Genomic DNA, 68602 nt, shown 5'->3' with positions numbered 1-68602 from the left:
GCCACACCTTTGGCCAAAAGTACTTCTAGTAAAATGTCATGGGGCAGCACAGCAATCCCAAAGCTCCCATCTCCAGAAAAGATGATCTGGGAAACCACACCTTTGGCCAAAAGTACTTCTAGTAAAATGTCATGGGGCAGCACAGCAATCCCAAAGCTCCCATCACCAGAAAAGATGATCTGGGGAAACCACACCTTTGGCCAAAAGTACTTCTGTTAAACTTTCAAGTGGCAGCAAACACAGCCCACAGATCTCTCCCCCAGAAATAAAGGGGTTGAAGAGTATCGTAGTTACACAGGAGAAAGACACTACCATGCTACCAAGCACCTCTAAAGACGCTGCTTCCACTGTGACCCAGCAGAAATCTCTGAACCAGGGGGTCGACAAGAACGGAAAAACTCTAATATGGATCATTGGATCTGGTTNAGGGGAACTCACGCCTCTGGTAAAAAAGGCCATCTGGTAAAATGTCAAGTGGCAGCCCAACAGTCCCAAAGATCCCATCCCGAGAAGAGATGGTCGGGATTCCCGACCATCTCTTCTCGGGATGGGATCTTTGGGACTGTTGGGCTGCCACTTGACATTTTACCAGATGGCCTTTTTTACCAGAGGCGTGAGTTCCCCTATCATCTTCTCTGGTGATGGGATCTTCAGCGTTATTGGGCTGCCACTTGAAATGCTACCAATGGGTTTATTTACCAACAGAGGTGCATCTTCACAGATCCTTCTCATATTCTTCCCTGATGAGGAGGTCTTTGGGTTTCTTTTCCTAGCCTTTGAATATCGCCTTTTTGGCATTGGTTATCTTCCCAGATCCTCCTCTTTTTTCTCTCTGGGGAAGTGAAATCTCCAAATCCTCTAGTGCCATCTGGAATTTCCCAATAACGCCTTTTCACTGAAGGTCCACCTCCACAAGTTCTCCTCTTCTTCCTTACAGGGGAAGCACATTCTCGGCATCTGTTTCTACCATAGACCCTCTTTCTTTTCCTCTGAGGCCGGATTACAGTGATGCTTGAAGTATTCTCAACCAGTTTCAATGTTTTTTGTGGACTTTTAGCCCCAGGATAATATCTGGTTTTTGAGGATGGCTGCTGTGTGGATCTCAGACTTTGTGGAGGACATAAGTCCATCTGATGGCTCGTTGTAACGAAAAGATGCTGCAACACCTGGTTGGGTGTTATTCTCTGAATAGGATCCAGTTGCAGCATCTGCTTGACCAGCTCCACAAAGTTCTCCAGATCAGCCTTATCTCTCTTGGCATGTGCTTTTGAGGCATGACTGTCTTGCTTCGGCTGGACTTTCTTCAGATCATCCAGGGAGCTGAACATGCCTTCAGTCACTGACATGCCTCCATACTCATATGGTGTCATGAGTGTCCACTTATTTGAACAAGTGTTCAGGTAAAACTTTCTTGTTTTGAGTCCAGCGTTGAGGAGGTGCCCTGGCATCTCACCCTGAGTCTGTGTTATCTTGCAGATCATGTCATATTCACAGCTCCCGGGGTACAGTGGAGAGCCCAGGAAGAGCTCAACAGCAATGCAGCCCAGGGACCACATGTCTATGGGCTCGTCACAGAGGAGTCCCAGCATGGCCTCTGGAGCCAAGTACCACGTGTGCTGCATTGATGGGACCTGCTCTGGTTTTGTGGCATCGCAGGCGGAGCCAAAGTCGATAAGTTTGACCTTTAATGGCTGCCGTACGTGATCCACTAGCATAATATTCTCTGGTCTGACATCTGTGTGAGTGATCCCTAAGCCTTTCAGGACTTTCAGAGCTGTTGCCACCTGATGTACAATAGGTCGGATGTCTTTCAGGTGTAGAGACAAGGTCTTTCTCGTCTCCATAAACTCCTTCAGATTCATATCCAGAAGCTCGAATTCTTGAAAGAGATGGTCTTTGTAGAGGAATGAGGTGTCCCACCTTACAAAGTTCCCCACGTCAGAGTCAAAGCTCCTGAGCTTCTGTAGGATGCCATGCTCTTTTTCTGTCTGTGTCTTTGTTATCCTCACAGCCACCATTTCATTGGTGGCGGACTTGACACACTTGGTGACTTTTGCAAAGGCTCCTTGTCCAATTAAGTCCAGAACAAGGTAGTCTGAAAACTTGGAGGACAGCTTTGCTCCTCTGATCACCTGGAGGTCGCTGTCAAAAGAGGCAGCCATGTTGTAACAGAAAACCTGTTGCCTGTAGATCAGGTCAGTAATGTTTTTTTTCAAAAATAATTGAAATAAGACAGTGACAAATGAAAACAGCCAGTCTTGACAAGAAAGTGAGTTCAACTGACTGACTGATATATGGAGATTAGCCTAGTAGAATTCTTAGGTGTTCTAGACTCCTAGAATGTCTCTGTTTGACATTCCATGGAACTCCGGGTGGAATGAATGGAATGCAGTTACAATAAAAAGGAAAGTCATAAAAAGAAGTATATTCTTTTTTTAATTGTTTATAAAAAAGTAATACATATATATATATGGTGTATTTATATAACCTTAATGGGCTTTTGCAGATTTTCTTGTTTGTCAAGATCACTAAAAATTAAGCGAGGTAATCCTGTTAAACTGTTGGCCTAATCCTGCCAAACTCTAATAGAGGTTGTCAACTGTGTATGGGATTATGTGCGTGTTTCTTCAGGACACTATTGTATAGACCTCCTTGTGGTTTGATTTCTCTGGACTTTGCCTTAGTGAGAGGAAGCACATCTCACTGCAGATGGATATTTGCACCAGCCAGAAGTTTATACGTTTATCTTTAAAATCTATACAAGGGTTTTTTCACCTTACTGCTTAAAAATGATGTCCAGGGCGCCAAGGTGAGTCAGCATTTTTCCTGTTTATATATGAATGTTAAGGCATCGTTGCTGAAAAATGTTCATTTTGACACTGAAGGCCATATCATTATAATAAAAAACATACTTGCATTGTCCTAATATGGCAGCTGAAATAATAATGAGCAACATCATGAGAGAAGAAAGAGTGGGCCTGTTCATTCTGGTTTATATGTGATCATTTTATTTAGCTTATTCTCTATTTCTTCATACAAAATATATGTTAAAATGTTGTTTAACTTCTGCCATGTTCATGTTTCCTGTTACCATTCTGCCAAATGATGGTGAAAAGAGTTGATTTATTGCCACAGTAAAATTACCACCATTACTAATTGACATTTCATTTTTAAATAGTGCAGTATGTATTGCATTCGGTAAACAAAACACGCACAGAAACAATCATATACTTCACTTGATCTTAATTATTGGCTCATAATTTATACCGCTCTGTATTTGTCGAAACTGCACTTAAATACTTGTGACAGATTCTACCTTTTAACAATCTTCAGTGACAGATGTTTGCCAACTGAAACCTATTTTCATTAACTTGGGCCACACAAAACTATCATAACCTCCAATGCTTTCTTTTAATGTATACCTCTTTACTGTCAAATTAAATATATGAATAACATTGTGGCGCCCACTTAATAATTGTTTAATAGAAGTGCAGGGTGACAGGACAATTTATGCTTTACTCTCTTAATCTTATCTTTAACAGGTGGCATGACTCCCTGGTTAACTCTAAGCCCAAAAAACCTGCTCCGAAGCCAGGGGGGAAGGTAAGGATGACCTTTACCAAGAGTTTTATTTCCTTACACATTTCAGACTCATCACCTTTTCTGTTGGATATGAAGCGTCATGAGGATAAGGCAACATGTGACCTTTCAAATATTTCTTACTTTAGCGTTGAATTCTTTTTTATTCTTCCAGTTAAAAAGGGACGAGTTGGATCATGGTTAAATGATCCTATCTTTCCCATTTCTTAACTTGCAACAAAGCAGTATTTACTATGAAATACTCCTAAATTGGATCAATATTTACTGGATCATGTGAGGTCTTTAAAATATGATCCCAAAGAAACCTGTAAGCATTTAAACCTAGAACCATACTCATAAGTGAACACACTGCCACACAAATAAACCAGAAACAGAGAAAATTGGCAGCGTTTGTTTCATTTTGTGAAATAAAAAAACCTGCTTGATTTGACACATATGCTATGTTATCCTGGTTTTGCAACATTGAAGACATAAAAAGATGCACACAGGCAAATATCTCATCTCACTCACCTCTCATATTACTGTATGTACAACTCCCCACTACTCCAGCACTAAAGCTAATGCCAACTGTATGCAATATGCTTTAAAATGTTTGGACTACATCACCATATCTGTGTTGTTAGCTAAACACAGAAGACACCATTTCCTCAGAGTAGTATGCATGTTTTTGCTAGACGTGCATTTCATTTCATTAATGCAGCCATTAATGTCCGAAGGTCAAGTCAGTGCGTTTACGACCTGCACAAGTCGCTAAGTCAGGACTCTTGGAGCCTCCTCTAATTGATTTCGCTGTCTAGTGATCCGGCCGCAGATTGATTGCCTCTGCAGTTGGTGAGGCTGCATCGCTAGAGACCGGAATAAACCGCCTGTCTCTAATAGCTTTCCAACGCTCGAGTGTGATTAAGTTCAAGTGTGTGTTTGTCCATGATCACAGTGTCGGTCAGATGGTACTTAAGCAAATTAAGAGCTCTTTTGGGGATTAAAAGGTTGTCTCACATGGTGATTGGATTGTTTGTGTCAAAGAGGCCAAGTTTGGAATCGGGATTAACAGGAGGTGCAGTGATATTTAAATATGAGCATCCTCAAAAAACATACAGAACTTTACACCTACAGTCCTTTCTTATTTATGATGTATCTACTCAGACCATGAACAACTTAAGTCACTGGTTGCACTGTTGGGGGAGCCTGGGACTTCTGTTTTTCATTGCCATATATCTACACTGTAGCTAATGTGCATATGACAATACAGCCTTGAAACTTGAAACACTGTTCAGCCTATGTTGTCTCTCCCAAAGGAACCTGCAGCTGTTCCTGCGTCCAGTGGAGGTAAACAGGCTGCCAGCAAAACCAGCGTTACTTATGGAAGGAGCAACAGCCTGGGCACCAGAGGTAGTGAGACGACGGCCAGTGATAATACGGCTGGTGCTAATAAAGTTGGTGTTAGTTTGAAGAGAGGCAGCGTCGTCCACCAGGGGCCCCGAGCGGCGTCTCGCCCCGGCAGACAGGCTCTGCGCCTCTGCAGCAGCCGGAGCTTCTCGTCCCTCCAGAGCTCCTCTCTCTCTGCCGCGCCCTTCATGAGAAGCAGCCGCTCTCTCAACAGGCTCGACCAAACGCCCACGGGAGAAGGTATGTTTGACAGAATATGCATCCAAGTTAAGTTATTTTAAAGTCCATCTATGTTTGTATACAAATCTAAATGTGGTTGCTATTTTTTTCATCATTCTTTCAATGTTTTTCCTTAAGCACCACAGCAAAGTAGTTGTTTAATTGGTTTTCTTAGTAATAAGAATGGATACATATAACTAAAGGAGCTTCTGAAAAAGTATGACTTACAGCTTTTGTCTCTGAAATAGATCCAGAGCATGCATTCAAACAAGGACCAGCTGCAGCAAAGAAACCGTTGTCTTATTCGGATGAGCAGCTCAGGTTTGTTGTTTTAAAGAACTCAAATAACGCTAGGTTTTTCTTTTTTGTTGTTTCTTTATGAAACGCTTCTGTTGTGCTATATTTTGAATTATCTAAAATTGCTGGGCTTGTTTATGTTTCCATCCTTAAAGGGATGACGAGGATCAGTTCGATGGGGATGAGGAGGAGCAAATGAAAACAAGCAGCTCCTCTGAGCTTCAGGAGTCTCCATCCTCTGCATGTCATCATACCTGCAACAAAGTAAAGAAACAGGTAATGTGTCTTTATGAATACCTATTAAGTAACTGTTCTTACAAAACCTCATACAAGACTGCCAATATTTCTGCTTTCTTAGTTTGTATTGTTTTCTTATTTGGATGTACCAGTAGGGAACAAACCCTCTACACATTATTACAGTATCTGTTATCTAAGTCTTCTAAAAATCTAAATTGAAAAAAAGATATTTAATTAAGAAAACTCACATTGGATGCTCGAGTAAAGGGACTAAAATATTGAGGGTAAATCAATTAAATCCATAATTTGAAATAAACTGTGATAACACAAACATTCAACTGGAAAGCTAACATATCCACTTCCTCAACTTTAAGGTGTTTAATAAATAATATTTCTCTTTCCACAGACAATAGATGGGGTGCACACGCTCTGTGCCATGACCTCTATGCGAAACAACTGGGTCCAAGCAATGTTGAAAAATGTGAGGCACAGTCCTACCTCTGACGTCACAAGGTCAATACAGTTGTTAAAGTGTCTCCACCTTTACTAATGTCAAGATATTTGATAGACGTTGGTGCATATGACATACATAGTCAAAACATATTTCTTTGTTATTCCTCACAGCTCCTTTTCAGAGCAGAAAACTCCCCTCAAATCACAGCGTCCAGACTCGGCCGAGGGCCCGGAGAGAGCTGAACACCCCGAGCCCAGCAGCAGCGACTGTGCAGAGGAAACACAGGAGCAGCAGAAACACCAGGAGCCCAGCCTGCAGCCGGAGGCAGAGCGGCGTTCTGCTGATGGAAGCTCTGCATCGCCTGCCATCTCCTCCTCTCATCATCCCCCCATCTCACCCTCCGCCTCCTCCGCTCCGTCTCCCATCAGTCCTCCTGGGCAGGTGGTGGAAGGTAAAGGTGCTTCCCCTCTACGTTTATATTGTATTCCTATTTTTTCTAGTCAAGTTCATGCGAAAAGCTTGTCGTGCTGTTGCTGTTAAATCAATGACAGCAATTTGGACAATATTGGCTACTATTTAATCCTCATTATAACACATAATAATGTACATTTAGAGGTTATAGGTCTTTCCAGTTTTCATTATTATAATACAAATATATATTATTTTCTAGTAAAGTAGATACAATTAAACTTTTATTGTAAATAATTAATACATTTTTCTCTACTTGAGTGTTGGATTATAATCTATTGGAGTCAATGATGGCAATTTGCCCAATGCTCTATCTGCTACAATTTGTAATAATAAACATATATATCTTAAAGTACATATAATAATAACACATATTAATATAAATGCTTCTTTATTTGCTGATGATTCAATTTCCCCCAATATATTATACAAAACGACTTCATATTGTTTCATTTTATATCAAAAGTACTACATTTCTGAACCTCAGGTGTGACCGGTGCGTCTTCGTGTGTTGAGGGAAGAGCCGGCTCTACGCCCACAACAATGCAGTCAAATACTGAGAGCACAAGGGAGAAGGAGAAGCAGCAAACTGGGCCACTTGTCATAGAGGTGATATTCTAAATAAAAACCTATGATAAAAACTACAATAGTTACTCTTTATATATGAATAAGGATTATGTGTGTAACAAAAACAATAGCTTGAAGCATGTTCACCTGAATAAATCAAAGCATGCTGGTTAGTGTGACAGCTTTCTTAATATGTTCTCTACAGCTGGAGCAAACACAGAGGGAACTCTCTCGACTGCGGCAGTTAAACAGGAATCTGCGGGATGAGGTGCAACAAGAGAGAGCGAGGCATGCAAGTGAAATGGTATAACATTCATACATTTTCACTTCAAGTAGCGATACTAAGTTTGAAGGGGATGCACTAATGTAATTTGCCACATTGCGAAAAACACACATTGCTCTGTAAAAAAAGGCAAGCTAGGATGCCAGATAATTTGAAAGTTAACTCCTAGAAGTTAAAGTGGACCTATCATGCTATATTTGAATAATATATTGTAGGGCCATACCTATATAAAACATGTCTGTGAAGTTTTTTTTTCAAAACACCAAACAGATCATTCATTTTAGCCATGCCTCATTTCGCTCTATTTGCTCTATTCCAGCCCTGTTTTTGCAAGGGCTGATTCTGTGACAAATGAGCTGCAGCTGACCACGCCCCCCTGCAAAGGAGGGGGGCGTGGCACGAGCATCATGTTATCATGCTGTTACCATGCTGTTACCATGCTGTTACCATGCCGTTACCATGCTGTTACCACGCTATTACCATGCTGTTACCATGCCACGGCAACCCCCCATTCCCCTGATAGGTGGAGAGTTGCCCATATAGGCGGAGCTCCTTGTTTCTGACGTCAGAGATATTTCAAATCTGTATCAGTCTGTATCAGATCCGTTGCAGCCCCGTTTTTAGAGATTTGGGTATGGAGGAAAAGAGAGAGGGTTGGTTAGGGTTAGGGTTAGGGGACACATATTCATGTATACAAGACGTACAAAAGTGTATGTTACATGATAGGTCCCCTTTAAGTTACTTGTCCATAAACATGAAAGCACAGTTTGCACTAACACTGCTCACTTTGTTCCGCAGAACGACCTCCTCTCAAACTCCAACTCGTCTCCAGAACAAGCTTTGGTTTTACAGCGTCTTCATAAGATGAACCACGACCTGCGCCTTGAGCTGGAGGATCAGAAGAGCAGCTTTGAAGAAACAAGAGAAGTAGAACTACGGCGAAGGGTGGACCTCTTAGCTCAACAAGCTCAGTTACTGGTCACGGGCGATGCCACTGCCCTCGCTCAGGCCCGTCTGGAGCAGGACCGGCAGCAGTTCACGGAGCAGCGGCAGGAGTGGGAGCGCTGCAGGGCCTCGCTGAAGTCCCAGCTGAGTGCCAGCGAGGGGCAGAGGAAGGAGGCCGTGTCGCGCTCCACACAGCTGCAGCAGGAGTTGCAGAGTTACAACAGTCTGGAGCAGGAGGCTCAGCGCCTACACAAACATCTCCAAGAGGTGACCACTCAACTTCAGGCTAATGAGGAGGCGCAGGCTCAGAAAGAGGCTCGCCTGCAGGAGCACCTCATGCTCCTTCAAGCCAGTCAGGACAGAGAGCGCAGGAGCTTAGCCTCAAGCCTGGCGCAGGCAGAGCAACTCACGCAGGAACTCCAGAGCAGACTGGACATGTCTGAGCTGGAGGTGGACAGCATGAATAAGACTCAGACGTGGACCAGGGACATCGAGGAGGCTCAACAGCAGCTTCAGGAGGAGCTGGCGTGCACGGTGTCTGTGGTGCAGAAACTCCAAGATGAGAGAGAGCATCTGGACCGGCGCTGTCAGGAGCTGCAGAGCCAGCTGGGCGAGGCGGACGGAGAGGTGAGCCGGCTGCAGAGCCGCTTGAAGACAGACGAGACGCACTACTACAATCTGGAGCACTCGTTCGAGAGAGTTAGCGAGGAACTGCAGCTGGCTTTAGGGAAGGAGCGGCAAAGGGAGTCTGAACTCCAGGAGATACGAGAAGGCTACGAGAGACTCCTGGACAGGAAGGAGCAAGAGCTGACTGAAGTGTTGCTGAAGATGGAAGTCTTAGGGAACAGCCTAGAGGAGACAGAAGGTAGGCTGAATGAGAAGTTGAAGGTATGTAGTTGCGGCTCTCCTCAGAATGAGCGCAGGCCCATCGTTGATCACGCAGGAGATGACCCGGAAAGCTTTATGTCTGTGATCCAGGTCCTGGAAACCAAGCTTTATTTGACAGAGGAGAAGCTAAGGGAGATCATGCAAAGACTGGAGGAGCACCAGAGTCACACCGGCTGCCAGGACCCCCACCTCTGCTCTCAGCTGACTCAGAGCCGAGCCACCGCTCAGCACCTCAGTCTGCAGCTGCACAGCCAGGCCAAGCAGAGCCGGCGCTTCGCCCAGGAGGCGGAGGGGCGCTGCAGGGTGTTGGGCGGCAGGTTTCAGATCGCACTGAACATCGTACAGGCCTGCAGAGGGAGGCTCCAAGCCGCTCCGGTTAACATCACAGACTTCGACAAGCAACTCGCCGCAGCTGCTTCCTGCATTCAGCAAGGAGAGAAGGATGCTGAAAAACTGCAACAGGAATCACTTAACGCCAGCAAAGGAGGGGACAAGATCCTCAGTGGTGAGACTTTGGCTGGAGTTGAGAACAACAGTGCTACGTTTACCTCAGAGGAGGACAAGGAAACTGTTGGAAAGTGTCTAATGAGGGAAGTGCTTTTAGTAGATCAAATGTTGTCCGTCCTGCAGAGTCAACCTGCCGTTATATCTCTAACACCAAGAGAGGAGGAGGGGGATTTGGCACACAGGTACAAAACAATGATATCTCAAAGAATAGCCTTGAAAAGGACTTATTCTGGGAGAGCAGGATGTGAAAACAAGGACCCTATAAAAAGGGCAATAGGTAGAGTCTGTGCTGAAGCAGAGGTCATTTATGCTGCATTGAAATTTCAACTGCAACATGAGAGCGTTACTCAAGACAATAATCCAAAAGTTGAGCATCAAAAGAAGAGTCTGGCCAATGTGAATCCCCCGGAGTTGGCTCCTTATGAGGAGCAGCAGGTTCAGGGACAGCGAAAAGGTCCAGAAGGAGCCACACAGCCACCTGAAAGACATCAATCTGGAAGAAAGGAAGAGAAAGAACCAGAGTGGTTAGAGAGACTTATATCTCGGCTTCAAAGGAGAGCTACATTCTTACACAAACTCTGCCAGGAAGTTTCCGATGGCAGCGGAGTTGTTGAGCGAGGAGTGGATGATAAGTGGGAAAATGCTTCTGCAGCCGACCTCAGGTGGATGCAGGAGCAGGCGAAGTTGATTTATCTGTCAGACAGACTGCACTCGGATTTAGAGCGGCAGCGCAGCGAGGTGTTACGGGACAAACTGCAAGCTCTGTGCCAAGAGCAGGACAGCACATTAAAGGATGAGCAGGAGGCTTTTCCTCACACCTTATGTCAGCTTCAGGAGGACAACAGCGCATTACGAGAAACACTGGAGCGCGCTGAGCAGAAGATCATATTTATTGAGACTGGGAACCGGAGGCTGCTGGAAGACATCGAGAAAATCGAGGAATATCACGAGGAAAGGATGAAGAATCTGGAAAGTGGGTTTCAAGAGAAGATCGGGGAGCTGCAACACATCCACGAAGAGGAGATGCAGAACTTGCATGGCTACTACGTCAAGTCCTCCAAAGAGAAACAGAGCAGCATCTGCACAGAGTCAGAAGAGGCTTACCTGAAAGAAACACACGAGGTAACACACACTATTACTGTACTTCAGGAAACAAACACAAGTTGCTGAGGTGCACATTTAAAAGAAAAAAACGTACTAAGTTGCCTCTTAGTTCTTTATAGTATATTAAATATTTAATTCAATCAATCCCTGATGAAATAAAGGTTTAGAGTATAAAATCCCAAAACACACCAACACACACAACCTCTCTACACTATTATAATCTCACAAATGTTCTTAATAATCAATACAGAACTTCTAAATACAAATACATTATGCATCAATACAGTACGTCTTTGTTGCTGCACATACACAAATAACATTTATTGGGTCTATTAGTTCTTTATTGTATATTTATTGAAATCAAAATGAACAAATCACAGCTGAAAAAATAGTTTACAGTAATGAGTATGAAACACACACACACACACACACACACACACACACACACACACACACACACACACACACACACACACACACACACACACACACACACACACACCACTACTACACACATATATACATCACTTCGGGGGACATACATTGACTACATGCATTTCCCTGGAGACTTATCCTAACCCTTAACCATAACCAACACATGCCTAACCCTAACCCTTAGCCTTACCCTTACCCTTAGCCTTACCCTTACCCTAACCCAGGGGTTGGCAACCCGCGGCCCACGGGCCGCATGCGGCCCTTTAAGCCCTCTGCTCTGGCTCCCTTGAGCTTAGACAAAAATAAGAAGGAAATAAAATAAAAGTATTTGTAGGACTATTTATATTTTGTTGCACGGTTTAAAATGNACCAAGTCTTCACCCTAAAATGAATGATTCCCCTCATGGGGACCTCCATAAGGGAGGCTAGTCCCCACACGTGACTGTGTAAAGGTACCGTACCCGAACCGTAATAAGGTAAGTAAGTAGTAGCACACACACACACACACACACACACACACACACACACACACACACACACACACACACACACACACACACACACACACACACACACACACAGATGTATGAGATTCCCTTTGTTTTCCCTTCTGTATAGCAAGTTATATTTTAACACACACACACAACTACTGCTCATGCATTACCTAAGTACTACATCATCAATACTGAACCTTTTCTCAATGTAAATACAGGCAACCTGTGATCAGGGCTTCGCTGCTATGGAGGAGATGCACCGGCAGCTGATCTCAGACCTGCAGAAGCAGCATCAGACGGAGATGGCAGCGCTGCTGAAGCAGAAAGACAAGCTGCTGCAGGAAGAGACCACCGCCACCATGGCAGGTGAGGGTCTTCAGCAGGAAGTCAAACGACAGGAAAAGCATGGGGCCTGTTGAGTCAATGCAAACTCTTTAAGGTTCTTTATTTTCAATATCGGAAGCATTTGCAGAAGTTGTAACAGTGCTTAGTTGATACTTGGGAAGTAACTAAGTACATTTATTCAAGTACTGTACCATTTTGAGATACTTGTACTTTAGTTGAGTATTTCCATTTCATACCTACTTCTACTCCACTACAATTCAGAGGTAAATACTGTACTTTTACTCCACTACATTTATTTTGTAACTTTAGTTACTCTGCATATTTGGATTAATTATGTGAAATGTCAAGAACTCTTCAGTAAGACTTAAGTTACACCTGGAGTAACATTCACAAGCTGCAGTCATTCAAACTAGCTGCACCTTTATCAGCTTTGATAACACTTTAATGCATCAACAATTATAATAATATAACATATTATATATAGTATTCTGAAATGGACACATTTGCATAATAAGTACTTTTACTTTTTGGCACTTAAAGTATATTTTGATGCTAATATTTGTGTAATTTAACTTGGGTAAAATTTTGAATGCAGGACTTGTACTTGTAACAGAGTATTCCTACTCTCTGGTACTGTGAGTGCTTCTCCCACCTCTGGTTGATGCACATTTCATCTCTTTCTACAGCTATTGTAGCGATGAGAAGAGCCCATAAAGTGGAGCTAGAGAAAAGCCGGCAGTCTCAGCACATCAAGGAGAGCGCTGACATCACTCGACTGCAAAATGAATATGAGTAAGTGACTGCTTTTCCTTTTACTGGGTTTTTGTTATTTCTCTTATAATTAAGCTCAGAAGAAACAGTAGCATACATCTCACTCTGTCACTGCAGCTTTTATTGCAGAGCTACGGGTTCATGGTGTATTTAGTGATGAACAAGCCTGTGTCACTGAGCGCTGTCCGTGGTACTGATACCTGCATAGTGACGAACACAAGAGCTATTTCAGAATGTAACACGAGGCCATTTCAACCAAATCGACCTGCTACTTCTTTAAAAGATTATTTTCTGAATCTATAGTCACTTTACAGTTCAACATCATGCCTCTGGTTTGCCTCTGCAGAAAGGAGTTTCAGTTGATGCATAAGGAGCTCGAGCTGCTGTCGGTGCAGCACACTCAGAAATGTCTGGAACACTCTCAGCTGAGCCAGGAGCTGCAGGAGGAGAGGCAGTCCTCCCTTCAGTACCAGAAACAAAACAAGGAGCTGAAAAAGAAACAGGTATCAACATGTTCTTAGCCCCAAGGGACGCTCCTTATTTTTCGTTTTTATTCAATTAAGATCCTCATTTAAACAGTGAGAGAATGTGTTGTATTCACCGTCTCCTGTCTCCTGACATTTCTTACAGATGGAGACAGGTGAAATGTCTCAGCTACATTTCTCACTGAATGGGAAACAGTCCCTGGTCGAACCTCAAGTCAATGACTTCTATGAAATGGAGGTGAGTGTCTGGAAAACAGAGAGTACAGCCTTTAATTCACCCAATTCATAATCATAAAAAAGAAGAAGTAAGCAGTGATTTTGTGTTTGTTTAAAGTACCCATGTCATGGCCATTTCTACTGATCATAATTCCATTGTTGAGGTCTACTAGAATATATTTATATTGTGCAATTTTCCAAACTCACATTGGTTTCTCATTAGCATCTTTGTATAGTATGTGTAGGAGCCAATTAACTGTGGGTATAAAGGTAGGAACCTATGGTTGTTGGTGAGAGGTTCCGCCGGAAGGCCATGCAGTTTTTGACCACACACGGAGAACACACACGGACGACACATGGAGAACACACACACACGGAGCACACACACAAACACGGGATTAAAAACAAAGCAAAAGGTATTGTGTAAAGCATAAATATCGTGTGGTGAATGAAACAAAGAAACCAGTAAAAAAGGGAAATAAATGGACTATTTCGAACTGAAAACTTTGTTTCTGACTTTTATTCGGCAGCAAACAAGGTGTGCGTCAATGACACCCACCAAGCGGATCCTCAGAGGCTTAAAGTGTTGGCTTAGCCTCTACAGTATGTGTATTCACTCTCTGTCCTACACGCCTTGTTGGAGCTCCTAACCCCCCCGGTCCCTTTGAGCCCAGTGGCCGTCTGCGAGACAGCGAGACACAGCGAAACCCAGCCCGAGCACACACACACACCCGCAGTCTGGCTGAGAGTTTGTGTGTGTGCTCATACACCGACTCACAGCCTCGCCGCACCACTCCACGGATTAGTCCATTTGGACCAATGGGTCCCTTTGGGTATGGGCACGTCACTGTACCCAGGAAGAAAAAGAGAAATCTCCAATGAGGCGTTCTGGGGCAGCATTGACAGGTCTTTTCTGTGTTCGAGTTTTACTCCCTACAGGTTGTACTTTGAGGGTTTGTGACTCTGCAGACCGTTTACATGCAGAAAAACCTTCATAACACACAAGGGGACGGGTAATAACCGGAAAAGCATGACATGGGACCTTTAATGATTAACATGACTTTGATTTGTGTGTAATGGTACAAGAGCTTTGTGTATAGCCACACTGATCCAGAACTTGTTTTGTTTTATTGTTATCTGTCACTTATCCAACCTGTACAAAATGTAAACGTATGTTAATTTCCCATACCATTCCACTGTACACAACATATCAATTATAGCATGTTCTGTATGTTTCAGGTGATCCTGAGGGCGAGGGAGGCAGAAATGCAGTTTCTCAGACAGGAAGCTCGTTCTCTGAAGGAAGAGTTGAAGCTTGCTCGAATGGTAACGATATCTCTTTCAACTTTGTATCCTATAATCTCGCTAGATCATGAAACCATGTTGCATATTAAAACAGCATGATGAATTCAACTTCCTAAAGGGAGCTGCATACAATTCCATAGGCTAACACTCAAACACATTGTACGTGGTAAGTTAATGGTCGGGACTAACCTAAGCGGTTGACCAATCACAACAGAGCCGGCCAGCTAACCAATCAGGCAGTATGAGACAAATAAATACCTTTTTGAACATTAAAGCATGGAGACATGTCACAGCAGAGGCACAACATACAAATATGAACATAAAAAAACAAGCATGATAGGACCCCTTTAACATGAAAATAGCAACTGTTCAGAAATTTGAATTCTGATTAATTATTTAAGCTTGTGTGTGTGTGTGTGTGTGTGTGTGTGTGTGTGTGTGTGTGTGTGTGTGTGTGTGTGTGTGTGTGTGTGTGTGTGTGTGTGTGTGTGTGTGTGTGTGTGTGTGTGTAACAGGATAAAATATACGCCCAGAACAAGCTCAAGGCCCTCCATACGACCAGCCTGGATGAACCACACCAAGTTGTCACTTGGTTAAACCGAGACGCTTCAGGACAGAGCCTCAGTGAGACTCACTTTATTTTGTGTACATTGTTAAATTTAAAGACAACTCGTGAGATGTCTACACATTAAACATGTCTTCTGTTAGTTATTAAACAGGGCTAGACAAGATGATAAACATTGTACCCTCTTGTTTTCTCAGAAGACAATGGGACAAACACAAGTAATGCTGCTTTTCTGAAGAAGAAAGATAAATCCTCCCTCACACGTCAGATCAGAGGAGTCCGATCAAAGGTACAATGTGACTTATATTAACAACTTTGAACCTCTCACCTCACAATGACGTCCTTAAACTGTACTAACAAGTGATGTCAAACTTTGACTCTTTCTTTTATTGTCTTTGGCTTGCAGAGTTTAAAAGAAGGCCTTTCTATCCAAGAAAGAATGAAGTTGTTTGACCACTAGAGGGAGCAACACACACTGGCTTTTCTAGATGACACTTTTCAAGATTGATATAAAATATTAAAGGAATCACAAAAATAAATATTTTTATGTTGGTCCTATTACAGTGCACAGTGTAACTTATAGACACAATATCTGTGTTTTTATTGATACTGTCGTTACCATGTTGTACCACTAGATGGAGCAAAACCCAACGAGCAGAGGACACTTCTGAAACTGAAACTGTTTATCACCATTTTTTGAGCAGCAAATTAATGAATGAGACCTATTTATTAACATATTTATTAAACATTAGTCACGATGTTTTCCAATGTTGTATCCTGGTATCATTTTGTTATGTAAAGACAGACAATAAACTAAGTATTTCTGTTTATTAAAATACTTTGGTTATGTTTCCCTATTGCCCTGAGAGTCTAAAAATAACTCTTTAATTTAATTGAATCTCAATGTATCTTCTACCTCTGTACCACGGTGATATCAGAGTCTTTCATCTCTATAATAAAATCAGGATTGCTCCTTTTTAATCCAAAAGCAGATTAAATATCACCTTTAATGTTCCAACATGATAATACAAATAATAATACTCTCATTATAATTATTAATATGAATAAATAAGCAACTAAGTATTTTATTTGTATTTTTCCAACATGTTTTTGTAATTTATTTCATTTTAAAATTTGTTTTAATAATACCAATAATTACAATTATTATTATTATTACAAAATGTACTCTTATAATCAAAATAATAAAGTGAATTAAATAAGAATTAAATCAAATACATTTTTCACCTGTTTCAACATTTGATTAGAAACAATTTGAATTGTATATCTGTTCTGTTTTAAACACAAGATCAATACTAAGAAAAAATATATAAACAAAACGTTTTTATAAAAACAAACATAATAATAACAATGATGAAGATGATGATAATGATTATAATAATAATATGAAATAGGCCATTGTGTTATGTGTTATATTGGAGCACAGTGTGAAGCCTGGATGTCTGGGAATGTAACACTACTGCAGCTTTGCTTAGCATGCAGTGACAGTGTGTGTGTCTGTGTAAGTGAGATATTACTAACCTGCAGCTCTCAGGAGCCCAGCAGCAGTGCATGAGGAGGAAGCAGGAAAACACTGATGTCTGCTCTCTCCGGGGACTGAACAAACACATCTGTAAGTGTAGCATCAGGTCTGCTCAGAACCTGAGTGATATCACACTTCAGTCTCCAACGTCAGATCGGACGTCACACAGGAGGAGGAGAGTCAGTGTGAGGACTCATAGATACAAACCATTGTGTGTGTTATTAACCATCATCACAGAACATGCTGTTGACATTAAGTGCCTCCAGTTACGCAGAGATACACAGGTTGCCTCAGGTGACCCCTAATACAAGTAGATTCATCCAGTTACATGGGAGCTTTTATAAGTGTGATTTCTTACTCTATTTGAACCTGTCCATCTGTATTCTGGGTGATGACAGATCCATAACATGACAGGTCTGTATATCCAGAGAACTGATTTCTATGTAAATTCAGAATCACATCTCTTAGTGTCCTTGCAGAAGAGCTAATATGCTCCTTGGAGTCGTATTGCTTTAGAGGAACATCGCACCTCATTAAAACCCAACACTCATCATCTCTTCCCTGCCACTCCCGAGTGTGAACCTGCAGTCATGTGAGCTGACGCTTTGAGAGAGCTGTTTTCTTAATCATGGATATATTTCTGCACCTGTGAGATTTTCTTTGGATGCTTTGCCATTCAAAATGACGTAAACGCAATTTCTGCACTTGTTTCCTGAAATAAACATGTTTTTCACATCAGGCAGGTAAGATTTTTTCATCCTACGATACCTCGAGAATGTAAAACTTGCTAGTGGAGTTCATTCTTTCAAGTTGTAAATGATAACAATAAATATATAATAATGTGAATTAATGTTCATTCTTGATTATTAGAAATAGACCACAGGTCACATCTGACCCTGAATAACTGGGATTGGCCTTTTTAAAAATGATTAGTTATAGACATATCCGTTAGTCAATTGGAAACATCTGATGATAAATTGACAATTTATGTATTTATTTGCAGTGGACCCTGAGATGACATTATTTTGTGATCTGTATAATTTAGCAAAATAGATTTTAACTTGTTCGCGTTTAAATTATTGCATTTAGGAACTTCTCTTGGAAAGAAATCCACTTTATGATTTTCTTATAAATGTATATTTTCTGTCAGACTTAAGCTTCCTCATGGTTAACTGAATTGAATAGAGAACAAATTGAACTTAAATCTGTGACAAAAAATATAACTTGCTATACTATGGTTATCATAAATCTGTGTGTGTTTGGGTGTGTGTGTGTGTGTGTGTGTGTGTGTGTGTGTGTGTGTGTGTGTGTGTGTGTGTGTGTGTGTGTGTGTGTGGCCTAGCATTACTATACTTTTGGGGACCTAAATCTGTTTACACAGTCACGTGTGGGGACTCGCCTCCCTTATGGGGACATAATGGAGGTCCCCATGAGGGGAATCGTTAATTTTAGGGTGAATAATAGGTTAGGGTTAGGGTTAGGCATGTGTTGGTTATGGTTAAGGTTAGGATAAGTCTCCAGGAAGTGCATGTAAGTCAATGTAATGTCTCCTGAAGTGATGTATACATGGTATGTGTGTGTGTGTGTGTGTGTGTGTGTGTGTGGGNCATTTCCTGCTATCTTCTTCATAAGGTCAGTCAAAATGAATGAATGAACGGGCGTTTCTTTGACTATTTATAGGCAAATATGGGCGTTACGTGAAGCCCGCAAAAGCTGCATCGTTTTCCTACAAAGTTAACTCAGCCTCCATTGATTTTCATATCAAATTAGTGTGTTAATAAAATAAGCTATCATGGCTTATACTTGCATATCTAAACAGAATCATGAAAGCCTGTTGGTAGAGTCAGGCACACGAGTCCGTTTGAGTGTGTGCGCCGGTGTCTGAACGCTCGCTCACTGCTAGCTATGCAGCTAACTGTTAGGCTACTCTTGCATTATTATAGATCTAAAAGTAGCAAAATCTTCATAGCACAGCTTTACTTCTCACTTAACACAATAAATAAACAGACCGTATAGTACAGCACAAACAACACAAATGATCAATACTTACATATATTTTCACTTGTAGTATTATAATAATTGAAATGCTGGTTCTTCTGGAGGTGTTGTTGGCGCACCGCAGCTGCCTGCACGTACAATCGCTGGAGGACTGGGCTCACTCAAAAACTGAGTAGCCAATGGGGACGCACACCTGAAAGTCCCGCCCACCTGGGAGGTTTGTGTCAGAATCCTGGTCAGAATCTCAAACAAAAAGTGAAGGAGCGCAAATGAGCTGCAGGGAGAGCAAAAGTCAGATCATTGAGAAAGAAGAAACAAGAACTGCAAACAAAAACCTATGTTAAAACAAAGAAAATTTGTTTTATTTGTTTGCAACTTATAGTTTTATTTTTGAAATTTATTTTATTTTGCTTGACTCAGTTTTTTTTTTTTCTTTTAAACTCATAGTTTTGCTTTATTCTGAGAAAGTGTTGCTTTATCTTTATGATACAAAACGAATACCATACTCACACACACACACTCGGCGGGACGTTGCGAGGCTCTCTGCGGCGAGGAGCGGAACACTGTGAGCCGGCTCACTGGTGTGGGGTCGGCGAGACAGCGAGACACCGCTGAACTCAGCCTGGTCACACACACAAACTCCCAGCCAGGCATCGGGTGTGCCCAGGCTGAGTTTCGCGGTGTCTCCATGTCTCCCAGACGGCCACTGGGCTCACAGGGAGGGCAGGAGCTCCAACAAGCCGTTTAGGACAGAGAGTGAATACACATACTACTACAGAGATGCTGATGAGAAACCAATGTGAGTTTGGAAAATTGCACAATATAAATGTATTTTAGTATACCTCAACAATGGAATTATGATCAGTAGAAATGGCCATGAAATGGGACCAACATTGGTTCTCATTCCCCAACACACTGACAAAAGCTGATCAAAATGTTTTTTACGTCAATCTTTCCTTAATGAATACTTCCCGTCAGAAACAAATCGAGTCAAACGGCCAAAATATGCCATTGACATGTTTTAGTAAGCTTATCCGTAACAATAATTAACCACAACAAAGCATAGAAGGTATTTAGCAACAACCAAATATCAAAACGGCACCAGAAAGACATTGGCAGCGCTTCATCCATCCATGTTTATTTGAGCAATTTAAAATAGATTTTACTTTGGGTTCTGTTGGGGTGAATACATATATAGTGATGGTGAATCATATTTAGTGATGTTCATCAATCAAGCAATTCTATAATTCCAGTGAGTTAATTAGTCAAATCAGGAGCTACAGGGTAATATCTTGTCTTGTCTTTCTTTATCTTGCTTTGTGTTTGATGTTAACTTTCGTCCATCAGTGACTAGAAAAATAGCTATAAACAGAAAATAAATGAATATTATGCAGCACTGAAATGTCTAGAGTTATGTCTTAAGGAGAGGAGGTGCAGCTGTTGCATCATGTTACTTTCTTTTCCACCCTCCACCTCCTCTGGCGAAGAAATAGAACTGCTGCAATTAAAGCCAAATTTGCCTTTCAACAGCCCACTCTGCATGCTGGAAGACTGACCCTCCACGCTTCTCCGTCCTCCAACACTGCCAAGTGGGTGGGAAGCATCCCGTTTTATTCTCAGAGCCTCTTCCATCACACAGCACCTCTCGGAGGATACAGCTCTAAGAGGACGAAATTACACTTTCATTTGGCACTAAAGATAACTTACTGTAACCCTTAAATGGTTTGTGTATCCTAGGCGATGTAATCATTTGACAAGCTGTGTCCATGTTGTAACACGTATAACAGTGTAATAGGGGTGTAACATGGAGTAATATGTTGCTTTGAAATAATGGTGGGAAAAAAGTGTACTAACGGTGAATATGGGTTGTAAGATAAGTGAAATGTGGGTATAATATATAATAATGCTGTAATGTGGGTTTAAGATGGGTCGTAATATAAGTGTAATGTGGTTGCCAAATGGTGTAAAATGGATGTAATAACAATTTAATATGGATTTAACATGACTCATAATATAATGTAATATGGGTTGTAATATAGGTTTAATAACAATATAATATAGATGTGTAACATGGGTTTATTAATGAAATAATGAATAATAATAAAATATGGTCCCTTTTTGGGCAATGTGTTGCAGGGGATAAAGAGTTTTCGTTGGAAATAAAGGTTATATTTGGAAAAACAGCATGAAATGTGTATTTGTGCCCAACGACATGAATTAATTAACTTTCCAAAAAGGGTTATTATGGATTGAAAGGGTATAACAGTTCAATACAAGTCACTGTGATAGGATTTCATGTGAGGATATAATGAAACACCCACTCTTCAGCCCACACATATTTTTGGCAATTTAACCAACGCTCCGTTCTCATTAAAGCTGTGTGTGTGTGTGTGTGTGTGTGTGTGTGTGTGTGTGTGTGTGTGTGTGTGTGTGTGTGTGTGTGTGTGTGTGTGTGGTAATCTCTTTTCCAGTGTTCAAGGTTACAGGGCAGTGAAATCACGCCAGGTCTTGTCAGTATATATGCAAAGACATGCCTTATTGGTTGCATAAGAGTGAAAGAAGAAACCTTTGACCCCAACCAGACACCTTCACACCGAATCACAGCCATACATTACAGTCCATTCCATGTTTATCAAACAGCACACGCTTTCCCTCCCCAGATGCCAAATGTATTTTTTATAACTGGACAACAAACACAGCTTGTTGTAAGATCATCCCTACACTTAGTTACTGCATGTGTACCAAGAAAATAAGTAAAAGCTTTGTGAGATCTATTTTTATTGTGATAATCAACAGGAGAATAATGTTGTTGTCAATCAAATTAATATATTGTTGTCTCACACAACAAACTAAAACCCTGTAAGGAGAAAACAAGGTGCAACCCAGAGTCAAAATTGCTTTAAATCTATTAAGTGGAAGACAGGAAGAGTTTTTTTAATTGAGTCAGTCCATCAAGCAAGTATTTCCAGAAGAGAGAGAGAGCTTTTTAAACAATGTGTTGTTACTTATGTCTATTCCAGCAACATCAAACCAAAAACAATAATAATTTATTTACAATAACAGCAAGACAAATGTACACATTTGAGTTCTTCCCTTTAACTGTACAGTCCCGCTCTTGGTTCAAATGGCAATGGAAAAAACATTTGTTTTCTGGAGCAGCACGCCCATTCAGATATTTCAAGCCCAAGGCAACAAGATATAAATGTGAATGTGTCAAAATGTTCTGAATCGGCTGTCAGGTGTATACATTAACCAACATGGAGCTTTATAAGCTTGAGAAATGTGGAGGAAATACTCATTTATTTCACCAAGTGGAGTAGTGTCTGACGTAATATCTTTATTATGTATCCTATAATGAAAGAAATACAAATATAATTGGAGGTTGGTTATATGACAAGCAGCAAATTCATGTATTTTTAGCCATGTGTGTGATCTGCCACTGCGTGAGCAGGTTGGTGTGACAATGGAACGCTGAAAGGCATGATTATGATTAAACACATCTATCCCCTGCTGTTTCTCACATTGATATACTTTAATAATATACCTATCTCAGGCTATGGTTGGATTTGTTTGCACTGATTTCTAGGTAGACATCTGTTAAGACATAATGTTTTACAGGCAGCGTTAGATTTGATTAAAATGTTACTTTTTTTTACAAGTGTTTGTAGAATTTCTGCAAAATGTTGTCCTATAAACATCTGAATAATGTCAAAGGCAGTAATCTGATGTGTTTATATCTATATTTAAGCACTTGAAAGGGTATTCTCAGCCATTTAGTCTGCTCTTCTTCAAACTGCACCGTTTATCGTTGTTTTGTGTATAATTGTTTTTCTTTCAATCTGTGTTATTTGCATTTGACTTTTGAACACAATGAGCACAGATGTCATACATTAGGTTATAACTCCACCAAAGTAATGCATGGCCCTCAAACATAATGTGCCAAGTCTTTCTTTACCAATATGTGAGGAGTTTGTTAGGTTCACACCTTTTTATTTGACCTTGCCTCTTTTTCACTATGAGACAGATGGTCTGCTCTTAAGTAGCCCGAGCTGAAGCATTGCCGACAGTAGGCTACTACCCTGATTCCTCATGTCCATTTTTTTTACATCTAGCAAATGATGTAGTATTGAATGGATTATGGGATAATTTACTCTTTAGTTACCATGGAGTGCTATTTTTAAATAAAAATAATAAAGCATAGTTTCCTGCATTTCTCTTTTTTCTTGTAAAAACATTTAATGACTGTTAAAAAGTTAAACAGAGATACAAATTACCGTTAACACTTTCATCCAAAACGTTTAAAAAGATGTTTGAGTAATGACATTGTTCTGTAGTGTAAGCAAAACAAGTTAAGCTAGACAGGGTTAGTATGGAATAACAGTCTGATCATACAGAATATACTTTCTCATTATAGTTGTAAAACCTGGACTTACTTTCTCTAAAATCCAACAAAAGCACAGCGTTGTTTCTTTATTTATCAACTGATGAGGATGCTAACGTTTAGCCTGGGACCTGTTAGCTTTTCAGTGGGATATATAGCAGCCACTGGTGCACATATAAGACTGTTTTCTCATTCAAAAAGTCTAGTTCATAAGTTACAAATTAGCTGGACCGTTGCAACTAACTCCGGAAGCTAACGTTAGCTTTAGCCAGTTAGGGTTGTCTGGTAGAAATTATAAACCTGAATTACAGCTGCCTAAGTTCAAGGTGAAGATCTACCTTAATTATTATTGTAAACTGCATTTCATGTTGCCATGTGAGAACAGAACATTTGGCATAATAACAATTAACAGAAGGAGGCGGCTTAGCAAACGCCCTTTAAAAAAAAAGTATTTTACAAACATTGAAAAACTGAGTTTGAGACAACATTTGCAGCTAACTCATGAAGCTAACATTAGCAATAGCCAGTCGGGGTTGTCTGCTAAAAATTATGAGCCTGCATTTGTCTACAGCTGAATAAATTCAAGGTTGAATTGAAAATCTACCTGAATTATTATTTTAAACTGCTTTGTATGTTGTGAGAACAGAACATTTGGAGTAAAAACACGTAACAAAGGGAGTGCGGCTCAGCAAACACTCATTCAATCAAGCCTAAATGTTTCTGCTAAACTGTTGAGATATAATTTACCTGTTAAACATCTATTCATGTTTTAATGTTTCCCCCTGGCTGAAATGTGAAGACAGAGATTTGCCTTCATTATTGACTTGTGATGCACCATCAGGCTGTCCTCTCTTTCTGTTAGAAATACGGAAATGTTTAAAACTCTACCTTGTGATGTGTCGTCTTTAGTTAAATGCAGTCCATGATATAGCAGTTGTATGTAAGCCAACTAACCAAGTCATCCATTGACATTGTCTAATGAACATTTTTTAGAGTCATATTGTTCACATGGTTTTTACATTAAGAAAAAACTTGATCAACGCCTCTATTTTTTAGAACTTAATCTGGAGAAATATTCTCAAATGTTTAGTTTTCTGCAAAGTGTTAATCTAACTCCACACATCTGTTGCAAATGGTATACTTGAGGACTGTGAACAGCACCTACAGATTGTCCCGCCAAACCTATGAAACATTTAAATATATTCATACAAAACTATACTATTCTCATGCACTTTGTCATAGTCTTGTTTGCCTTTAATAAAGCTTCATAACCATCTCGGGGAAGAACAAAATGTTAATCATAAAATAAATCTAAATCAGTTTCAGTTTTTCAGATCAGTTCTGTTGTTTCCTCACGTCAGTAGAGCGAAAGTCATAGGGATTTTTACACAACACTTGCATTGTTCTGCATCCAAATAAACAAAGAAAAAAGTCAACCAAAGATTAAATCTCTGACTCTTTAGGTGACGCCATTTGATCACGTCCTGGATTGGCCTTCTCGTTCACTCGCTCCGATGAACTCTTCCTTTCTTCCTCTACCTCCACATCTCCTTCCTCCTCCTCCTCCTCCTCCTCCTCCTCCTCCTCCTCCTCATCCTTGCTGATGAAGGCCAGCTCATTCTCATAGCAAAAAGAGTTGGCACCAGATGTTGGGAATTTTCTCTCCTCCAGGTCTTTGGCACTGCATCTGGGGGTGGATGGTACTTCGTATGTTTTGTGAAAGTAGGCGTAGTCTATCCTGTACTGGCTCTTCTCCTCAAAGATGACGGGCTCATAGCGGTGACCCCAAAGGATCTCCGAGGGCAGGTAAGAGCTCCGTGCCTGTGTTGTCATGGCTGTGGCCTCCACCAAGCCTTCAAGTATAATTACAACCTCAAAGTCTAGTGTTTCGAGATCCTGCTTACTGATGCCAAACAGTGGACTTTCTTCATCGATCTCATGTATGACAGTGAGCGGTGCCACCAGAAACAGGCGGTCCGTGCCATCGTCATAGCCGACATTCATGTCAAGTTGATCCAGGGGAATGTATTCTCCTTCCTCTGTGTATCGGGGCTTGACAAGCTGCGCTCGCACATGAGCTTCCACAATGTGGCTCTTCCTCAGATTAGCTACCCTAAACATGAAGCACAGTTTCCCATCATGCATGGCAATGACTGCGTTGTGGCTGAACAGTAGTGTCTCTGCACGCTTTTTGGGCCTTGCCATCTTAGCCATGATGGCACCAATCATAAAAGCATCTATGATGCAGCCCATGATGGACTGAAAGACCACCATGAAGACAGCAGCCGGGCATTCCTCTGTCACACAGCGAGCTCCATACCCAATGGTCGTCTGGGTCTCAATGGAAAACAGGAACGCAGCCACGAAGGTTTTAACCATCGTGACACAAGGAACAAAGCTGTCGTCTTCATCAAGATGGTCCATGTCACCGTGTAGAAGTGCAATGACCCAGTATGCCAGGCCAAATGTCAGCCAGGACACCACAAACACCAGGCTGAAGAGCAGGAACATGTATCGCCAGCGGACATCCACACATGTTGTGAAAATATCCGATATGTACCGCTGTGACTTCTCATCCATGTTTGAGAAATGGATGTTGCATTGGCCAGCCTTGCTGACAAAGCGGCTGTGGTACTTTCGTCTCGTTTGAATCTTGCCATTACCGAAGCTGCCCACTGCAGGCATTGCACTCAGTCTCAAGCCCCCTTCTTCAGAGGACACGAAGCTGTGATGCTTGGCCCTTCCCACACTCATGCCTCAGTGGGGCTCAGCCAGGTTCTCACTATCAGCCCAGCTCATACAAAACTGATCAGGCTTACAGTAAGTGCACAGCTCCGGCCAACACACACTGGATTGAGAGGTGATGCAATAGTAGTTTCCTGTCAAGGAAGGAAGGGTGATATATTAGTAAACAACCTTTTCTATAATTCACACAATTCCCATTTTGTAAAGGGAATAATTATCACCTGAAAAGTGGAATATAAATGCATTAGTTTAAGCAGAAAAGCAAAATTACATTCATAAGTGTTTTTCTATAGTACAATAACAAAATGTTGCTGCTTTTGGCTTCAGCTAAAACATTGCACATTAAATACACTCAACATGAGGTACATTTCCACTTAAATGTCCCTGTAGCTTCAATGTGGGATAAAACCATTTCTTTTAGACTCTTCCTCTTTATTCCAGCACTTCATTTACCGCCAATAAATTGTTTTACTTGACATACTTTTGCTACTTACAAAGTTCTTAAAAATACTTTCGCTGTTGAATAAGAAAGCTTTGCAAGCCAATCACTTTAACTGGTGATTGGGTAACCACTCTTCTTGTATTTTTTCCTCTCAATATAATCAAAATGTCATTTATGAGTATACTTTACATTAATCTATGTATTGAAGCCTTTTAGATGTATATATATACACAGTAGATCATTGTTATATAACCTTTGAGACCTTTCTTTCCCCTCTGTTCTGTGAGGAAATACTCTGGTGTATACAATTCATGTTTCTCTGATCAACAAGGTACAGAAATAGCCAGCTAATCCAATGCCCTGCCATTTTATATGACGTATCTTCTGTTTCCTCCAGCTGGCACAACTATTAGAGTCACTGGAGTACCGTGGTGAGGCTATGCAATTCCCCTGTGAGGCTGAACTGGAAAATAAAATGGAGCTGAAAAAGATTGGGTATCATAAAAGAGACAGCCTCAGATACAATCAGTTTCATGATACGATGAAATAGATGGAATCAATGGCACACATTAATGGACAAATAATATTTACATAGCCGGTAGCACACCCAGTTTATGTTGAGTTAACATGAAGAAGTCATAGAAATCCAATTTGGTACATATTCCCCATGACTTTCCATAAACTCTGTCCCACTAAGTTTTTGTCAAGCCTGTAATGATAGCAAAATAGCCTACATTACACATTAAATAACTATTATCGGGAACAGATACAAATGTTGCTTTAGTCAAACTGTCTATTGATGTTTCAGTCTAGATAACTTTGGGATTAACAAATGTCTACAGCCATGCTCGTGGCTTTGTGAGGCTGTACTTGGCTTTGAGCTAAATGCTAACTCCAATATGCTCAGATGTTCACACTGTTTACCAGGTATCACCATGTTCAACACTTCCATGTAGCATGTTGGCATTGATAGCACATCTCTCTTCCCAGGGTCCTATGTTCCCTAGCTTAATATCATCCTAATTTAATACATTAAGGGGGGCTTTCAAATGGTTTTGTGTTCTCAGCAGTTTCTGGCTACATTTCTGTTTCCGAAGGTTGATATGCTCAAGTAGGCTAACATACATCTTATAGCTTACTAATGTTATACTTCTTATAATGCCCTCAAATGTTTGGACAAGCCAGTTTCCTTGATTTAACACACATCTTACATGTTTTTTTACGAGTTTATATTACAAGATAATGCCCTGGGAACATAGGATGATCCAGCTAAGGGAAATGTACAACCTGGTCTCACCAAAATACGTGAAATGAACACGACTCCTTAACACCGCATTACGTGGTGGAGACGCGGAATCTGCTAAATTACGTGTCGGCACGACGGAAACAACCCCAATGTAAAGTGAATGAGGAACCTTTTTCTTCAACCGTAACACTTGCTAATTAGCACAATGCTAATAGTACAGCTGGTGCTAGGTTTATCAACCAAAAGTCTTCAACAGGTTTAATTTTTTCCACTGAATAACGGAGCCAAATTTAAAGTTAAGTACATTCAGTGAAAGACTTGCATCCTCATTCTCTCATTGTTTGTTGTTTACTAAGACACAGCAAGGTGATTTCAGCTCGCAGCTAGCAAGTCACAGTGCGGCGCCAATTTTTATATTTTGGTTCATTGGACTCAGTTCTGTCTGTCTGTGCAAAACGTTGTTGCAACCATTAGTTGCACAGATATACAGTTATCTCTGAGTGACATTTGTGTCCCTTGTTTGATTGACATCCAGCTGTTCTGATTTTGTTATATGATCATTTTATTATTAAAGGTTTACACTCACTGCTGGAACTTCACTCATTTAAAGTCATTAAATAGGATACTGTAACACCATCACACTGCAGTCTGCTAAACTGTGGGTCAGCACAAGGTGACACTTGGAAACTGGCTGTGACATGTGTGTTGTTGCCTTTTCTATACTATAGGCCTACTGGTCGATTTCGATCAGGTCTTTTCTGATATCTGTGAGCAAGACTTGTTGGGTATGATCGACTCAAACTAAATGGTAGAACTTTGTTATATTATTGTTATTTGTGCTATTTCTTCGAGAAAATAGATGCACTTGAACATCAAATAATGCACCTTACTGCTTTACGATTGTGCAGTGATGAAGCAACTGGGATTTCATCTTTAATAAAACTTCAAAATGGGGTCACAAAGTCTGCTCTGCAGGTGTTCCCACCAGGAATACTTTATACCCAGAATAATACCCTCTTTATAGACATTTATTTATATAAAAACAGACATGTTCAGCACAAAGTCAAGGTATGTTTTAAACCCTCAGTCTGAAATGTCCTTGAAAGAGTTTTCTTGAGGGTGATAAAAACAAATGAGCCATTCTGCATGTTTGAGTGGGGGTATGTGTGTGTGTTTTACGTGGTAGTCTCTGATTCTCAATGCTCTAGTTGCTAAGAAGCAAAAGATATTAATAACTAATACTCAGCTCTCACAGGAGCCCCAAACTGCCTGCTGGGCTGTGATCGTCACAGATGAGTCTATTTCTATGCTGACGTTTTTCACAATAGAGACTGATAATTAATTTGAATTGAATGGTGAGAGGCGGTGCACGGATCACTCATTTGAAGGGCTATGGCTAAAGTATAACATTCATGTTTTGAATCACAAGCAGCTTACCTTGTGTGCAAGCTTTTCCAATAAATGTTGATTTCCAACTTTTAATCCCTGTTTTTCTGCCAAGCTACTGCATGTTTGTCCTCAGGCGTCCTTCAAATGTTCTCTTCTTTTACGGGTAGAACCACTTTATTCTCCCGAGGCAGAAAAGTAAACGGTCACAGAGTAGCATCTTGTCTTTGCCTTTTAACAAGTCTCTTTCTCCACTCAATAAGCAGAGCATTACAATCACTCCTGCTGTCAAGTCCTCCAGAGGAAGTGCCCGATTGATATCTAGATCAGAAACAGTCAAGAAATTAGAACGTTACTTTAGTGAAGCAATGAAATCATAATTCTGACCTCAAAAGAGCCTGACAACATGATCACGGCTATCCCCAATTCAATGTCTGTAGAGCTCACATGACCTGTGTGGGGCCAGTCCAAATCAAAACTGAATCCCTCAAAGCTTATTTTAGAGTCATGGGCAGTCAAGAGTCTCACACTTTCTTGGTATATCTGCTATCTGATCTTCTTCTGCTGCAGATCCCACTCTGAATCCCACATCCAGTGAACTATTGCTCACGGCTCAGCTCTCGTCCTCCCCCTCCCTCTCACGGTGTCACTGTAGATACTTGGCATTTGGAGACTACATGCTCTTCCTCTCCCAAGTGTTGCACCCCGTGCTGGTCAGCAACACTCAGAGTTTTAAAAGAAACAACTTCTTTATTTAGGACTGATGTGTACTAGAAAGGACCAGAAATAACCAGGACAAACACACTTGAAATTGATTTCTCTGGGTTGTGTTGTGTAATAATAATAATAATAATAATATAATAATAATAATAATGCTTCCTAGGTTCTATATTTTATTTAATATATATTATTTTGTGAAAGTATTGTTGTAAAGACAACACTGTTATGTGGAGTAATATACCTTTAAAACCTCTCTTTCTTACGGGATAAAAGATGCACATCTGGATTAGTGTTGTTGGCATCTTTACAAATAGAGAAGTAATTACCACCTTTAATCGTCTGCATTTTTGTCTTGATTTGAACAAAACCCAGCAGACCACTGAGTGGGTGGTGTGGTCTTCATTTATTATTCTGATAGCAAAGCAGCTCATGTTCAACACGCTTCAACAATTTGAATAGACCATTCAGGCAGCTCCTTGCTGAACATCACTTATGTGTGTGTGTGTGTGTGTGTGTGTGTGTGTGTGTGTGTGTGTGCGTGTGTGTGTGTGTGTGTGTGTGTGTGTGTGTGTGTGTGTGTGTGTGTGTGTGTGTGTGTGTGTGTGTGTGTGTGTGTGTGTGTGTGTGTGTGTGTGTGTGTGTGTGTGTGTGTGTGTGTGTGGAGCACCAGGTGTGTGTGGGGCACCAGGTGTGTGTGTGTGAGTGTGTGTGTGTGTGTGTGCGTGCGTGCGTGCGTGCGTGCGTGTGTGTGTGTGTATCTGGATAAAGGACAAAATTAGTCAAAAATAACTTGTGTAACACAGGGCAAATAAGCAGTTTCACTTGATTATAGTTGTAAAACAGAACGTATGCTAGCAGCTGTGTGAGACTGTACTTAGGCTCAGCGGGCTTTCAGCTAAATGCATGCTGGTGTTGAGCAGGTGTAATGTTAATTTTCATGAACCATGTTAACTGCATGTACTAAACTTAAAGAGCAGCTGAGGTTGGTGTCAACTGATCTTCTGAATAAATGAGGCTGACAGTTAAAAAGTCATTAGGATACATTGTCTTGGGAGCATGAAGGTCTGTACAACATTTTGGGTCAATCTGCCAAATAGATGATTTAGAAATGATTTAACATTTGACCATTTCCTGTTTCCTTGACTCTATGTGTTTGTAGTTACATAGATCGGAAATAAGGTCTGAGATTCACACAAGCTGAAGAGATTTTCGTATTTTGTTCTACACCAGTCAGTAAATACCCCACTCGTGAATGTCAGAAACTTCTATGTCTTAAAAACTGTTGTTGCTAACAAGTGACTAATTAAACTACTAAACGTCCTCATGCTGACATGAGTCCGCCTTTAGCTTAGCGGTGGTGATGTGAAGTCATGCGGCCATGATGCAGTTTGTTTATAGCCTTTAGCATAGCTTTTACTTCTGCTGATTGCATTAACGGTTAATAAAATCATAAAGTGGTTTTAATAAGTTTAGAATATCCTAAGTATTATATATGTGTGTTTGCAAGAGAGCTAATTTCTCTGCAATATACCAACATCCAATGGATTGCTTTTTGTAAAGGGAGCCCTTGCGATGCTGACATCTGGGTTGGTTTACAAAAATACGTCGTCCCTGCACCACTCTATAAGGGTTCGTCTTATGTAGGCCATGAATTTGAACGTCATAGTGGCATTTCCTCTGAAAAAAGTCAAAGGACTCCAGGGACCACGATAAAAATGTCATAAAGTGTTAAAAACACAATTGTTTTGCACACATATCCGATTAAAATATATATGCTCTGTGCAAGCAACCACATCTCATGCTGGTTTTTAACAACCCACCGCCACACTGCTCTGCCCGGGAGTTTATGATTATTTTACAGGACAGAAACCGGATCAGTAGGTCTGACGCAGACTCACTAGAGGCCAGAGATGAGTGGAAGGTGTGTGTGACAGCAACATGACGGCCTCCAAAGAAGCTAACCCAGTGTGTGTATCAGTTTTCTTACTCTAATCGGAAATAATGTTTGACCTTCGTCGGCCATGTTGGATCATGTTGACTGGAGCAGTAAGTATTTTCAGTACGCCCGAAGCTTTTTCTTTTTACTTTTTTCAAAGCACTCTGAATTGCCTTGTGTTGAAATGTGCTTTATAAATAAACTTGCCTTGCCTTTTCATATCTTTTCAGGAGTACACATTTACCTAAAGCCACACATTACAAATGTTTTTACACTCTTGTAAGAATTTTTTTTTTTTTACATTACAGAATAAACAAAATCTTTTGTGCGGACAAAGCAGACTTTCATTAAGTAAAATCATAGACTTGTGCTCCTGTGTGTGCGTTGTAGCTCTACTGTACTTCCACACTGTGTTAATGTTACTGTACTGTTACTACTACAGGCCTGTAAATGGGTTATGGGTTCAGTCATGAGACGGCACACCAGATGTGGATGTGTAGTGTGCTTTAGGGACAGAGAGAGCCCGGCCGATACCAGCAAGTTATTTAAAGGCCGCCTGACTGCGGCAGCTTAAAGTGGGCCAGGCTCAGGACCTTTCAGCACAAACTCTCCTGTTTCATATCGAGTGTATTTCCTGTTGCACTTATCCCTGTGCGGTACACATAAGACACGTGAGCATAACTGGCAGCACACTCAGGATCAGGATCTTGGCAGGCACTCCAATTAAAAAACTGTACCTGTTTTGTCAAGTGATCTCATTTATTGCAAATCCTGCCGACTGTTTTTTTATATATGGATATCTCAAGGTTCAAGGTTCAAGGCTTTTATTAGTCATAGTACTATATGTATAGGAATATAGCTACAGTGTAGTTATGACGATGAAAATCTTAGGTCACAGGTTCCTCCCACAGTGCAACACAATAAAACAGAAAAACAGAAGAAATAGTGCAAGTAAATAAGTAAACATTTTAAAATAGTGAAAGAGTGAAATAGTGCAATAAGACCAATAAGAGTCTATATACAACTGATTGGAATATGATATATTGGATACGTAATTTCTAAGTTGCAGCCAAATGAATTTTATGGATGTTGTTTCAAAAGTTCAGGTGTTTAACATTCTTACTGTTTTTACCTTACCTCTGACTGTTGGGAGTTAAATAAATCACATTTAGCTTATGTACTTCTATTGCCAAATCCTCCTGTGTAACACAGCAGTGATCACAAGGAAGGAGAGATAACACTTGAAATATGAAGATACTGTATCGCCTGAGTGATATTCATATCGCTGTTGGCAGTCAACATCGGCAAAAGTAACCTGAGTGGGGAAGAGAGGCGTTGTGCTCCCACCCATCAGATAGAAATGCTGCGCATACATAAGACACAGGACATTTTTAGGGAGATGTTCACTAACCCCCCTGCTCCAGTTAGGGAGTGTGTGCCAGACCAGCCTATTCAACATCCTGCCTCATCATAACAAAGTGCTCTCACCTTTTGATAAAACACAGGGAGGCCATGCAAGCTCCACACGAAAAACTGCAGGTTGAATTCTCTCTCACTGTGAGGCAACCTGATTCACTCAAAAGCTGTTATTATATTGCATACATTTGAATAGTGAAGTTTGTTTTTCCTTACACAACGTAAAAGTTATTTGTAAAGTTTACGAGAAGTTTAACGTTGTGGAAAAGTCACAATCTGTATTATTGTTTAGGATTTTTAAGGTCTATATCTGATAGGAATATGCATCACATCCTAACATCAGTTTCAGCATCAAGAGAAGTTTCTTTATACATTTCTGACATGCTTTTTTAAATGTGCTTCCTCAAATATAAATGACCCTGATCATCCTCCATGCTGAGGTTGGCGTTGCCAAACTCGAATTGATGCCAAATTGGTATTTGTCTGAGGATCTATCTATTGTCATGGAAACTCTGGTAAATTGTAGCTACATTCATTTTAAAATTGGTTAAAAACGCCTTGTTAAACTATGATCTGAAACAAATTGCCCATGCAGCCTTTTTCTCTGCACAGTATTTTAAAACACAGACATGAACCTGTGTCACATGTTAGAGGAAAGAGAGGAGAGGAAATAAAGGCATCATCGGGGAAGCAGGCTGTGCCTCCGTGTGTTGCAGTAATTGATCTTTGCATGTTGAAATGGGCCACTTATTTTTACAGCGTGAGCAGGTGCACCTGTATAATGGTGTTTCTACATCAGCAGCTGATCAGTCATTACAACCTGGACCGTTTGTGGGGCAGCTCGATCTGCACACACACACACACACACACACACACACACACACACACACACACACACACACACACACACACACACACACACACATGTGTGCGTGTGTGNCCCTAACTCTCTGAATCGGCTGTGGAAAGGGAAACTGAAATATAATATCAGCGTGACATCTCTTCAGGACAGAACAAGTGAAGGAAACTGAACTTCTTGGTGATATTATATTTCAGTTTCCCTTTCCACAGCCGATTCAGAGAGTTAGGGCAGTGCAGTGTTATTCTTCTGAGAGGTGTGGATAGCTCAAAGGTCAGAGAAGGAAACTTGTGAGTGGAAGATGGAAGAACTCGCCCTGACTTGGAAAACTGGAAAAATGGTTTCAGAAATCAGGGTGGACTAGAGTGGAATTTAAACAGCTGTCTAACTGTCCGAAGTTACACAATGCTATGGAAATATATGTGTGAGTATCTTTTGCTTCCATAAACTATCAATGATAAAACGTTGTCTGCGCACATTATGGAATCAGCATTAAATACCCTATTAAACAAAAATGTATAGGAATGATAAAACAGACATTAAAATATAATAAAAATAACACAATAAAACACATGCATTGGTAACACACTAATATTTAGTCAAAAGCAGATACAGTGTCGTTGTAAGTGTTTAAACAGTATAAAATGATGTTTGATTATGTATAATTACACACATTAACTCGTCCTTATTATATAACAGATGTATTATCCCCTAAAAATATTATTTGGATGGCAAGTTTAAAGTTGTTAATAAACTATGATCTACTTTTGTATAATGGATATTTTGATATTTCATGAATAAATGTGATTATTAAAATGAATAATTATGTTAATAATATTTGTAATTAATTAAAATTCTGCTATATTATAAGGACTAATGAACGGCTTTTACCCTATTGTATTTGTATTTATGAAAAAGCAACTTATTCCACCTCTGATTTCATTCATAATCATATGGCTGTTGACAATTACTATATGAAGAAATACAAACTGCTTTCAGCTACAATATATTGTGCTATTATACATTGTAATTGTTTATATACTCTACTTAAAGGCAATATCTTTTCTTGAACTTTCCAGGCAGTCAAACCGATAATGTAGAAAGCTGACAATGTAATTTATCCTAATGTGACCATCATGTGTCATGGCAAATATCAGTCTCAGGTTGAGCACTGGTTTGAATCACCTTTAGTATCAGCTCTCCAGTTGAAGCCAGTTTCCATGTGTAGCGATACACTAGTGTTTACTGTATGATCCTCTATTGCTTGAAGTTATTTCGCTCACGGAGACATTCACTCTCCAGCTGAGCACATCACTCAGCATTTACTCGCAGCTCCAGCCCGACGTTCAGTATTTGATTACAGCAACAGGCTGATTGGATTTCAGAAGTCATGACTCAAATACCTCCAGCAAACACAGAGCAACTGGAGAACTTCCTGCTTGGGATGGACGAGCAGAGAGGACACCGAATAATCAGCGCACACACAAACACCACCAGGGTCAGCATGGAAAAATCACTGACATGATCTGCAGGACGCTACACTTCAGAAAACAATCAAGATTTATAAACAACTCCAATGGCTGCAACAAGGTTTTCTCTCTCTCAGGCTGCTTCTGTGGGTCTCTGTCTCAAAGGGAAGTTGTGTTGCATTCGTCAATTTGGAATTAGTGGATTTAATGTTCAAACCGAATACTTATTTTTTCTTACTCAATTTCAGAACTTTTACTGAAAAGACTGAATGGAGCAGGGTGTAGGAAGTATCGAAACTACACTATATTTAAGTTCATCATTTATGTTCCTCACAATAACCAATTATATTTTTATATTTTAAGTAAATATGAAACATCTTTGTAAAGGAATCCTTTATCTGACCTGAGACAAACCGTCAAATAAATGATGGGAGAAGAGATCGGAAACAGATAGACAAAGCAAAATCATGGAAATTATTTTTAAGTAAGGTCATCACAAAAATCAATATAGTTGAGAAACTTACTGTGAGTAACCCTCGAATTGTGTTTATGAAGACTAATAATAATGTTGACAGCAGAACTATACCAACTGACCTGAACCTCTTTGCTGCCCTCATGTGGCTCATTATTCTTGTAACATGCAAACATCATAATCCATTTTTCATAGAATACATATTAAATCTAAGCAGCATGCATAACATTTTGCAACAAATGTAACATACATTTTGTTCATTATATTTCGATATTGTTTGACTATTTGTTTTGATCACCTGACTAGCGATAGCCAAAACCACACAAAAAAAAGAGGCATTTCATTACTTTCTTTCTTTAAATACATTTTTATTACAGAAATGACGTAGTTTTGACAGTGTGGCCTTTTAACATAAAGACATCGTTTTACATTTCAGGTATTTTGGATGGGTGAACCTGCACAACAGAGCCATGAATTCCTCTCAGTCTTTTAGGTTTGTGCATGGGTTTGTATTTGTATATTTCTTCAATTATTTGATTTGACCAAGCACAGAAAACCACAGAAAACCGCAGACCCTTCCTCCCCTCTCCCTCTCCCNCCCCAGTGACCCCTCCCCCCAGCCCTGTCCTCTGTGCAGAGCTTATTTTTCAGCCCCAGTTGTAAAGGTCCTGATCTGTAACGGTCAGGATATCTGTGACCAGGCCGGTGCCGATGGTTTTGTTTCCGTCTCTCAGAGTGAACCTCTGGCCTTTCTCCAGGACCATCGGCTGACGGAGCGTGAGCGTCAAGGAGGTGTCCTCCCCGGGCATCACCATTTCCTGAAGGAAGAAGAGAGGGATTGATTATTGTCCTAGAAAATCCTGTTATTGCACTACATTGTTTATTAGGGCTGCAACTAATAGATTTGTTTTATTGCAGAGAAATAGATTAGTTGTTTGCTCTATAAAATGTAAGAAAATGTTCCCATTTTAAAAACTGGGATCAGATAATGTTGACTTCTGAAAACCTAATCAACATCAAATGTTGTTCACTTATGAACAGTAGGTCATTTGTAAGCATATTGAACTGCCTTGTTGTTGAAATGCACTATATACATAATCTTGCCTTTCCTAAATATACATATAAACAGTTGTATGCCATATTTGGTAATAAAACAGTTATGCATTCAATACTACCTTTAACAACTTTTACTGAAAATGTCAACCAATATAAATGTGTAACAGGCCAAAGCCTTTTTAGCATAACTTTTCTAATCCCTATGGAAACAGAGATGCTGGTTTTACAGATTAGAAAACATCATAAAGTTGTTTGCCCTTGTTTACAGACACTAACTGAGTGAACTCTTTGGGATGGAATTTAAACTCTATTCGACAAAACATGGTTTTACTGAAACACACAAACCTTGTCCTCGGGCAGAGTGACCCTGCAGGCCATGTCCCAGGTCAGAGAGAACATGAGGGGCATGAAGTTGGAGACGAAGGGTTTGTGTCGGCCTCCCTCCTCCTTACTCAGAACATACACCTGCAACACAGGAAGCACAAACACCACACACACACATCAGAGCTGCAATCAGTGGGAACAGTGAGTAATGCATTTCATAACAACATCACAAAAACTAAAAAAGGGACTATTGACCCGTCAACAGTTTTAAAATAGCCAGTTAGATGAATCGATGGAGGCTATGTCCGTATATATCATTCAATGGTAGAAATGTCTCCACCAGAGCTGTTTCCACCACAGTGAATATTCGTGTGTGAATTTGTGATCATGGCATGATGTCATTATTCGTATAGAACCTTGCAAATCAAGCTGCTGTTTGTATCAGAAAAGGAGCATTGCATTGTGGTTTCTGTTTTGTCATTTTCTTTAAATGGAAGATGAGCAAATGCTGCAGGAAAAGTCTTATCTTAGCAACATTACGACTTCAATTTCTCTGGAAAAAATGAGTTCCATTTTGAGTCTTTACTTTTGATCTCTGAAATAATGTGATGAAGTATGGTATGGGTATTTTGAACCAATACTTCATTTACTTTACAGAACAACGTCCGTTTCAAATATATACCATTACAGAGGTAGAAAGTCGGCCAGTATTATCGGGCATACCTGGGCCTGGATTTTCCTGTGAGGCAAGATGGATCCTGGTTTGCACATCACCATCCCTCTCCTGACCTCCTCTCTCTTCAAACTTCTAACCAAAGCGCCAAGATTATCTCCTGCCTCCGCCCGATCCAGAGACTTGTGGAACATCTCGATACCTGAGCAAAATAAAGGACGGACAGAAAGGTGAAAATCATTCGTATGCACCGAATCTCAGTATATACAGTATATTATATTTGTGTTAAAAGCACAGGAGCTCCCCCTCTTTGTTTCTGTTGCTTCTTTCTTTCACTCACCTGTAACCACCGACTTGAAGCTGCGGTTGTGACCCACAAACTCACACTCGTCTCCCTTCTTAATGACCCCCCTCTCCATAGTGCCTGTCACCACTGTGCCTCTGCCTGAAAGACACAATCGATAAAACTCAGATTAGGAGATTGTTTTTTTTTTGACTTAATACAGGAATACACATTTTAAGATATACACTTATTACAAGAAAAAATGCTAACAGTAAGGCTCACCATTAACTGGATTTAGATTTTAAGTTCTGCGTTGAGACAAAGTGTTCATGTTGCATTTCTTGCCTGTGTTTCATACCTGGGATTGAACACACTCCTTCAACGGGGAGGAGAAAAGGTTTTTCCAGCTGTCTTTTGGGCAGTGGGATGTATTCGTCCACCTTCTCCAGCAGATTCATCACTGCATTCACACCGAGTTCAGGCTGTCTGTTCTGGGAAGAGCAAAACAAAAATAATTCAGTCAAGACACCTCTCATCAGAGACTCAAAACGTTAAACTGCAAGTGAATTCAACCGTGGGTTACATCGGTATAAAAGCGTAGTTGTATCTAAACCCCTAAGATAGGTTACTGCCAGTCGTCCCCCCCCCCCCCCNCGCCCCTCACCTCCAGGGCGCAGAGGGCCGAGCCGATCACAACTGGTGCGTTGTCGCCATCGTATCCGAACTCTGTGAGCAGCTCACGGATCTCGATCTCCACCAGCTCCAGCATCTCTTTGTCATCCACAACGTCGGCTTTGTTGATGAAAACAACAACGTGCTCGACGCCAATCTGCCGCGCCAACAGGATGTGCTCTCGTGTCTGAGGCATCTGGCCGTCGGTGCCCGCCACCACCAGGATGCAGCCGTCCATCTGGGCTGTGCCTGTAATCATGTTCTGAGAAAGAAAAGACATAGGTGTAATTCATTATGTTTCTGAGTACTTATTTAGTGCATAGTTTAGGGCTGTGCAATTAATCCAGGGTGTGTGCAGGAATCCTGAAGTGAAATGTAAAACCTTTGAAGACCTTTTTTAAGACCCTTTCCATACATTTTAAGACCTCATCGCCCCTTCCAGTTTTAACCGGTTACCTTGGCGACACACTTTACCTCACATTGACTATATACAGTATTGATTGTCCTTCCTCCTTATCTTCCAACCATTTGGACGCAGACTTGCATTTCCCCATAACGATGTTGCTTAGCAACCGGCGTAAACGGACCTTCACGCGGTATCAAGCAGTGAGCGTGCGATGTCCTGTTCAGATGACGTCAAATCCAACGGGATGCCATAAATAAACTACACAGAATCACACTACACACCTGCAATGATTACATTCAGGCAAACTGTAGAATACAACCTCTTTGGACAATTTATATACTTATTGAAAACAAGCTACAACATTTAATACCTTGGAAAATGCCGTTTAATACTTTGTTAATACTTTTTAATAGCCTTCATTTTCACTAATTTGATTGATCAACTTTTAATGCTTTTTAAGACCCCGCGGACCCCCTGTAATCGTATTTTAATATAGATGTTGGCTTGCAACGATTACGAAAACAACGTAATCGAAATAAAACGATCATTATTATTTTATTTATTGGTTTTCCAGTTGAATTATACTTAAAGTTCAGGGTAATCAACTGTTAAAAACATACTTTTCAAATTTCTTTTTCAATAAATGGATGTTTTCAAAGTAAATGGATAATCGTTTTTAATAATCGTGATATCAATTATTGACCAAAATAATCGTGATTTATGATTTTTGACATAATCGCACAGCCCTAGCATAGTTAGTTGTATATGCTTAAGGAGAAACAAGGATTCTGATGAATAGCACTTTCTAAGTCATGTTTGTTTTAGGTATGGCGGGCAATACATTAGATTATTATTAGGGCTGTCAGTCGATTAAAATATTTAAATCGCGATTAATCACATGATTGTTCATACTTAATCGCACATTTTTTATCTGTTTATCTGTTTTTAATACTCTTATCAACATATGAGTGGACAAATATGCTTTATGCAAATGTTTATTACTATTTGAATAATGACAAATATTCTCATGAATATTAAACACAACAACCTCTGAACATTACAAATATTCGCCTCAATTCAACCTGGAACCTCTCATACAATACTGTGTGTGTGTGTGTGTGTGTGTGTGTGTGTGTGTGTGTGTGTGTGTGTGTGTGTGTGTGTGTGTGTGTGTGTGTGTGTGTGTGTGTGTGTGTGTGTGTGTGTGTGTGTGTGTTGTGTGTGATGGATCGTTGGAGCTCTGTGCAGCTCAAGGCATATGCTCGAACGGGAGCTGCCTGGACGCTGCAATCATGTTGCGCGCACTATCCGTGCTGAGTGTGCTGACTTTTCCCACAATGTCCCCCTCTGTCTGTGTCAAGTCAAGTCAAGTGCTCGGCGCAGTTGTCAGCGAAATGTCGCTCCTCTGTTTTCATTGAAACAGATCCTTATATCCGTTAGCGCAGCTAGCTAGCACCAGATGCTAACAACAGCAATAAACGTAAGGTGTGCCTCGCTCGCTCGCGCCACACATACACACACACCCTCCCGGTCGATAGAGATGGTAGATGGTATTTTAAACTCGATGCGCTCTGAAACTACGGGGCGGCCGAGGAAAAAAAATACACATGCGTTAATCGCGTTAAAATAATTAGTGGCGTTTTTTTGCGTCAACACGTTAACTTGACAGCCCTAATTATTATACAAAGATGTTTATTATTTTCAAACAGTCTTCTTGCAACCCGGAATTGCAAAGAGTAGTTAAGGTGCAGATGAGGTTTGAGCATGTACACATATGTGGGTTACATACTGTATATATTTATTAGCTTTTGAGTATAGCATAAGTGATATTCAACCCCATTGGTTGTATAGCACTAGCTCTAGTTTCCGGAGTCTGGTATAAATATAGTATATTACCTTGACGTAGTCAGCATGACCAGGACAGTCCGTGTGAGCATAATGTCTGTTGGCTGTGGTGTATTCTACATGAGAGGCGTTGATGGTGATTCCTCGGGCCTTCTCCTCAGGGGCATTGTCAATTTCTTCGTACTTTTTAAAGCTAGCTCCACCAGCTTCAGCGAGCACTGAGGACAGAAAAAGGACACCAAGGTCACATTTATGATTTTTTTTTGTACCACAGCACTAGAAAAATGTGGTCTTGACTTTTCGTCATTTGCAAATTTAGTCTGCAGATCAAAAGTTAGGATATCAATTATTCTACCTTTTGTGATGGCTGCAGTCAGGGTGGTCTTTCCGTGATCCACATGGCCAATTGTTCCTATGTTTACATGGGGCTTGTCCCTGGTGTATGTCTTCTTCACCTCTACAGCAAAGGTCCTCCGACAAAGGGGCACAGCAGACTAGAATTCAAAGACACACACAGGTGTTATAAAATTGCAAAATAAAATGTTAAACAGTTTAACAGTGTGTGAATTCAGTCACTCACCAATCTAAAGGAGCTGTGTAGGAGGCTCGGCGAAGTCAGCTGTAGGGCTAAAGAGGGGATACAAATATAAGTAAATATACATTTAGATAATCTCTGACTATTTGACCAGATCATCATTGTCATTGTATTTAAAAAGCAAATAGAAAAACACTCAAATATTGTTTTATAAGCATGTATGTTGGTACCTGCATTGAACCAAATTCATCAGTCTTTTTTGATAGTAATATCACAGTAGATTACATTTACATAAAGTTACATCAGGTAGCTAAAAATGAGCTCTGCAGCAGCTGACATCAAGCCATTAAACCCGATTAACCGGAGGACTCGACAGTGTCAATCTACTGCTTTTTATTCAAACAGTGGGTTCCATCAGCTTTATAGTGGTTTATAATATAGGTTTCAATCATAATTTCTCACTCAGTTGTCAGCCTCTGCTAGCTGTATCGTTAGCTAATACCGGATAATGTGACCTTGCGCTGCGATCCAAGAGTCATCAGCATCGCTTTGTATCATGATAGATTAGGTTTCTACAAACGCAAACAAGATACTATCTCAAGTGCAGAACAGACCAAGTTGATATAGACAAATACACTACCAACAAGCATAAAGAGTATGTTACTACAAGATAATTAAATAATTTTACCGGAGAAACATGCGCGCAATCCCAGCAACGACGCCATCTTGGATAGCTAGACAAATCAAAGACGGTCAACTAAAACAAGAGAGTAATGGGCAGCTCCGAAACTGTCTTTCTTCTTCTTTGGATTAGACCACATACTTCTTCTTCTTCTTCTTTCGTGTTTATTGGCAGTTGGCAAACCAACTTGTAGGTGCATTACCGCCACCAACTGGACTGGAGTGTTGACAAGAGACTATGCAGAAAACAATAAACAAAACAAACAAAACAAAACAAAGAACCAAAACTCTACATTATTTTAAATTGATCAATTTTTCTTAGAAACGTAATAATCTCATAATACATATTGCCTGATTTTTCCCTACCAGCCCTGATAGCGACAAGTAATGGAATTTTGCTTTCTTCAGTGTCTTGAAAAGCACATTTCTCTGAGTACTATATTTCCTGCAAAGCAGTAAAACATGCTCAACAGTTTCTGGCTGGCTACAGTGTATACACTTTCCGGTTGGATGCTTTCCTATTATACTTAATGTATGATTGAGACCTGTATGAGCATCTACTCATCCGAGAAATTACATTTTCCTCCTTTCTTTTAAACCCCACCTTCCTTCCATCCCCCACATACCTTTGAATTTTATAAAGATGTCTTCCTGTATCACTAAGGTCCCAATGATCTTGCCGTGTTTGTGCATATTTCTGTATGAATGTTTTAACCTCCGCTTTACTGAGTGGAACTCCTATGTCTATGTTCATACTTCTGAGTGTTTGTTTGGCCAGAATATCCACCTGTTCATTACCCTCCACACCAACATGAGCAGGAACCCAGATGAAACGAGTTGCTATGCCTTTGATTTGCATTAAAATAAAACTTGCTGCTTTAAGATCGCCAATCCATCCAAAACTTGTTAAATGTGACTCATTGTGCTCCCGGCAGTCTTTCAAAAATACTTTTCGCAGGATCACTATCACTATGCCCCTGAAGGTTTACCCAGTATGTGCCAACATTAACTTCACTCTTCTTATCCTTAAAGGCATTTCTCCCATTTCCACCTGTATTGCTGATACTGGAGATGTTTTAAAAGCTTCACTACAAATTCTCAGGGCCTGAGCTTGTAGGACATCCAGTTTTTTAAGCTTTGATTCTGTTGCTGCCATGAAAGCAATACACCCATAATCTAAGACAGGTCTCATGAGTGCCCAATATATATTCAGAAGTGATGACCTAGTCGCTCCCCACTCCTGTCCCGCCAAACACCGAAGTACATTGTTGACCCAAGTTTTTACATTTATTTTGAACTTTTCCTATATGATTGCTCCATGTTTAGACCACATACTGTAAAGATTAGACGGACCAGGCGCTCAAAAGGTGTGTTGCTGCCCTCTGACGTTACTACTTGTTAGTTGTTAGATGATCATTTCAACAGTTGTGTATTTTTATATATAATCCACACATTTACCATTGTTTCCAGAGCAATTTGTATTTAGATAGGAATGCGAAGAAAACTTGTTCTCGGGCTTTAGCATGTACTAAACTACAGTTTTAATCACTGCAGCTGCTGATCCATAAACCATACATTCATTGGCTCCAAAGTTGTCGTCTTTAGCAGCAGACAAAATAGCGTTTTATCATAAATGTGTATTCTGTAAAACAGTATAGCTATAGTAGAGTCCTACCGCTCTATAGCTACTAATAATGCTAGTATAATACAAATCAAAAAATTACTTATTAAATCCCTTTAATAAGAAAAATTGTCAAACTGAACGTTTTAGGACGCCCGTATAGGAGATAGAGAGAAAATCTGTTTGAAAAAGTGCTTTATTATTTCTTTGGTAATGTTTATTGAGAGAATTGTATTTCCTACTCTGGAGCCAGCTGGGGTTTTGACAGAAACATTTCTGGGTAATCTGAGTGGAGGTACTCCTCTCTTGGACTGATACTCTTTGAACGTCTCGCGTATAAACGTCACATATTTACCGTAAACACGGAAATATAGTGGAGTTTGGTATTCTGCCTCTCAAAAACAGCTTGAATTACGCTTCATTTACGAACAAATTAATTCTGAATGAATGACGTTTTTTAACAAATCGTAAAGACTGAAATGACTTTGGGTTGAAGAAAGTAGTTCGGCTAAAAAACCCACAATTCAGCTTGCCCATTTGGTCCAAGTTTTACGGTACAGCATGGCAGCCTCCTTACACTCGTGTTAGCTAGAATGTTCTGGCGCATTCGTATTACTGTGTTTAAAGGGGAGTCATCTTGTTTCTAAAACACCCCGTGAGTACATCCAAGACGATTTGAAAGGACGTTTGTAAAGGTAAAGTGTGTTAAGTTTAAGGCTTATGTATGGATGTATTTTATAAAGCTAGTTGTGTAAAGCTCAACAACAGTGACTGCCCTCAATGTTAGCATCTTGAGAGTTAAATGGGTTTGCTCTATGTTTGGGCTTCTGTTCTGTACGTCATTTCTGAATCTAGTTGTGGCTGATATTATGATAGTATGGACGCAGATTTAGTTTTTTTTTGTACAATAAATTCGTTTTTATAGGGAAATATAATTTTCACAAAAAGAGATGGGCTTACTCCAACACACTATATGTTCTTGAATACATAAAGAAAAGAAAATATATAAATATTTAATGTTTTTCTCCTCAGCTCCATAATGGCAGAAAACAGACAGCCAAAAAGATATCCCCAGAACCTAGGGGGGGTTTTGCAGCTGGCTGTGGATGCTGGTTCAGCCGCAGAGGGACCTTCTCCTATTGAGCCCATGTCAGAGGAGGTAAAGGCCTCTTACTATATTATGTTTGTGTTAACTATATTTAAACCTTGAGAAGGGTTTGAACAGAAACCCTTACACCCCAACACCTTGCTAAGTCCAAGGTCAGACTTTCTATTTGGGTCAATTGTATTTCATTACCATAATTGGAAAAAAAAGGAGCAGCAAACACTGACTTTCAACACCTTTAACCTCACACTTGAGTTTTTAATAGAATAAGGAAGGGAGAATAACAAATACCAAAACGATGCATACACAATTATCGACAGACATACCTGGTGTAAGAACAAGTGTGCATTATTTAAACCATGATTTAATAACACTATTTAATACAACTATTTGTTTATTTAATGATTTAAAAGTGAGTTTCTTCTCTTTTTGATAATATATTGTGGGTTCTATTTCTCCGTTTGGATACTTGTTTGTTCGAAAATGCATCAAAGAAAACCGAGAAACATTTTTATACTTCTGTCTTTCTTTTTCCAGAGGAAACTGTGGCTGAAAGGTGCACTCGCAGAAGTCTGCAAAGGACAGATGGATGAGGTGGAACAAATTAAGAAGTGCTTGGAAGTCTTAAAACACGAGCGAGATGCTGAGAATGAGAGAGGAGAGGAGGAACGGGGCGAAGAAGATGAAGATGAGCGGGAATCAATCTTTGATATACTGTCAGAGTTGTGTGAGAATTTGGACAATGCTCGAGGTTTGTAATTAACACCATTAGAGTTGACATTTTCTTTAGATCAGATGTTGCAGCTACAAATAGGTTATGAATGAAATACTATATGTGCTCTATCCTGACTGTGTGTCTTCTTCCTGTTCTTCACAGACCTAATGACTCTTGGCGGACTGGATTTGAGCATCTCCCAGTATCTGTGTCATTCCCGAAGTGGACTGAGGTGGCGCGCTGCCCATCTCATCGCTTCCTGTGCCCAGAACATGCCGCAGGTGCAGATCCACTTGTTCAAACTCGGGGCGCTGCCGAAGCTGCTGCAGCTGACGGACTCGGACCCCAACCCCACCGTCAGAGTGAAGGCCCTTTACGCTGTGTCGTGTGAGTATCTTAAGACAGAGAGGAGAATCCACAAGGCAGTTCATTTTCAAAACTGACTACTTAAAACTTGGATATAATAAGTTAAAAAAAGTTTAATTACAAGCCTTAATTGTGTTTCTGACAGAATTGAGGGATTAAAGCGATAAGTCTAGATTTTGTTCGCTTGACTTTTAGGATACTTTAAATCAGCAAAGAATTGGGAAAGTTGGGAAAATGCTTCATTTTATAATCGTTTTCATGTTTTTAAGGTTAGGAGTTATCTTAGTACGTAATAGAAGTAATTAGTTTCTACTAATCTGGTGTTACATTTACAACATGATTTGTCTAAACCAAAAATCTTTTATTGGTTTAATAAAAATGTCTTTCTGGCGTCCCACACTAGCTTAGCTTTAAATAATCATTATCAAAAATAAAATGTAATCTCCAAAGCTTATTAAATAAATAAAGTGAATACAGAAATGGAAAACTGTGTTACTTAATTTCGGCTTCATGAGATTTCCTGTTTTTGTTACCTTGGAGGGCCTTGAATTTTAACCCTTTAAAGCCGTACAAACCTTGAGGAAACAGTACCCCTCACATAGGGCTGCTCGATTATGGCAAAAATCATAATCTCGATTATTTGGGTCAATAATTGATATCTCGATTATTAAAAACCATTATCCATTTACTTTGAAAACATCAATTTATTGGAGAAAAATGTTTTGAAGAGTATGTTTTTAACAGTTGATTACCCTGAACTTTAAGTATAATTAAACTGAAAAACCAATAAAAAAAAAAGAAAATTATTTTAAAAAAAAAGAAAAGAAAAACAATAATAATAATAATAAAAAATAATCGTTTTATTTCAATTACGTTGTTTTCGTAATCGTTGCAAGCCATAATCGTAATTGCGATTTAATACGATTAATTGAGCAGCCCTACCCTCACAACAACATTTGAACTGTATCCTGTTGGGACTTTAGGTCTGGTTCGAGAACAGGAGGAAGGACTGAAGGAGTTCTTGTCCAACGATGGTTACTCTGTGCTGATGCGAGGGATGCAGTCGGACAACGAGAAGCTCAGGACCAAGTCGGCATTTCTTCTGCTCAACCTGCTGATGGCTGAACCCGAACAGAAAGGTACGGAGAAGAGAGACATGGGGACAGAATGGAGTCAAAATAAAAAAAAGATCTTAAGGGGGAGATAGCACTACAACAGTGTATGCCACATATAAGTAATGAATATCATCTGATGACTGTGAACCTGAATATTTATTCTAGTCATAAATCTGTAATAAGATATTTTTGTTTAGGCTCCTATTCAAATATTTAAAGATTAGACGTATAAGAGCTTAGAACATGATGATAAAGTATTTGATGGCTATCCCCAAGCTCTATTATGTTATATGTTCGGTTGAGTACCTTTTTTTTACCAAGATTTGGTATTAAATGTAATACTTTTGACCACTCAGGATTTGATAAACATGAACAAAAATCCCTCAAACCATCTCATCATGACCTTGATGAACCACATGTAAAAAACCTATGCAGTGTGACAAGCATTATAGCGCTGACTCTGTAAAGTAGTTTCTTTAACTTTGGTCTGTCTATCTGTTTCCCTTCCTACAGACACAGTTGTCTCCATGGGAATGGTTCAGCAGCTGGTATCTGTTCTCCGCACACCTCACTCACCTGTCCATGAACACGTGCTCGGCGCCCTCTGCTGGTAAGAAACACTCTCTACCTTACTTCCTCACACTTTGACATTTATGCTTCACATTATTAACATAGCCTCTGGTGTCTGTGTAGTCTGGTGGAAGAGTGTCCGAAGGGCCTCAAAGACTGCAGTACTCCTGCTCTGGGTCTGGAGGAGTTACTCAAACAGCGATTCAAGGAGCTCAAAGGAAAAGAAGAGAGTGAGGTAATATATCTGTCTTTGAGCCTAATTGAAAAATATATTTAAACTGAAACCATGTAGGAAGCTGAGCTAAAACAATGTCTTTACTATTTATTTCATAAGAAAGGAGACATGGTTATAAGACAGTTGTTTTTTCTCATGTACAGAATTACTAATGCATGGCTGCATAATCTAGTGTTGAGGAAAAATGTCCGGTGCCTTGCTCAAGGGCACCACGGCAGCGCCCAGGAGGTGAACTGGGACCTCTCCAAGTAGCAGTCCACACTCCATACTTTAAGTCTGTTCGGGGACTTGAATCAGCGACCCTACAGCTCACAGTCCAAGCCCCTACTGACTGAGCCACTGCTGGACTATTACATTTATATATGTGAATAGGGAATTTTAGGACAATAAGGATAGCCGTTTCGGGAAAGAAATCTATATTGTATATATTGGCTTAATAATTGTCCATGAACCAGTTTTTAAAGTCACTTTTTTTGTTTCTAACAGGAAGAACTTGAGTTCTGTGAGCGTTTGAGAGGCTTGTGTTTCCACGGGCCGCAGGCAGATGACAATGGGATGGATCGCTGAAATCTAAATAACCTCACCGGTTTTTGATATCAGTGTCCAAAGATGTAACCGAACATTTATGATCGTGGCTTGTGGATGTTCAGTAACATCTTTGTATTTTACCACAGATGTTGTCCATATTTTTGCATGTCACACAAAGGCTGGATTTTACTGTGTAAATAGGTGAAATGTATAGAAAATACCTTTTCGAGTCAGCTGTTATTTTAGTCCAGTGTTTTCAGTTCTTCATATCCTAATTGTAATACCTAACAAAATGTCATTCACCATCACATGTAATAAGAAGTATTTTTATGTTTGATGTGTTAATATGTACATCTCAAAGTGAGTTTAGTAACATGTGTAACTCGTTTAATTGTTGCAAGTTAGGTTTGTTTGACGTCTTCCATTTAAAGTGTTTCATGTCACAGTAGTTGATTGTCTCTTAAAACCTGACTCAGAATTATGAACATCATTGTCAACCTTTTTTCACCATATGTATTTATTTATTATTTACAAAAGCCATTTGTGTATTTATACATATAATGGTTAGCTCACATTTGCCACCACAGGCACAACTTACACAAACACATGGATATCACACAAAATTCAAATATTTTGGCACAAATAAGAGAATACAGATATTATTCTAAACTGTATGTGGAGTTTCTTTTTTTTGTTTTGATTGTAAACTGTGGTATTTAAATATCTTGCTGTTTATTAACTTGTTTGAAATTAGCCAGTAGCCATCAAGTGTTGGAAAAAAAGGAGAACTGTCTTTCTAGTTTCCTCTTTTCCTGTACTTAAAGTGTTAAAATTAAACACTAATAAGACCTACATGAAGTTTTTATAGGTAGTTTTAGTATTCACGAGGCTGATTGAGATACTCTAGGGATGCCTCATGGATGCTGTTTAGGACCTCTTCCATTTTGAAAAGTCGTCCTTGTTCTCCACTGCCTTTATATCGCCCACAGCTATTAGTAACTGTGCAGAATAATACGTCACCATGACGAGAGCATTACCGTACTCCATTGGCGGCGTCGCCTTGAAAATCTGCAGAGCCAGCGACAGGTCGGACACCATGAAGGACAAACTCCCCAACAGGGTTGCTGTCTGGCGGGATCTGATGGCTAATGCCCCCATTAAAGCAATCAAAACAACATAGATCCCCACAGCTGGAACCAGTAGCTCTGAGTCTGGCGCTGTCTGCAGGAATGGAAATATGTAGATGTAAAAACCTCCTCCTATCATAAAAAGGATAAGATACAGAAAACGAAAACAGACGGAAGAGGAAGCGGAATACGCTGAATAATTGCTGGAGAGGAAGGTGAATGAGTAGAGCAGGTGAGCCGCAGCAAACGCTCCCATTCCTGCAACAGATAAGTGAGATGCTTAGGACAAACAATGCATTAATGACTAGATACATATCAAGTACAAAAATACTTGCAAAATCCATTAGGATTATTTTCATATTTACATCTATAGACATTGCACATACATATTCTCTTTTAGGCCTAGCACTATTGACCGGATGGGCTGCAATTTACAATTATCTTCATTACTAATTAATTGTTTGGTCTATAAAATTGTTAGAATATATCTATCCAAATACCCAATGTTTAAGGTGATGTTTTAAAATGTCTTGTTTTGTCAGTTCAAAGCCCAAAGCACTATATACTTGTACTTTTAATCCTCTACATTTTGGAAGCCAATTTTGTACTTTTTACTTCACTCGAATTATTGAAAAACTTCCTTTATAGGTTCAGATGATTGACTTATACAACATATAAATCAATTGATACACAACATATTATAATATAATTATAGGTTAAGATATCCAGCACCAGTTAAGAAAGCAAATGTCTCCACCTTTACCAGCTGTGATGAACACAACACAATCCACTAATTGAATACGGGAGAAGGGAGTAAATTGAGCCAGTGGGTAAATTGAACCAACCCCCTGTAACCAAGCAACGCCTTATAGTTGTAATCACGTGACCAGAAATTATGCAAGCTCCTCCCATTTCTCATTGCCTGTGAAAGAGAGATGCTCATTGTGGTCTGGTAAGTAAACATTTTTATAAAAAAACGTTTTTTGCTTGTCAAAGTAAATTTTCTAGATGTCAGCTATATCGGCTGTCATGTCAAAAAAAAAAGTATCCACGTTTAAACACATATACTGTATGTTGATGTGTTGGCAGCGTATTAAACCATGTGAATCATTAAGCTAAAGATGATAGCTATTTTTTCTAAAATGGTGGCTATGGGGTAAAGTGAACCATGTGCCTTGGGGTAAGTTGAGCCAGTTTTTGAATGGAGAAATGAATGATAGTAGGCCAAGTTGATAATAAGAGCTCATTGTAGGCTACATTTAAAGTTGAATTTACCCTGTGTTTGATTGGTAAGATTTATGAAATTGTATCACCATTTGTATGATTACTTTTCCTTTTAACATGTTTTTAATGTTTAACAATTTCAATCGAAATTTATATAAAACATATTTGAAAAACTAAACTTGTATTTGGTTTGTAATTTATTGTTTATAGTTAACTTTAAGATTTGTTGTAGGTATGCCCAGGTTTGAACAGTGGTTCAATTTACCCCCTGACCTGGATCAACTTACCCCTAACTGGGGCAAGTTGAGCCACAAGACCACTTTTTTTTAAGAAGTAATATTTGCACTGCCCTTGATCAAATATTAATTATTATCATTGCCATTGATAGGAGACATCCTGAATTATAGGTGTGTGTTTTCATTTTTACTATGTGTCATTTCTCCTTGCTTAGAGGACAGCATAACTAAAAAATGGCTCAACTTACCCCACTCTCCCCTATACATGATTGAACTACTTTTTTGTACTTTAAGTATATTTTGATGCCAAGGCTTTCTACTTTTACTGAAATGGGCCATATTATGCTCATCCGCCCCTTAGCTCATCACTTACAATGTGTTGGAGTGCTAGCCAATAGGGCTGCGTTACAGAAGGAATCCAATGGAGGCGTTTCAGACAATTTGATGTTGAGTACTTCTTCCACCACTGTTTTTAAAATCTTTAAAATACCCCAACAAACTCTTACCGTGCAGAAAATGCTCAGGCCACACCAGGCACCAGTCCCCCACAGCAGAGCAGACCAGTCCTCCCACCACACCCAGCACACTCTGACCTCCATTCCAGCTCAGCACGGCTGCCGCCAGCAGCAGAACGGGGGCCGTTTTGACGGCTGCAGACATGATGGACCCCGGGGAGTCAGGAGTCCAAAGGTAGAAATACAAAGCTGTGGACAAAAAGAAAGGCAGGAGAGAGAGAAAGAGGGCACAAGACTGACAAGAGAAAGAAAGAAACAAACAAGGAGACAGGTCACAACATGAATTCTCAAGAATTTGTTGAAATTTGAAATATTTATCCATTTCACATGCAGAAAGTTGGTGCTGTAAATGGGAGTAAATTATTTGTAGGTACCGTGTATCTCCTCTGCCGCCTGTCGTAGGCATGAGTGTCAAGGATGTCCATCGTCTCACAGTCAGTCGGTCTCAGTTGGATGAACCTGTCTTCTTTTTTCTTTTGTCTTTACTGTCTTTGTTACAGACACATACATCCAGATGTCCTCGTCTTATTCCCTCCAGTGTGGAATCTCTGCTGCTTCTCTCAGTCTGCTGGAATTCCACACGAATGAACTTTGTCCCGATCTTTGCTGTCTGATTGTACGCTGATAATCAATGTTCTGCCTGTTTCACTTCTCATGGACAAACTGCTGACCTTTAACATCTTCAGCTGGGATATGTTGATGACATCAACACAAAAGGGGCAAAGTTGATTTAGTAGTAAACTCATATAATAAAGGTTGTTATATCTTTAACCTCTCATGATTGTTGGCATGGACACATTATTGTTGGAGAAAGGCCCAGAAAAAGTACCTTCTTTAGTAGTTGAATTATATTTCTAAATCTAATGACAAATGAACTATTCATCTCTGCAACAACTATAACTAGAAAGCAAAAAAGTTGACTGCGGTATGTATTTGTGAATAAATAATAATCTCATAAAAGAAAAGTATTTCACAGTGCATTGTTTAAGTTAACCACAGTGGTGGAAAAAGTATTCAGATTATTTACTTTAGTAAAAGTAGGGGAGACCAGGGACAGTTGCAACACGGGTCGGTTGTAACCATAGACTGTATAAAGGTTGTAACACCTTCAATATCTCCAATCACAAACAAGCTAGAGTGATGAAACTCACTCTGCACATGCGCAGTTAGATGGTGAGATCGCTGAGAAAAAAAGGAGCCACGTTTGAATTTCTCGCGTAAGATATTAGCAAAAGTGTGTTTCTGAGGTAAAATATTAACTAAGATGATATGATGTATTTTTTGGATACTGTCTTGAGTTCAAATGTCTAGGAATCCAAACTAGTATTATTAGAATCACTGTTTTGTAAGCTACAAATATAACTAGCTAAATATGGGTCAAGCTAGAAATCAGGCAGGCTCACAGGGGGTGGAAGCAAGACTGGTGGTCCTGGGACGGTTGTAACAGGACGGTTGTAACATGGCACATTTACAATGATGGCTCATTTGCTTGAATGATCAATTGTTCATTCAAGCATACAGTTGTATTGTTGATTGGTGTGCATTGTCCCTGTAAAAATAAACAGAATAAAATACTGTACAGTAGGCCTAAAGTGTGTGTGTGTGTTTACAGTATGCCAAATGTTAGAAAGAGGAAGACAGACAGGGGAGTGCCACTTGCTCTGCTGCAGAGGGCCTCAAATGAAGTTGCAACAGATAAGTGAGATGCTTAGGACAAACAATGCATTAATGACTGATACATATCAAGTACAAAAATACTTGCAAAATCCATTAGGATTATTTTCATATTTACATCTATAGACATTGCACATACATATATTCTCCTTTAGGCCTAGCACTATTGACCGGATGGGCTGCAATTTACAATTATTCAGGGAAGTGGCAAAGTCCCTGGATATATGCCATGTCACCCTGTACCGGTTCCATAAAAAGAGGCTGAGGTTGGAGAGTCAGGGATCACAAACACCCCCAAGAGTAGGCTACTGGACACCAAAGAAGGTGTTCTCAACAGAGCAGGAGATGCTTTTGAGAGACTATCTGCTGGAGGCAGCTGATTTATATTATGGTCTCAGCTCAAAGGAGGTAGGTCTACATAATTAAGGTAGAAGCACCTCTCAGAGAACAGTTTAATCCTTCACAGAGGATGATGCTGTGTGTGTTATCTGTTATCCTGTTCATTGTTTGTTGGAGGATTTGTGAAACCCCATTCAAATCTTGTTGCCATTTGACAGCTTTCCCTATTTGTTGTCATAGTGTGAAAAAAGGTAACGGTTATTAACATGTTACAACCGTCCCTGGCATGTGTTACAACTGTCCCTGTACACAAGGACAGTTGTAACAGTTGAGTTTTTTTTAAAAAAACATTTTCCAACCTGTACTTATTTCATAAAATCATCTTAAATACATTGTTTCAGTAGCTGACATATTGATAATGTATAATATAGCAAAATGGCTATCCTATTGTAAAAATCTTTTTACTTATTGGGGAAAAGCCCAAAAAGTGTTGCAACTGTCCCTGGTCTCCCCTACTAATACCACACTGTAAAGTACAAGTAAAAGGAATGCATCGAGAGTGGTTGCATGGTTGGTATGGTTGGTATGTATGTATGATATTGAAAATGTAATTAAAGTATTAAGAGTAAAAGAACACATTGCAGGAAAAATTCTAAAGATATTTCAAAAATATTCAAAAGCAAAAGCAGCAAATCTTGACATGGAGAAGCAGGAACTGTGAAATGTCTTTAAACAAAAAACGTCTAAACCAAAATCACTCACTGTCTATGGTAAATACATCCGTAAAAATAAATGTATAGTTAAAAGTATTTTAAAAATCATGTAAATCAAGATTTTATTTCTGCCTCATCCGTCACACAGTGTTTCATTCTGTGATACACCTTACAGAGAGATCCTGGATACTCCTTGAACATGTGAAGGAGGAGCTCAGTGATAATACCCCACATGGGAGAACTAACAATGATTAACTATGGCCTCTCTCAGTCAAACTTTGCACTGTGCTTACCCACAATTCCTGGAGTTGTTGGTTGTTCTTCACGTTGGGAGAAACACAACTCTGCAGGGCTGTGGTATTATCTGGTGAGTACAGCAATACATAGTACATAGAAAGTAGTATACTTGTCAAGATAGGGAACAAGGTCAAAAACTGACGTGTTGGTGAAGGATTTTAACTTTTTGTTTCAGCAGAGGACATGGCAACCAGTTCTCCCTCCCAAAGGATCGGAGTTGTAGGATACGGACATCTAGGTGTGAACTCCCCCTCTCAATGTCATACACCTTTATGAGTGGTTTGCTCAGTTATATTCATACCTTTCAATACTGTATCATGTGTGTTCTTCAGGGCAGTACCTGGTGGAGAGGATCCTTAAAGATGGAGCTCCTCTCGGTCTCACGCTGGCTTTTGTTTGGAACAGGAATTCTGACAAGCTCAAAGGCTTAGTTCCTGATGAACTCATACTCAGTGACCTATCATCCTTTGCAGACAGGTGCGAACACACACACAATGGATATGAAACCAAACACAGAACACCACTTTTAACATGTTTGTAATGATCTCTTTGCTCGCAGAAGAAATCCAACTAACACCCTATGACATGTTTTGAAAATACTTATTTAAAATGTGTGTTTTTCCAGGCGATGTGATGTGATTGTAGAGGTGTGCCATCCTCAGATAGTGAAGGATTTTGGGATTCAGTTCCTGGCTCAGTCCCATTTGTTGGTAAGATTGTTCTGTTTGTTTGGGAGATGTGATAGTTGCAAAATAATTTTCAGATTTACAGACCATTTTCAGAAGCTAATTTGACACACTTTCTCACACAAGTTTGAACAATGAATCACATCCTCTTTTGTACATGTATTTCTCCTTCTCTCAGGTGGGCTCTCCCTCTGCCCTCTCAGATCCTGATCTCAACCAGAAGCTGCGTCAGGCGGCTCAGCTGCATGGTAGGACACTTTACGTCCCTAGTGGTGCATTATGGGGGGGCCAGGACATCCAGAGGCTGAATGACAGTGGAGGCTTGAAGGTAACACAGGTGTGGAGTTTGTGGTGCAAGGAGATGTAGGCTTGTTCTGACCAAACAACTTGTTTTCAGGCTTTGTTCATAAGAATGTCCAAGCATCCATCCTGCTTCCGGCTGACAGGAGACGTCCTCTCTGATTGGACTGAGGGAGAGGGCAGGCGTGTCTTGTTCAGAGGCTCAGTGGCAGAGTTGTGCCCACTTGCTCCAAACAATGTAAACACCATGGCAGCAGCGGCAGTGGCAGCAGGGACACTCGGCTTTACTGGGGTTCAGGGAGAGATAGTGTCCGACACAGCGTACGTCTTTTCTACATTTACCTGATGCAGACTATTATATCTTGATGCTCTACTTGACTTGGTCATCCCTCTTCCTGCCCCCAGGTTAAGTGACTTCCATGTGGTGGAGGTGGAGGTGACTGGGCCAGCTGGTTTCTCAGTGCACACAGTGAGGAGGAACCCAGCCAAACTGGGAGCTGTAACCGGCAGCGCAACATACAACTCCTTCTGGAATAGTTTACTAGGTGAGTCCAACATGGTCTGATCCTTTACTTCAGTGGAAATACCAATCCAAAAACACAGTGACATGTTCTGTGATAGATATTGATAATAGTGATGAATTAATCCGTTACTTTACTGATGTACCTACAGTATATGAAGATGGACACGTTTTACTGATATACTTTTATATGTCGGTACATTAGTCCAGAGGTTCCAACCAGGAAAACCTGTTGACTCACATGTAAAACTTGTACATTTGGCTTTTCAAATAAATAGTATTTGACTTGACTCAACATAAAGAAAAGCAAGAAAAGAGCTGTTCAATGTAAAGAAAGAAGTTCTGCTACCAAAATTGCAAACATTTTCTCTTACAAAGAAATCAACTTCAAGCAACCAAACTACTTTTTGTAAGGGGTGACAAGCACAAAGTGTTTGATCTTCAACAAAATATTTCATAAATGTATGAGATCCAACAATTAACTACAGCTGTCTGCTAAATGAATCCGTTAAGTAAAAAGAACAATATTTCAGGGGTAGTTTAATGAAACCACTATGTCTCCTGTTTGAGTCTGGCCTGAGGCTTCTTAAAAAGAAAAATCTCCCACTCCTTCATTTCCTGAGGTTTTTCTCCTATATGTGATACAGAGGCATCTAATGCTGAATAACAAACCTTAGCAATGTACAGCAGTTCCCTCTGAAATACCGTATACAAGTATAAAGCTGCATTCAATCCAAAACAAGTACCTTAAAACTGTACTTGAGTAAATGTACTTTCTCTGAATACTGTTGAAAGCAATGCCATCAAATAACTTTAGGTCATAAGTACAGAAAATATCCTGTGTGTGTGTGTGCAAGTAATGTGAGTAGTGATCAATCCTATTTTTAACCCTTATGATGATTTGTTCTCTTACAGTTTGCAAGGGTCACGGTGGCCGAGTCTACTTGTGCTGAAGCAGAGGAGAGCTCGACATCCCCACAGCAAGAAGATCCAGATGAATCAGCGGAGTCACTGGATCAATATGTTACTGAGAATTCAAAACCCACAGACCCTTGTATATTTGTGGTCCAATAAACTGCATGCATACAAGAAAAGAAGAGCCAGAGATCTTTTGTAAAACACTAACAGGTATATGTTTATTTCAACTTTATTATTAGTTCATCTGGTGCAAGACTTTAACAAATGATAAAGCTCTTACGTTACGTACGGAGTGTGAGCGTACGCCTGGTAAAACCTTCTTCTTCTTCCATTGAAGACACAATTCTCAACATTGTTACTTTCTGTCCCTTTTTTCCTCCCCGTCTCATCTCTTTACCTTCACAAATAAATACTTGTCAAACCCCGGAGTAATCCACACAAGCTCACACAAACAGAGGAGTGTAAGGTTGTTCATCTGTGATTGTCACTGAAAGGCTATGATACAATATGGCGGGAAGAAAATTAAAACACACCATATCCTCAAAATGAGAAGAACATCTTTTGTTTTCTGACATTATTGGTTACTGTGTGTGTGTGTGTGTGTGTGTTGCATTTTATTTCCATTCCAAGGCATTTGAAAGATAGATGCTACACTGTGCTGTCCACTGAATCCTCACTGACACCGTCTTTACAAGAGAGATTCTTTAACCAGGAAAATAGCTTTGATTTTGTACAGATGATAATTTGGATGCAAGGAGGATTAGGATATTTTCCTCACTCTAAACCATTATTAAATCAAGTATAAAAAAACCCTACTTCGGCTCAAAAATAGTTATCCTTTCAATGTTTCTTGACCTACAGTATGTTATCCAGTGTTAGTACACTATAAAATCCAGCAATCCTGATTAGTTTCCTTGTTGAGCCGTCGTTTAGCCCTTTCTAGCTGCTGCACGTACTTCCACAACGCTAACCGATGGTTGCACTGCTGGTGTGACTGAAGCAATACCAAAAACATACCAAACGAACATATATTTGTCTAAAATCTCTGAGGTACAAACAGGTTGGGACAGTGATGCTATTTTTCACAACAAGTCGATATTGAATTCAACACTCGCATTCACACAATTGCACACATTTATGAAATACATGAGGACTTCAACGATTGCAACAAGGAGGTTTCACTAGTGAAGTTTTGCATGTATTTGTGTAAGCATGTATAAGTGTGTATGTATGAGTGTGTGTTTGTTTGAGTGTCTCAGTTTTCATCATCGTCACCATTGCCGTTTCCATTGGCCCCCAGGGGAGAGGTTTTGTTTTTGAACGGCAGGGCGTAGGGCTGGCGGATGTTCTTGCGGTCCTTTTCTGCCTCCACATCTTCGTCGTAGCGCTCCTCTTCATCGTTGTCCTCCACCTCGCTGTGGTGGGGGGAGGAGTGGCGGGACAGAGATGGAGACGGAGGCACAGAGGCGGGTCGCGGGTAACTGAAACCTGAGGTCTGAGGACGAGAACCAAAAGGCTTCAGAATCACAATCAGTGGGTGGAGTGGGAAGATTTCACCTTGAATTCATAAATCACATGACTTACGGAGGTGGGCTCAGTAGGTTCATACATGTAGGTGTCAGGGAACGCTTTAGCCAGGGCCATGTGACGGGCGGATATGTAATACTGGAGCAGGAAACAAGAAAATACATGAATTCATCTTGAAGTTATCACGCAGACAAAATGAGTCCTTGGGGTTTGTTTTCTCACCCTGCCGAGGTATTTCCAGTCCAGGAGTTCGCTCAGACGCTCGGTGCGGTTCCTCTGGATGATCCGCTGGCGTCTGCTCTGCTTGCAGAACTGAAACAGGAAGGACGTGAGCTGGTTACACGACTCGTCGACCCCCCGATACCGCCGGTCCAGGATGTAAATACCTGCAGAAAGAAACAGCATGATGTGGAAAAAGATGTGTTATCCCATGGTTTCTTTTAAAAAAAAGACACACTTTGAGTATGTAACAGATTGAATATAAGAAACGCACCATATGCTGAGGGGTCTGCTATGTGCTCCTCCATGAAACAGCCGAAGCCTGACAGGTTGGTGGAGATTGATGGGATTCCCATCACCGTGCACTCGGCTGAAGGTGACAGAAACAGTAATGCCCATATTAGCATGTTTATTGTTTACAAGTCTTATTTTATTGGAGATTTTAGACCAAATAATGATAACAGGCATTCAATATAATACAAAAATAACAACAATTAAACAACCTGTTATAAATACACGTCTGGACAATATTAAAACAAATTATCTGCTATGCTGTTATCTTGGATAAGGACATATACATCTCATTGGATAAGGAGATATATAGCTTTATAAACAAGGAAAAACAAATAAAGAAACACTTTAACCTTAATATAAAAAAAGTATTCCTTAAAAAAAATTGTTTACAGAATAAACTAAACACAACAATAAAAACGGTATGCCAAGAGTAGTAAAGCATTAGCCAATAGCCATTTACACTCACACCTATCACATAACTATATTTACCTTCACAAATTCTCACACCCCTAATGTTTGACTAAGACAAGGGAAGAAATTCAGATTAAGCCCCAATATGTGCTAAACCTGATTAAGATGTTAACATTATACAATAAGGCTACACCCATACATCCACATCGTCAGCATGCAGGAGGCGTACCTGGAGTGTAGCCCCAAGGCTCGTAGTAAGAGGGGAAGACGCCGAGGTGGCAGCCTCTTACAAACTCCTCATAATCCATAGGAAGAAGAGGAGAGGTGGACGAGAGGAATTCTGGATGGAAGATAATCTAAAGAAGACGTTCAGTATCAGGATTAACTAAAGCAACAACAGGATCAGTGTAGGGGGATGAAGCTTGAACCATGTGCACCCTGAAATGGTGACGTACACTTTTACCGCATCATTAGGGGTGTGTATATATGTGAACTTGCCTCAACCCAGGCTGAACCAAAAGCACGTTTTTGTGGCTCTTTAGGCCATTTAAGGACTTTTGACAGCTGATTTTACCTTGACACGGTCGACAGCGCTGTTGAAAAGGCCGATACGGCGCACACAGTTGAGGATGGGGTCGCTGCTGTCCTCCAGCATGTTATGAGTGCAGACTGGAGGCTGGCACTGTCTCTGAGTCGCGAAGATGGCCCGTTTCATTATAGTGAAGTCCTCTTTGTCAATGATCTTCTGCACATCGGGCAGCTGCCCACTGATAAAAACAGATTGTTTTAGACTTGGAGGAAATGTGTTAAATGGCTACAATAGCATATTTACAGTACAGCAGGTTGTTTCAACGATGTCTCCACAAAGCTTCTGGATTTTGTTTTGTTATTAGACTTTTTTTTTTATCAAGTGTATTTTTTCTAAATCTTTCCACACATTTCATTTGATGATGTTATAAGGCTCAACTTACACAAGGGGACAGCAAAGTGGAGCTTGCCCCAATGATGTTTGTGTTTTCAAGTAGAATGTTCTTGTAATAATTGCCTGCGGGTACACTCTGGCTGCACTTGGCCACAACATTCTCCAACTTTTTGTTTGGTCACACCTTATCACACTTAATCACAACAGCTGAGGTCGAAGCAGCCTTTAAATGAGACATTAAATGACAGCTTGCCTTCAGGCCGCACTCTGTCACGCCCAAGTTTGAATTGGGCATACAAAAGGTAATTTCTCATATTAAATGTGCCACGAAGGAGCCTGAAAGTAGTCAACTTACACTAGAAGTGATTCATAAAGTTTCTTTCCAAAACGTTCCTTCACAGTCTGAGCTGTATCCCTGTTAGGGATAAACAAAAAGGAGAATACATGTAATGAGACAACAAGAAGTCAATGAGTATAGCAATTCCAATACACACTTGACACAATATCAATCACTATGTTGAATATACTGTAAGAAGAAACCTCACCAGAGCTGTTTCCTGACTGCTTGGCCCTTCAGTGTCTCAACATTAAAGTTGTTTGTCCGAGCTGGCATGATGAAGAACGCAATGACTGTCACGTCACTGTGATTGACCTGCAACAGGAAGAACATACAGGACTATGAGGTAAAACTCTCACAACTAAGATTTGAACATTTCAAACACACGCATGTACGTAAACAGCTGAATACAATGACACACACACTTACCCTCAGCAGATAGTTGAGTCTGGCTAACGCTTCCAAGAAGATGTCGGCTCCTTTGTTGGAGAACTCATACCGTCCAGCAATGAAGAGGAACAAACACTTGTCCAGGTTGAAGTCAAGGTGCCTGATGGTCAAACACAAACCAAGATCTGTCACAAGAGGTGGATTATTACAATGTTTTCTTTATCCTAATTGCCTAAAAATAGCTATATTCTTTGGAGTTTGATCTTTCTCTTTCTTACACAATTATTTTGAAAAAGAGCATTTAACTAGCAGGCATTGCATTCCGTTGCTCAGTTTTAAATGTGCTGTTAATGTTGTCTGACCCGTAGAAATGTCCCCTGACGAACTCCTGGATCCGATGCTTGCTCTGAGCGTGAAGGTTTTGAAACTCGTGTACAGCTGAGAACTTCTTTACGTTGAGCCCGTTGGGAGTGATAATGTCTGTGTGCGATGGAAAAAATAAGGACATTAAACGCAAAACATAAATGCAGAGAAACCAGTCAGACTTAAGTTTGCTAATAATAATGATGAAACCTTAGGTAAGAAAGTAATGAGAAATACATCATATCCCCGTCCTGTACGACCTGTTTGTCAGACCATATTTCACACTTCAATTCACCTCCACCCACCTGGTTTCCTCATGAGCAGGTACTCTGCCTCGACGGCAGTGATCTGTGATACAGTGGTGAAGACATGTGCACAGTGAGCGGCCGACCGCTCCAAACAGTAGCGGTGGTAGATCTGTCTATCGCCGGCCTCCTTGTCCACGTTAAACTGAACGAGACACAAAAAGGAGAGAGAGTGCAATCAAGCAAACAATTGGTAGAGTATCTGTCTGATAATGCATGTTTTTCTGATTGTTATGATTTGGGGTTTGTAACAAAGGTATACACGGTTACACACGTACATCTGCAAGTTTGTTATAGAAGTCCACATTGCCAGCACACAGGTATCTTCCTAGCAGAGTGGCGTGGGTGGTGAAGATGGTGGCGACGGGCAGCTGTCTGTGTCGGCACAAAATCAGACCCAGACCTGCTAACCATTCATGGAAATGAGCAACGATGTGTGGAGGCTCCTCACTCTGGGCTGCATACTGCGATACAGGAGAAAACAGGGTTATTATGGACTATGCACATCTACACCAACATGCATTCACACTTATACCTCATGGTTGCTTCAAGTATGGAAGCCCTGAGAGGGAAAAAGGGGTTTGTTGTTGTGATGTTCATTTTTCACGAAAATATGCTAAAGCACACCACTACCCGATGTTTGAAAATAGACTAAAAACATCCATTCTTAAATTCTTTGTACACTCTCAATACAGTACTGTTAATGTGGGTTAGCAAGTAGAGTGCATGAAGAAAGTCAAACTCACCTAAAAGAAAACATTAATGCTTTTAGTGCTACAATTTCTAGTGTTGCACTTCAGTCTCTTGTGGCCAAAGTGAATATTACAAAAACACACAACAAAATATTTTTCAAAAATTTACAAATTAAGTAAATTAGGAGGATTATCCTGCCTTTTTTTTAAGTCATAAGCAACAAATTATATAGTATAGAAAACGATTTTGATCAGATTTTTTCCCCCTTGCCTCTCAGGGCTTCTTAAACCATTTCAAGCTTTTCAAGGACCAACAGATAACTTATCCTCTCTGCACATAAACACGCAGTATATTGCCTTTCATTTTTGACAAAGCTACAAAATGTTACATTCAATGTGCATAAACATTTTCTCGATTGACAGTTCTACTCCTGCTGACCTCTCCCAGAAGCCAGGCCGTCAGGAAGCCGAACAGCACAGCGTCGTTAGCCTCACGATCAAACCAAGGCACGCCGATGTCACAAAGCTCCCACAACTCGCTCTTCCAGGTGTCCAGAGACCAGGCAGAGAACGCCACATCGATCAGAACAACATAGGGACTGCCTTCAATAAGCCACCGCCCAAAGTACACCTGCAGGAATATGGAGAAACAGGGGAAATAGATAAATTAGTATTTAAAGTTTACGCCAAACACGAATACTACGCAATCTTAGGAAAACATATTCACATAAGTAACTTATTTCTTTGGTTACATGCATTAGTGAGCACCTACTTTTACGTTCACGTCATGTTTTTTCACTAACTGAATGGTTTAGTCCTTCTTTCTCTAATATAAAAGTGCTCTATTTGTAAGGCACTCGTTACACTAACACATCCAACCATCCCATTCATGATTAACCTTGATGATAATTTTCATGCTGAATAGCACTAAAAGTAGGGGAACTCCAAACTTGAAGTACGACTAAACTGAAATGCAGGTTATGATTTAATGTAGAAACACAGGACTTTAATATCTTTTATGAAACTAAGTGTCTGGTGCTGGTCTGTTGAGAGATTAAAGGTTGTGTGACTCAAGGTGAACCAGATAGGCTTTGTTGAAAACTCGGCACTATCTCTTTAAAAAGCACTACAAGCCTTCACCCATCATTCCACAGCACTCCCCGGGTTACACAGCACAAAGCTCTAAAAGACACACACACACACACACACACCCCCCCCACACACACACACACAGATAGTCTTCTATTTCTGGAGTGTGTGGAGTGAGGGCGAGAGAGAGAGACACCGATACAACCACTAACCTTTGCGAGGAAATGTCACTGGGTTAAGAGACGTGGTCAACGCCTGATCTTTATATATACAATCTATGGGTCTGAAGATGATCTCTAAAATGTTTGGTGTAATTCACATTCACATAATCCTACTATGGGTAGTAAGAATGACCTTGTCCTTCAGTGTGACGTACAGGTTTATTTCAGCAGCAGTGTTGTGTTTACGGTGCAGGTGTGGTAGTACCTTACACCCACTGGCGTTCATCTTGTCGATGGTTCTCTTCAGCACCGGGTTGGTGGGCTCGATCAGCTCCACCTGAGTGCGCACGTTGCTCTCCACATAGGGACCCACCAGGAAATAGTTCTCCCCCCATTCCTCTGCGGTCAGACGGGCTTTGGTCTGGATGACGGTGTAGATGCCTCCAACTTTACACATGAAGCAAACGAGCCACACGTACAAACACAAGTCCAGACAAAGATATCATGAGATTTAACCTTGTATAAAATACGAAGCATTAAAAATCTCTCTTACAGCGTGTGTTAATAAACAAGATTAGACCAGAAAATCTGACCACAAACATAATTATTTAAAAAGTGATTTGAGAAGTTTTTTATTTAGCTGCCGCCTTATCCAAGCAGCTGTCCCAGGGAGGAACTAGTAAAGTGTTTTGAGTGTATAAGAGTTTCATTTTCCATTCAGTTTTTATAAATGCAAACTGTTATTTGCATAAAAAGTGCAGCCATAAATACACACGAGCAAGGACCAACCACACAGACAGACTTGCCTTTGTTAGCGACCTCCCACGCAATTTCAAAAAGGACAGCGTCCTCCAAATCAAACTCCTCGTCCCAGTCCTCCAGTCCAGACAAGGACGTGACAGAGAGGCTGCGAGCCAGCGGCATGCTGGGTAAACACAAACACACTCGGATGAGATGGGACCACTTACATGATGGTCATTGATTTATTTAATTTACCAAGAGTCTGTAGATGTGTGAGCAATTAACGCTAAGAAACAAGCCTTTTACAATGAAATGTGATTTGTTTTTGTGCCCAAAGGATTACAGCTTTATAACTTTAACCTTGGGATACAAAAATGTTTAATTGCATGACTTTTGACCAATTGCCTGAGATGACAGTAACTGAGAGATTTTTTGAACACTGTAACCTTTTTGTAACTGACATTTCCTCACACCTGCAGATATGTCATCAGTCATTAACAGACTCCACATACTATTTCTCAACACTATTATGAAACACTGATGTGATGTAAACACCACTTTTCCCAATTATTTTACAATTTTCACAATCCTTCCTGGGGAAACCCTGACGATTTCAATTGTAGTCAAACATTTTTAAATATTGTTTCTTTTATTTAAAAAATAAATCACCCTTTGGAGTATCCTGAATGTTTCAATGTTTTTTTTTCTTTTTCTGCTCACTTTATCAGCTTTACCTTTGGCTGTTATTATAGGATCCTGTGCAAACACCCAACCCTGAAGTGGTTCACTGTGATAGGGATTATATGTAAATATGTTTTTTCAGGTCAAAAGGACTACTTCACTCAACTACTGACTTAAATAACACACACAACATGTATATTCATATATTGCAACAAAAGTTAAATGATCAGTCTCACTTTTAGCAGTGGAGACAATCAAAAGGCATAATAAGGAAAGGACTACGCTTCTGCTATAAAATATGACTTTTTTTTCAGTTCTGGTGCAATCTCCTGAACACATATCAGAGTGATATGTCAAAGGCTGAAGAAAGACACAACATCAGGTATAAACATGATCCAGTGATTGATGACATACTACTATGAAATGTTGAAATCATGTCAAGTTGACACATGTGGAAAAAACTCCCCAAAACTAACAGTTGTAGTTCGATTGTGTCACAGAGGAAATGCTCTTAATCCTGAAAACAGTACTATCTAAAAAGTGGTTTTAACACTGCTCACCAGAAATTCAATCAGTGAATCTAACCAATGAGCTGATCTCAAATGTCTGAGTGATTGTCCTGAACTAATATCAGACAAAAGGGAGTTCAGACTCGAGATTAGAGTTTATTTTAGGCTAACAGTATGTCACTGATTGTCCAACATGATACAGGCCGGGACACCAATCGAAATAAAAAGTGCCATCAAATCAATGACAAACATATTGCCAAATAAACTTTTCACCATTTGTATGTATCTGTGTCATCAGATCACATCTTCAATATCCACTGCAGACATGTTTATTTTACTCTTTCTCCAACATCTAGACTCTATATGCAAATACATCTGAACTTCAACAGCACACACAATATAATGCACAGTGACGCTGGGATATCCAAGTGAAGTAATGAAGTGCAAAACACGTTTTTCTAAAGAGAGGGACTTTAAACGAGGCTGCCCATGAGATCAGTTGTATAGTTTAGTCTGATATGGATGGAGACAAACAGATAAACAAACCAATGTCCTTAAACCGAGAGTAAATACCACAGTGTAAAAGCTGAACTGTTGCTCATTGCATTTCAATGTAGGGTCTCTTTGTATGGGAACCTTTACATAGTGCATGGGAAGCCACATTTTATGGATGCTTTATAATGAATCACTGACACTCATATGAACATGCATTCACTATAATTATCGTCCTCATGCCCTTGTCAAAGTCATATTTTGATTTGAACTGCTCAGTGGGCCTACAGGTCTTGGGAAAGGAAAATATTCAATTCAGGCTTTGTCCAAAAATCGTCCCAATGGAGGACACACTGCTTCGGGCGATGACTGAATACTAGCAGGTGAAACAACATCACTATCGACCCGACATCAGACCTTCCGGCTGAATATGCATGCTGCTGTGTATATTTCTCACGAGCTGAGGAGCGGACGTGACAAAATGCATCTCCTGGAGCAGCGGACCCGCGCAAAAGGACAGCGTCCGTGCGCGCCGCCGTCTGTTTTAGGAAGTATTCAGTAATTGAGAATAAAAACACGGATGTCTGCTCACCCTTCAGTTTTGTCCTAACTTCACGAAGATGATGAACACTTGAGCAGCTGTCGCAGTCAGTCCAAAAACATTAAAACCATCGGACAGTGAGAAAAAAGGGGGCGGTGGCTCTAGTTAAATGCCAGCGATCCACATTGGTTTGGTGCGTTTGCTGTCAGATTGAGGGACAGTTGCAGGAAGAAGGTTTTGGTTGGTGAATGCGCAAGATCAGCTGTGACATTATTCATGAGCTGCACTCCTATTGGCCTCAGTATCCTCTTTATCTCCGCCTCTGCACACGACGACACGGAAACTGGGCGTCGTCCTCAGCTGAAAGACGCCATTGGCTGAGCAGAGGTTAAAGGGGGATGCCGTGGTTGGTGTGAATTATCTTTCATCAATACAAAAGGGGGAGTCATGGGAAACCAGGAGGGAGTAAGTTATTTATAATGTCTTCTAAGGGTCATAGGAGCATAGTTGTGAGAATACAACGTGACTAGTGACATTAAGTCACCCAACCCCTCTACATATCTCTGTGATATCCTGCTCTAACCCTTTACACAGGCTGCCACCTGTCTGTCTCACACAGGGGTTCCTAAAGTGGGGGTCGTCTGCCGTGTCTCGCCTTAATGAGTGAGACACACCGGAGTTGAGGATCTGTGGTTTGTATGTCGATGTATGGGAAACACTGTGTTATTTGTATATTACTATCAGGGCCGTCCCTCCCTACAGGCCTATCACGCAGGCTGCATGGGGCCTCACTTTGCGCAGGGGGCCTCGGCCTATGATCTCGGCTTGTGCGCAGTTATTCTCAGCGCAGTTCTCCACCCCCCCGCCCCCCCCCGGCTGACACGCGAGAGTGACAGTGAGAGGAGACAAGGGGAGCACGTCTGTAACCCGACACCGTTGCAATGAATCGACATCTGACCAATCACGGTTTTGATACCACTATTGCAGGTGAAGAGATGTGCGACAAAAAGACAGTATCAGTCCGGCCGGCGCAAGCAAGAGGAAAAAAAAAAAAACATGAAGAAACTAGAGCCTCACTCGAAGGTGGGTTATTGTATAAGTCAAGTGTGAAACTTTTGCCAATTGCCATATTAAAACATCAGCTGCAATTCACGACATGAAGAAGGCAGTCTCTGCATAGCATATACCATTAGCCTATATGCCATATAGGCTAATGGAGATGCAGTTATTTCGAGCATTCTTTATATAGGCTATCATTCATTCAAGCATTTTATGCCTTTTATCTGCTGTACAGAAGGAAGAGTGATACACTGGAGCATTTTCCCTCTTTTATTCATTTTTATGTCAATTTGCACATTTCATGGTGATGCTCAGCCTCTCCCCTTAACTCATAACAGTCATCATCATCTCAACCACAACACAGACAAATACCGATAGAAATGTGTGTGTAGTTGTTGATACATTGCTG

The 68602-nt window shown here is 40.3% G+C and overlaps 7 protein-coding genes and 1 long non-coding RNA gene across 13 annotated transcripts; 4 read left to right on the top strand and 4 right to left on the bottom strand.

Annotated features, from left to right (window-relative positions):
• The first annotated feature begins 5697 nt into the window (after positions 1-5697).
• LOC104942733 (nuclear mitotic apparatus protein 1) lies at positions 5698-16031 on the top strand. The gene is made up of 14 exons (XM_010768010.1): positions 5698-5778; positions 6146-6252; positions 6364-6644; positions 7149-7270; positions 7434-7532; positions 8310-10973; positions 12103-12250; positions 12916-13021; positions 13347-13503; positions 13631-13723; positions 14941-15027; positions 15522-15630; positions 15769-15860; positions 15978-16031. The coding sequence occupies exons 1-14, from the start codon at positions 5698-5700 to the stop codon at positions 16029-16031; spliced, it is 4200 nt and encodes a 1399-aa protein (XP_010766312.1).
• Positions 16032-21957: 5926 nt separating this feature from the next.
• On the bottom strand, positions 21958-29874 carry kcnj12b (potassium inwardly rectifying channel subfamily J member 12b). 4 transcript variants are annotated; one of them, XM_010767993.1, is made up of 3 exons: positions 29838-29874; positions 29361-29630; positions 21958-26369 (listed from the first exon to the last, which is right to left on the bottom strand). In XM_010767993.1, exon 3 carries the CDS (start codon positions 26242-26244, stop codon positions 24934-24936), a length of 1311 nt encoding a protein of 436 aa, XP_010766295.1. In that variant the 5' UTR covers positions 26245-26369; positions 29361-29630; positions 29838-29874; the 3' UTR covers positions 21958-24933. The 4 variants fall into 4 exon arrangements, with proteins under 4 accessions (XP_010766295.1, XP_010766294.1, XP_010766293.1 ...); XM_010767992.1 differs by having other exon boundaries at positions 29757-29867; XM_010767991.1 differs by having other exon boundaries at positions 29762-29867.
• Positions 29875-36782: 6908 nt separating this feature from the next.
• tufm (Tu translation elongation factor, mitochondrial) lies at positions 36783-42748 on the bottom strand. The gene is made up of 10 exons (XM_010767988.1): positions 42664-42748; positions 42021-42067; positions 41796-41934; positions 41492-41658; positions 39182-39451; positions 38876-39008; positions 38575-38679; positions 38285-38436; positions 37583-37702; positions 36783-36999 (listed from the first exon to the last, which is right to left on the bottom strand). Exons 1-10 carry the CDS (start codon positions 42698-42700, stop codon positions 36829-36831), a joined length of 1341 nt encoding a protein of 446 aa, XP_010766290.1. The 5' UTR covers positions 42701-42748; the 3' UTR covers positions 36783-36828.
• Positions 42749-44732: 1984 nt separating this feature from the next.
• hspbp1 (HSPA (heat shock 70kDa) binding protein, cytoplasmic cochaperone 1) lies at positions 44733-49583 on the top strand. 2 transcript variants are annotated; one of them, XM_010767987.1, is made up of 8 exons: positions 44733-44972; positions 45310-45436; positions 45920-46133; positions 46260-46484; positions 47447-47602; positions 48092-48188; positions 48272-48383; positions 48527-48633. In XM_010767987.1, the coding sequence occupies exons 2-8, from the start codon at positions 45317-45319 to the stop codon at positions 48533-48535; spliced, it is 933 nt and encodes a 310-aa protein (XP_010766289.1). In that variant the 5' UTR covers positions 44733-44972; positions 45310-45316; the 3' UTR covers positions 48536-48633. The 2 variants fall into 2 exon arrangements, with proteins under 2 accessions (XP_010766289.1, XP_010766288.1); XM_010767986.1 differs by lacking the exon at positions 48527-48633 and adding an exon at positions 48870-49583 and having other exon boundaries at positions 44738-44972.
• A 28-nt stretch (positions 49584-49611) lies between these two features.
• tmem86b (transmembrane protein 86B) lies at positions 49612-52599 on the bottom strand. Its single transcript, XM_010767985.1, has 3 exons — positions 52388-52599; positions 52005-52248; positions 49612-50296 (listed from the first exon to the last, which is right to left on the bottom strand). Exons 1-3 carry the CDS (start codon positions 52436-52438, stop codon positions 49839-49841), a joined length of 753 nt encoding a protein of 250 aa, XP_010766287.1. The 5' UTR covers positions 52439-52599; the 3' UTR covers positions 49612-49838.
• Positions 50839-52784, top strand: LOC104942716 (uncharacterized). The gene is made up of 3 exons (XR_798046.1): positions 50839-50990; positions 52012-52188; positions 52514-52784. It is a non-coding gene; the product is annotated as an uncharacterized lncRNA (long non-coding RNA).
• Positions 52785-55050: 2266 nt separating this feature from the next.
• On the top strand, positions 55051-57982 carry aspdh (aspartate dehydrogenase domain containing). 2 transcript variants are annotated; one of them, XM_010767983.1, is made up of 8 exons: positions 55051-55106; positions 55215-55274; positions 55369-55513; positions 55662-55746; positions 55901-56050; positions 56120-56343; positions 56428-56567; positions 57458-57982. In XM_010767983.1, the coding sequence occupies exons 2-8, from the start codon at positions 55220-55222 to the stop codon at positions 57493-57495; spliced, it is 837 nt and encodes a 278-aa protein (XP_010766285.1). In that variant the 5' UTR covers positions 55051-55106; positions 55215-55219; the 3' UTR covers positions 57496-57982. The 2 variants fall into 2 exon arrangements, with proteins under 2 accessions (XP_010766285.1, XP_010766284.1); XM_010767982.1 differs by having other exon boundaries at positions 55060-55106; positions 55212-55274.
• Positions 57652-67291, bottom strand: gys1 (glycogen synthase 1 (muscle)). Its single transcript, XM_010767984.1, has 16 exons — positions 67186-67291; positions 64977-65095; positions 64436-64617; positions 63360-63551; positions 62507-62692; positions 62229-62373; positions 61923-62040; positions 61600-61720; positions 61379-61485; positions 61189-61248; positions 60486-60678; positions 60141-60267; positions 59481-59576; positions 59210-59373; positions 59045-59125; positions 57652-58955 (listed from the first exon to the last, which is right to left on the bottom strand). The coding sequence occupies exons 2-16, from the start codon at positions 65092-65094 to the stop codon at positions 58716-58718; spliced, it is 2130 nt and encodes a 709-aa protein (XP_010766286.1). The 5' UTR covers position 65095; positions 67186-67291; the 3' UTR covers positions 57652-58715.
• Positions 67292-68602: the final 1311 nt, after the last annotated feature.

Source organism: Notothenia coriiceps, unplaced genomic scaffold (assembly GCF_000735185.1).
Source record: "Notothenia coriiceps isolate Sejong01 unplaced genomic scaffold, NC01 NC01_scaffold00004988, whole genome shotgun sequence".
NCBI classification, from domain to species: Eukaryota; Metazoa; Chordata; class Actinopteri; order Perciformes; family Nototheniidae; genus Notothenia; species Notothenia coriiceps.
Note: the sequence above shows the minus strand (reverse complement) of the source record. Positions and strands in the feature narration are given on the sequence as shown.

Coding starts and splice junctions, on each gene's coding strand:
- hspbp1 (XM_010767986.1), top strand. CDS start 45,317: ATGGCAGAAAACAGACAGCCAAAAAGATATCCCCAGAACCTAGGGGGG. Junction 45,437..45,919: donor TTGAGCCCATGTCAGAGGAG/GTAAAGGCCTCT, acceptor TTCTTTTTCCAG/AGGAAACTGTGGCTGAAAGG. Junction 46,134..46,259: donor GAATTTGGACAATGCTCGAG/GTTTGTAATTAA, acceptor TGTTCTTCACAG/ACCTAATGACTCTTGGCGGA.
- gys1 (XM_010767984.1), bottom strand. CDS start 65,094: ATGCCGCTGGCTCGCAGCCTCTCTGTCACGTCCTTGTCTGGACTGGAG. Junction 59,577..60,140: donor GCCTTGGGGCTACACTCCAG/GTACGCCTCCTG, acceptor TGTCACCTTCAG/CCGAGTGCACGGTGATGGGA. Junction 59,126..59,209: donor ACTGGAAATACCTCGGCAGG/GTGAGAAAACAA, acceptor TTCCTGCTCCAG/TATTACATATCCGCCCGTCA.
- kcnj12b (XM_010767993.1), bottom strand. CDS start 26,244: ATGAGTGTGGGAAGGGCCAAGCATCACAGCTTCGTGTCCTCTGAAGAA.
- tufm (XM_010767988.1), bottom strand. CDS start 42,700: ATGGCGTCGTTGCTGGGATTGCGCGCATGTTTCTCCG. Junction 41,659..41,795: donor GACTGCAGCCATCACAAAAG/GTAGAATAATTG, acceptor TTCTGTCCTCAG/TGCTCGCTGAAGCTGGTGGA. Junction 38,680..38,875: donor AGGAGTGTGTTCAATCCCAG/GTATGAAACACA, acceptor TGTGTCTTTCAG/GCAGAGGCACAGTGGTGACA.
- aspdh (XM_010767983.1), top strand. CDS start 55,220: ATGGCAACCAGTTCTCCCTCCCAAAGGATCGGAGTTGTAGGATACGGA. Junction 55,514..55,661: donor CTATCATCCTTTGCAGACAG/GTGCGAACACAC, acceptor GTGTTTTTCCAG/GCGATGTGATGTGATTGTAG. Junction 55,747..55,900: donor TGGCTCAGTCCCATTTGTTG/GTAAGATTGTTC, acceptor TCCTTCTCTCAG/GTGGGCTCTCCCTCTGCCCT.
- LOC104942733 (XM_010768010.1), top strand. CDS start 5,698: ATGAAAACAAGCAGCTCCTCTGAGCTTCAGGAGTCTCCATCCTCTGCA. Junction 5,779..6,145: donor GCAACAAAGTAAAGAAACAG/GTAATGTGTCTT, acceptor CTCTTTCCACAG/ACAATAGATGGGGTGCACAC. Junction 15,028..15,521: donor AGTTGAAGCTTGCTCGAATG/GTAACGATATCT, acceptor TGTGTGTAACAG/GATAAAATATACGCCCAGAA.
- tmem86b (XM_010767985.1), bottom strand. CDS start 52,438: ATGGACATCCTTGACACTCATGCCTACGACAGGCGGCAGAGGAGATAC. Junction 52,249..52,387: donor GGCGGCAGAGGAGATACACG/GTACCTACAAAT, acceptor TTCTCTTGTCAG/TCTTGTGCCCTCTTTCTCTC. Junction 50,297..52,004: donor GCCTGAGCATTTTCTGCACG/GTAAGAGTTTGT, acceptor TATCTGTTGCAG/GAATGGGAGCGTTTGCTGCG.